We start from the raw sequence: 59,132 nt of genomic DNA, 5'->3' as shown, positions 1-59,132 counted from the left end.
CTTTGAACTGTTTTACATTTTGCCATGTCGGAGGCTTTTATAGGCTTATATACTGTAGGGATTAAGCCCATTGTTGAAAACGGCCAACTAAAGTCTACATTGCCATGTCGCATTAACAGTCATACCATATCTTCTTATTCTTATATTTAAGGAAAGCACGTGTCCAACTAGGAGTCAATTAATGGTTTCAGTCAAGTCACGATGATGTGTGTATGATTTGTATAGGTGACCATTCTGTGAACAATGTTAGTTTTTCTGTCGTAGTTTTCAGGAAAACAAAAGAAATGAAAAAAAACCAAAAACATCTCATAATATTCGTAATCGTCATATAAGGACTATTACCGAGTTCATCTGATAAGATGTGTAGAAATGAATGATGAAGATTGATCATTTCGTTCAATTACAACTAATACGGATATGCAGTATGCCAAGACCAGATTGACGTAGATGTTAACAACTATGGGTCACCGTACGGTCAACTATGAGCTAAACGCTTATCAAATAGTAAGCTATAAACGGCTATGACGTTTACTAAAGTTTATGTTATTCAAACGATAATGCCAAAGACAATGTCAGGGTTTTTAAAGATATAGTTTCTTAAATGCCCCCATATATTCTATATAAGCCAAGGTGGCTTAATTTTTTAGTTGGCGGCGAAAAAAAACCCTTTAAGTTATAGTTAAAGGCAACGGTAGTATACCGCTTTTCGAAATTCATTAATTGATTGAAAAAAAAGAAATACGGGTTACAAACTTCAACTGAGGGAAACAAATCAAATATAAGAGAAAACTACGACACAACAGAAACACAACATTAAAATGTAATACACACATATACTAACTATTACATAACAATTGCCAATTTTCTGACTTGTTACAGGACATTTTAAGACAACAATGGTGGGTTGAACCTGGTTTCGTGAGTGCCAAACCTCCCGCTTTTATGGCTATGTTTGATACAAGTGTATAACATTAAAATGACAATATTACATGACCGGACTACAATACAAATAAATGGGAGAACATAAAGGACAGAGAAACACACAAGTATAGCTAACAAAAGGTCCGCATTTATAATTTAACACGCCTGACGCGCGTTTATATTAACTACAGTGGCCACATGGATTGCTCGGGGGCGATAAAAACCTTTCTTTTCCAGATAAGATATGGTGGCAACACACTTTTGTTTATTTTTTTGTATATTAGCCACATTGGGCACAATGATTGGTTTGATTGATGGCAGAAAAAACCCGTAATGTTATACTGCTGGTGGCGATTTATTTCCCCGAGGGTATCACAAGCCTAGTAGTCAGCACTTTTTGTGCTGACATGAATTTCATTGATATGGTTATATTTATAAATTTACTGTTTACACAATTTTTGAATTTTTGAAATACTAAGGCTTTTCTATCTTAGGCATATATTACCTTATCTGTTTTTAGCAAAACTTGTTAGGAATTTTGGTTCTCAATGCTCTTCAACTTCGTACCTTATTTGGCATTTTAAACTTTTTTGGATTCGAGCGTCACTGCTGAGTCTTTTGTAGACGAAACGCGCGTCTGCCATGGCGTATTTACTAAATTTAGTCCTGGTATCTATGATGAGTTTATTTACAGGAAACAAAAACATTCATTTCTATAATTACAATGGGCACATTGATCAATTGGCGGCGTAAAAAAACTCGAAATAATGTATAAGCAATGGTAGAAATTGTGGACATAGTAATTGGTTGGCTGGGACCAAATCCTTTACTTTCTATATTAGTTTCGGTGACGGGAACACAAGCCGATCTCTTCTTTTTAAGCCACGGTGGTTATATTGATATGTTAGTGGGAACAAATAATTGATATCAGTTACAGAAAGAACAATTTGTTTGAAATGTGTTTAAACAAGTGTCAGAGAACGATTTAGATGACAGATAACGACAAGCAAATAATTCTAAAAAAACACAAGAAAACACATTGTACTAGTAACAAATACCATGGTGTGTAGTTTTATATGAATTATGATTCATGAATATCAGTTTCGAACATTACAATGCATTGCTTGCTTGTTGATTAAGGTTTTATTTGTAAATTGTGTTGTGCAAAGCCAGATAACCTATGCCTCTTGGTAAGACTCTAACAAGCTTGTACACGTCAATAAGAAGAAACGAAAAATGGTATATGATGAATACTACTGAAAACAGTAAAATCACAAACATACTGAATGCTGAAAATTTAAAACGAAGTTCCCTAATTAAGTGACAAAATCAAATGACAAAACACACCTATTGAATGAACAACAACTGTCATATTTCTGACTTCGTACACGCATTTTCAAATGTAGAAATGGTGATTTAAACCTGGTTTTATAGCGCTAAACCTCTCATTTGTATTACAGTCGCATCAAATTGATTGTTTACTTAAAGTCCAATGGCAAATATATAATGCATGTTCTGGGGAACTAATAAACAATTAATACAACAAGTACGTGATATCCGGGATGACAGTCGGGGACATTTGAAAACATTTTTATGGTATTTAAGGTAGGAATATACATCTTTTTCTTGCAATAGGTCACGTATACGGACACATCAACAAGTTTTTACAAAAGTTCTTAAAGTACAAAGAGCATGACACTCTCTTTAAACGAGGCATCGGATTTAGCGTCCCAAATCTGACAATCAAGCTTCTTGGGAACACGTCCACTACATTTTGTTTATTTCAACACATTTTCTGTGTAGTTGAGTTTCTCAGACTTCACAATCTCTTTGACTCAGATTCCGGACAGTAATATAATATCTTCTGATAAAAGGTGATTCTTTGCGTTCTGTTCCAATTATCTTTGCATTATTCTTTAAAAGCGTCCAGGTGAAACTCATACATGTCATAATCTGATATACAGCAGATTTGTTTAGAAGTCCCCCTTTAAGCTTACCTGGGATTTTTGTAACACATAATCGAATTTATTCGCACATTTGGGAAGAGGGTTGTGATGTATAATGTAAAAAAATGTGTAAGGGTTCCGCGGAACCCAGTGTCTCGCCTATTTTGGCTATAAATAGCAGGCTCAACATCAAGGAGGAAAAAAAATCAATAAAAATATTCCTCTTGTTACTATTTTATGATTGTAAGAAAATCTAAGTCCATTTAAAAGTAAATTACAGAAAAAACTGAGTAATTTGTTTACAAACTTCACTTCTGGATACAATCTTATGATCATAAATAAGCTTCTGTCCATGTTTGGTACAAACCCAGGATAGTTTACGAAAGTTATTAAAATTTTAAAAAATTTAACCACAGAGTGAATGTAATGGTTCCCCTCAGAAAAACTAAGTCCATTTAAAAGTAAAATATGGAAAAAATGGATTTATTTATTTACAAAAGTTACTTCTGGATACTATCTTATGATCATAAATAAGTTTCTGTCCAAGTTTGGTACAAACACAGGATAGTTGGAGAAAGTTATTAAAATTCTAAAAACTTTAACCACAGAGTGAATGTTTTGTTTCCCCGCAGAAAAAAACTAAGTCCATTTATAGTTAAATACGGAAAAAATGGAATTTTATACTTACAAAATTTACTTCTGGATACTATCTTATGATCATAAACAAGCTTCTGCCAAAGTTTGGTAGAAATCCAGTATAGTTTAAGAAAGTTATTAAAATTTCAAAAACTTTAACCACAGAGTGAATATTTGTTGACGCCGCCGACGACGCCGACGACGACGGAATGTAGGATCGCTTAGTCTCGCTTTCTCGACTTAAGTCCAAGGCTCGACAAAAAGATTCTGTACATATGATTTGCATAATATAAAGATATGTACTACAACTAGGAAAAATAATAGAAATCAAACTCGCCTTGGTTTGCATGAAGTTGCATAACAGGTCATATGTGTGTCATTTAGGAAGGCAAGGAAAACGCACGAACAGTTATTGAATTATAAATGATACTTTTTGTGTTAAATGCTTATGAAAATATTAAGATAACATTAAACCGAATAGACGTCTGATGCATAATTTAGGTACGCATCCAGTGATTAGTCTAATTCAACACAAAGAGAAACGAACAATATTATAACAATGACCATCTTCCTGACTTGGTACAGGACACTTTTAAAGGGGAATAAAAGTGGTGGATTGAACCTGGTTTTAAGGCATGCCAAACCTCGCACTTTAATGGCAAAGTTAAATATAACATTGAAATGACAACATAATATTACAGGACTACAATACAAATAAATAGGAGAACATATTAGACACAGAAAAACATGATTAATAGATAACAAAAAGCATCAGGTTTAAAATTCAATACGCCAAAAAACGCGCATTGCCCACACAAGACTCACCAGTGACGCCCAGATATAAAAGATCGGAAGTGAAAAAAGTACAAAGTTGTACAGCACTGAAGATCAAAAGTTGAAAAGGTTTCGCAAAATACGGCATTGTTTTTTATGCCCGGGATAAGAACATTCTTATTATATAGAACAATTCATGCTATTGCAAACAGTAAATTTTATCAAATGAATATGAAAGAGATATACACAAAGAAATTAAAGTATTAACTAATTACAGAAAACTAAACCTGAATACATAACGCCTAGATATAAAAGATCGAACGTGAAAAATAATACAATCAATAATATTTTTTTTTCTTATATGTAATGTATGTCAAATATACTGTAAGTAAAGAGTGTTCCATTTTTGATGATGATGATAGCTAATAAAAAAAAATAAGAGAGGAATGTTTCCAATCTAAAAAGAATACGCATCGTTCGGGTTTTGTTTTTATTTAAACAAGTCTTATATAATTTGAATTGAAATCGCAAGTGTCGAATGAAACGATTGTGATATTAACAATTAGAATAAAATACACAGAGCGTTTACCCTTACATTGCAATGTTATGTGTCGTATAGCTATTGGTGTGCAGTAATATCGTACAAGTCCGACATCGTTTTCTTCATGATCATGTTCGACGCTTGGAATAACCTACTGACAAAGAGCTTGGTCAAGAAGACAAATAAGCTCACACAAACACATCATTGAGGTGTTAAGGCCTACACATATTTTCTGTTGGAAAATGTATCCAAGTCAAAATGAGTTAGGTGTATTAATATAATATAAGTATATTTTAAATACTAGTATTATGAACCAAGGGTTTTACTTTTATCGTAATTGTGTATGTAAATCTATGTATCTATGCTAATCAATGTTCTTTTTCCTAATACTTGTAATCTCTATACGCCCCTTGTGGGCCCTTAATAAGAAATAATATATATCTTATTTCTTATCTTATCTAATAGCCAGAATCAGTGGCTCAGGAGAATTTTGGAAAGTTTAGGATTTTGTCTATATCTTTCAAATTTGAGCGGATAATGCGACAATGAATTAGATTGTTGAAGATAAGTAAACTCAATGGAACTTCGTTTCAACCTATTTCTGTTTAAACTGAAAAGTTTGCCTCGGTTGATGCTGTTAGAACAAGATAAACCTTAATCGGTGTATCTTTTTTGTGGTTGTAATTAGGCCGTGACGATATGGTAAAACTTCTTAGGAAGAAAATGATAGGAAGTGAGCAATATCTTTTAACTTCAATATGTTCCGCTATATAGATGATGTTCTCTCGCTAACTAATACACAATTTGGTAATTATGTTAACCGAATCTATCCAATCGAACAAAAGATAAAGGATACTACAGATACAGTTAAGTCTGCCTCATATGTTGACTTACATCTAGAAAATGACAATGAGGGTCGACAAATAGATGATTTCAGCTGCTCATTTGTTTCTATGAAGCAACATTTCAGCAGCACCTGCATGAGGGGCATATATCTCCCAATTAATACAATATTCCCGGCCTTGTAGTTCCTATCATGATTTCCTTGATCGAGGATTGCTGCTCACAGGGAAGCTATTACACCAAGAGTTCCAAGTGGTGAAGTTGAAATCATCCCTTCGTAAATTTCGGGCAATATCACGAGTTGGTTGACCGTTATGGAATAACCGTTTCACAGATGATATCGGATATATTCACTTTTTCGTCACTACAATCATTGTCCCTTTTCACGAATGTGACCTACCGAATTAGACTAATCACTGGATGCGTACCTAAATTATGCATCAGACGTCTATTCGGTTTAATGTTATCTTAATATTTTCATAAGCATTTAACACAAAAAGTATCATTTATAATTCAATAACTGTTCGTGCGTTTTCCTTGCCTTCCTAAATGACACACATATGACCTGTTATGCAACTTCATGCAAACCAAGGTGAGTTTGATTTCTATTATTTTTCCTAGTTGTAGTACATATCTTTATATTATGCAAATCATATGTACAGAATCTTTTTGTCGAGCCTTGGACTTAAGTCGAGAAAGCGAGACTAAGCGATCCTACATTCCGTCGTCGTCGGCGTCGTCGGCGGCGTCAACAAATATTCACTCTGTGGTTAAAGTTTTTGAAATTTTAATAACTTTCTTAAACTATACTGGATTTCTACCAAACTTTGGCAGAAGCTTGTTTATGATCATAAGATAGTATCCAGAAGTAAATTTTGTAAGTATAAAACTAAGTCCATTTAAAAGTAAAATATGGAAAAAATAGATTTATTTTTTTACAAAATTTACTTCTGGATACTATCTTATGATCATAAACAAGCTTCTGTCCAAGTTTGGTAAAAACCCAGGATAGTTTAAGAAAGTTATTAAAATTTTAAAACTTTAACCACAGAGTGAATGTAATGTTTCCCCGCAGAAAAACTAAGTCCATTTAAAAGTAAAATATGGAAAAAATAGATTTATGTTTTTACAAAATTTACTTCTGGATACTATCTTATGATCATAAACAAGCTTCTGTCCAAGTTTGGTAAAAACCCAGGATAGTTTAAGAAAGTTATTAAAATTTTAAAACTTTAACCACAGAGTGAATGAAATGTTTCCCCGCAGAAAAACTAAGTCCATTTAAAAGTAAAATATGGAAAAAATAGATTTATTTTTTTTACAAAATTTACTTCTGGATACTATCTTATGATCATAAACAAGCTTCTGTCCAAGTTTGGTAAAAACCCAGGATAGTTTAAGAAAGTTATTAAAATTTTAAAACTTTAACCACAGAGTGAATGTAATGTTTCCCCGCAGAAAAACTAAGTCCATTTAAAAGTAAAATATGGAAAAAATAGATTTATGTTTTTACAAAATTTACTTCTGGATACTATCTTATGATCATAAACAAGCTTCTGTCCAAGTTTGGTAAAAACCCAGGATAGTTTAAGAAAGTTATTAAAATTTTAAAACTTTAACCACAGAGTGAATGTAATGTTTCCCCGCAGAAAAACTAAGTCCATTTAAAAGTAAAATATGGAAAAAATGGATTTATTTTTTTACAAAATTTACTTCTGGATACTATCTTATGATCATAAACAAGCTTCTGTCCAAGTTTGGTAGAAATCCAGTATAGTTTAAGAAAGTTATTAAAATTTCAAAAACTTTAACCACAGAGTGAATATTTGTTGACGCCGCCGACGACGCCGACGACGACGGAATGTAGGATCGCTTAGTCTCGCTTTTTCGACTAAAGTCGAAGGCTCGACAAAAAAGAGTGAACAAGCAAAATAAAGTACGAAGTTGAATAGCATGGAGGATCCAAAATTTCAAAACGTTTTTTTTTTAAATACAGCTTAGGTAGTTTCTTTACTTTAAACATATTTTATTTCAAAAAATCATGTACATGGCATACACATATAAATACAGTGATAACATATTACAAAAGGATTCGGAAACAAGGTTCCCTTATATTAATCCGTCTCCCTGTAGAAAAAAGATAAAGGGAAATAACTGCAAATAAAAAAGTAGATTTTTTTTTCATCAGATCTTTCCTATATATATATGTACCGGCGGCGGAGTGTGTTTACAGGACTTTGTCAAGACTGTCTCACCCAATTACGATCTTTGTCATGCACGAACGACGCTATTAGCCAAAACGCTTCGAATCTACCAAAAATTGTTGCACTTGTTTAAACACGAGTACATTTTCCTCTTGATTGAGGTTATTGCAGCCAAATAGCAGTGTTTCTATATTGTATGGGAAGGGAATTTTTTCTATCGTACGTTTTCGGACAAGGGAGTAATTATTACACTCGAGGAGAAAATGCTTACTGCTCTCGATTCTACCACAGGTACAGTTTTTACTTTCTACAAGATTTCTCTTAAATAAATGTTCGTTCAGATTGCTACAATCCATCCGAAGTCTGGCATGAAGTATTTGTTCTTTCCTGTCTCCATAAAAATAATAATTTGGCATTTTTCTTACATTTTGATTAAGGTAACCTTTAAGTGTTAACTTAGATGGACTTAGTCTGATATCGTCCGGAATGGCATTCCAGGATCGAATAACTGAGGGGAGAAAAGATTTCTGGTAAAATGCAGTTCTACACTTTATATGTTGCGTGTCATTCGTTCGTCGTGTGTCATAATTATGAATATTGAACAATTGTTGAGGGATAATGTCGCTTAAATAATCAGGGGTCTTATTGTGAAACATTTCATGAAATTTTATAATTTTGTGTTTTTTACGTCTTTCTGATAGTAACTCCCATCCTGTTTCGTCGTATAATTTATTTATGGACGATAACTTAGTACCACCAGTAACTATCCTAGCCGCTTCAAGTTGCATATTTTCTAGTTTGTCACTTAAATAGTCTGGAATGTTGTCCCAAATGATATCTGTATATTCAAATAAAGGTCGGATAAAACTTAAATATATAGTTTGTAAATACTTTCTTTTCAATTTGAATTTCAAGGCACGAAATAAATTTAATCTAGGTGTTATCTTTTCAATTATTTTATTGACATGAGAATGCCATGAACCATCCTCATGAAAAATTAAACCAAGGTGTTTATGGCTTTCTACTTCTGAAATCATATCATCATTCATATAAAGAGGTGGATGATGGGGTTTAACTGATTTCTTGGAAACTGTCATAGCTTCAGTCTTTTTTGCATTAAAATTTACCAGCCATTGGACTGACCAATTGTTGATAGTCGCTATATCAGAATTAAGTTTGCTCGCTGCTGCATATTCATCTTCAACTACTATGAAAAGGGAAGTATCATCAGCATATAGTTTTATGTTACAGTCTATGTCGTTTACAATGTCATTTACATATACTAAAAAAAGTAAGGGGCCTAATATTGATCCTTGAGGGACGCCAGCATTTACACCAAAAGTATCAGAGGATTGACCTGAAATAACAACTTTTTGTTTCCGATTTGATAAATAGCTCATAAACCACTTTAATAGGTTTCCTCTAATTCCAATATTTTTAAGTTTATAAATAAGACCTTCATGCCAGACTCGATCGAAAGCACGACTTATATCAAAAAAGACAACACGAATCTCTTTTCCTGCGTCAAGAGCTTTGCCAAATAAATCTGTTATGTGTAAGAGTTGGTTAATTGTAGAATCTCCCAGCATGAAACCTGACTGGGCACTTGTTATTATTTTATGTTTTGTTAAAAAGTTAAAGAAGTGCTTAAAAACACAACGTTCCATACTCTTACCAATGATCGACAAAAGTGATATCGGTCTATAGTTTGATACCAGTTCTCTATCACCACTTTTGAAAACTGGTATAACGCTTGCTAATTTCCAGGTTTCTGGATACACAGCTTCACGTATAGATTTATTGAAAAGCTGAGCCAGGGGCCTACTTAACTCTCGGGCAGCATACTTCAGAAGCCTACCGCTAATTTCATCAGGGCCCGTCGCTTTAGTGACATCTAACAAAGACAAGTGATCAAACACTTCCTCTTCGGTTATTATAATATTGTTTAAAATTGGTATATCATCGGACATGGGGGTATTAGGAAAAGACGCTTTAGAATCATCCACGGTAGCTTGCTTACAAAAAAAGAGATTAAATGCGTTTGATTTTTCATTATCGTCTTCTATATATTCATTATTTACTAACAAAGGGGGGTAATTTGACGCTTTCGAAGGCTGTCCAGATAAATTTCTTAAAAGCTTCCACCAATTCTTAACATTGGTTTCTGGATTCTCTAATATATTTATTTGTTTGTTGAAAAAGTCAAGTTTAGCTGTTTTTATGAAATTTATGCATTGATTCCTAACATACCGAAATTGTCGCCAAGAATCAGCAGTATTTTTCTTTTTTGCCATTTTATGAAGTCTTTTTCGGCGCCGAATTAGTTTTTTTATATGACCAGTTAGCCATGGCGGGTCTTGAGATCTAAACTTGACAAATTTACAAGGTATATGTTTTGCAGCTATTTTTAATATAGTTTCTGTAATTTTTGTCGCGGCAACATTTACGTCATTATTATTAATAGTATCATCCCAATTAACTTCACTTAGATCAAATTTATATTTATTTATATTTAGTTAGGTCTGCGTGGTCATAGTCCCAAATCTTCCTATTAAAAACTTTATTTGGTGTTTTTTTAATGTTTATTATGCCACTCACAGGACAGTGATATCTTACATTAGCTTCCAAAATATTATCACCGACTTCAGTATATAAAAGTATGTCAGGATCATTTACTAAAATTAAATCCAGTAAAGATGAACTGGTCTCGCAGAAGAATGTCGGCTGATCAATTGCTTGGTTCAGGCCGTTTTGCAAAATAATATTTGTAAGTTTTGTGTTTCGATAATTCAACAAATTTTCGTTGAAATCGCCCGTTACTACTATTTTATCAATACCCGAAGGTAGTTTCTTTGAAAAACAATTTCATTGTTTCAATGTGTACCATACAGTTTGGTAAAAGCATAATACCGTATTTTTACAGATATATTTATACTGACAGAAGCATTATAACAAACGATAATGTTGCGAATGTCCTTTACGGTGCAGAGAAGTACATGCTAACGAGTTTGAAAAAGGCTTGTGAAACATTCCTCAAGGAAAACCTTTCATATGACGTTGCTGCAAAATACCTTTATACCGCTTATCAATATCATATGGATGAACTCTGGCAACTTTGTATATCATACATAACGAAAAATACAAGAAACTGTTTAAAATCAGATTACGCAGTGAAGCTTCCAAAGGAATGTATAGAAATCATCATGTTGTCGGATTATCTTACTTGTTCCGAGACAGAGCTGTGCATGTTTTTTATGAGATGGATGGAAATGCAATGTCAGATAAATAACCGTGAAACCAACGGAGAAAACATGCGAGAAATGGCCAACAAATTGCTGTATTTAGTTAGATTACCGGATGTTGATATGATGTATTTTTCTGAGAATGTTTCCAAATCAGGTGTTCTGAATCCTAATGAGATAATATCAATATGTCAATCTCACTTTGGAGAAAAGAATGATTTGTTTCCAAATCAGGTGTTCTGAATCCTAATGAGATAATATCAATTTATCAATCTCACTTTGGAGAAAAGAATGATTTATTTTCCAATCAGCCAAGAAATCCATATGGAAAGACGCGATTTAGAAGCATCACAAACCGATTTAGTGGTTTGCTTGTTAAAAGGAGTACTAAAGGATTACATGCGTTATCATTCTATACAAGTAGAGATGTATCGTTAACTGGTGTGGTTATAGGTTGTCCGTTAGTCGACTGGAAAAAACAATCAGTCTCATCTTGTACACTGAAAGCTGAACTTACACTTTTTTATAACAACAGTCCTGTTGCCAGTTCGGTGAGAAAGTTTCAGTTGGCTAAAGAGAACGGCGAGATGTATGGTAAATGTTACGATATGATTCTAAGTAACAAACTTAGAATTGATGCTAACCAATTATATACATGCACTTTAACAATGGAAAGTACCAAAACAACTTCTGTGGAATATATGTGCTATTTTGGAACTGAGGGCGTTCAACAGACTATAAATGACGGTTTAACGGTAATTTTTCAAAATTCACAAAGATCCATAGCTGGAACAAACATTCGACAGGGTCAGTTTGCTGGATTAATATTCGACGTTTGTTGTACAAAGGAAAAATAAATGCTGTCTATTTAAATTATAATTGATAAAAGATGTACTAACCTGATCGTACTTGGTAGTATGTGAACTTGATTTAAGTAAACAGATAACTCACAAAAATACTAAACTCCTAGAAAAATTCAAAAAGGAAAGTCCCTAAGAAAATTGACGAAATCAAATCTCAAACACATCAAACGAATGAATAACAACTGTCATACTCCTGAATTAGTACAGGCTTTTTTTTATATGTAGAAAATGGTGGATTAAACCTGGTTTTATTGCTAGGTAAACCTCTCACTTGTCTGACAGTCGCATAAAATTCTAATGTATTGCAGACGATGTGTGAATCAAACAAACAGACATACTAGGTAAACATGTCCATTATAGGGGTACAGCAGTCAACATTGGGCTAAAATCTTAATTACTCAAGGAACAATAAATATATTAACAAACATTAATCATTAAGTACAGAGACACGTCAAATGTAAGAAAGAAATACAAACAGGTTTCAAGGAACTCCGATTCGAATGAAAATAAGAAGAGGTCGACAAGGAGAGGCAAGCTTTTGAAAGTGCCCAATGTTTAATATCTATTTATCATTTTCTTTCATATAAATACAATTGTTCTGAAAACAGAATTAAATATTTATCATCCTGTCCAAGGTACATCACAGGGGTTCCATGGTTTGCAGGATTTGTCGGGAGAATCGTCCTGAAAAAAAAAAAGAATTCATTATACAAGTGGACTGAAGATGTCGGAAAGTAGTAATTTTTTTACTTAAACTTTTGAATATATTTTGTACAACTAATAAATTCTAACACTGGAAACTGTGTTATTATGGGTTTTTTTAAGTGGTTTTTTGATCGTTTACATATATTAAAAAGAAGATGTGGTATGATTGCCAATGAGACAACTGTCCACAAGATACCAAAATGACACAGAAATTAACAACTTTGGGTCACCGTGCGGCCTAATTTTATTATTTTAGAAATATATGTTAAGGGTTGCACTTTGTAAATATAGCTGTTTCTCAAACCACGCCTCGTTCGGGGAGATTTAGAATATTCATAGAAAATTAATTTTGTTTACACACTGGTTCCCAGTTATGCTCTCTGTGTTCCATCTCATAGAAACATGACTTGGGAATGTTACCAGTAAATATACATGTGCATATTGTTTACATTGAAATCAGTGGTAACCCTTCTTTCGAGGTAGGGGTAGGTAAGAAAATTAGTGTTAGTTTAAACTCTGAAAAGTTCAGGGCATATAGACGTTGAAAATATGCCGCACAGCGCTATATTTTGACCTTTGAAAAAAATGGTACTGCATATGAATTTGTTTGGATTCTTTCATCTGAAGATTTGTTTGTAACTTCAAACTTATCTAATTTATTGCACTCCCTTTTTGAAGAACGAAAGAAAATTATAGAAAATATTGTTGTTTAAAAAAAAAGAAATAAATAGAAGAAAAATATAGATAGATATATAACTAGATTTGCCATTGCAAGCAATAGCGGATGGCACCTTTCCCCCATTGCCAGGCCAGCGGCAGCAATTTAGAAAATTTTTGCTGTTTCCATGGCAACGGCAGCCATTTTGAAAATTCCAAAAGCAAAAGTCAAGTCTACATAAGCTAGGCAACATTTGTTATAAGTTTCATTAAATTTAAAGCATTTTGAAGTTTTTCATATTTTTGCTGTTTCCATGGTAACGGTGGCCATTTTGAATATTCCAAAGTCAAACCACCGCTGCAATGTATTCCATCCATAATCATATACAATATAATGTCTCTAGAATAAATTTAACATTTATGTTCTGGAATGTTCTGTAAAAATTCAAAGTTTTGACCTTTCTGCATTGTTTCCATGGTAACAACAGATATTTTGGAAATTCCAACGCCAAATGCCACTTCTTCCAATGTTGCTCATTGTTACTGTGAAGTTTCCTGAAGTTTGGAGCATTTTGAGAATTTTGAAATTTTTGGTGTTGTTTCCATGGCAACATAATAGTTCCAAAGAGTACCAAAATCATCCAACATGTGTATATAGTGGGCACCTACATTGTATTAAAATATTATGATTCTGAGTTAAAGCATATCCAAACAGTTCACTAAATCAAAAAACTGGATTTTTTCACATTTGTTCCGTTTCCATGGTAACGGCAGCCATCTTGAAAGTGGCAACCCCTAAAAGCAAATCTTCACATGGTGGTTCACATTATGGTATAGTTCCATCATCTTGGGTTCATTCAAATCAGAGTTCCAGACTGGACAAAAAAGTGTGGAAGAAAAATAAAAATAAAAAAAAATAAAAAGAAACGTAGAATAACAATACGTCACCCCAACTCTGTTGAGGGTGCCATAGGGTGCCATAATTATAGGAAATAAAATTGATCAGGAGTTGTCTCCCATAGACCTAGTACTATAAAGAATTATGTTATTTCTCCAGGTCACAGTGGCACCCATAACAACTATGTTTAGTCAATAACTTGGTTTATATCAGGTTAATTAGTGTAAATGTGTATTCATGTGTTGTTTTTGTTTTTTGTTGTCTAAATGTACTTTAATCATTCTAATCATTTTCTGTGCTTTATTTTGTAATTCATTCATTTGATTGTATAGCTCAAATTTTGGGCACCATGATTGGTAAGTAAAAATTATCTTATCTTATCTTATGAACTTTCAATTCTAGGATAAGATTTTTTCAAAACTAAATAGTAAAAGTGGTACAGTTTTAGCCGTAAAAGGAGTTCCTATGGGAAATGGCATTGTCAATATTTACAGAAATGCAACCTAAAACAGTGATAGACGATTGATATTTAGCTATATATGTTTTATGTTATTCAAGATCATGGTACTTTATGAGACAGAGCCGTTGAGTCAGAGGTTTCAATAAAAATATGATTTACGAAATGATACTCCACAAAATGAGAGATTACAAAAAAATAACCAGTCGAAAAGGCAGCAAATATCATTTTTTTAATGTCCCTGATTTGAATGAACAAGGATCAAACTCAAGATTGCTTAATATGAAAACAAAGGGTTGCTTCTTATTTTCAAAGAAGTTCTAGCAACATTTACGTTATTTCCCAGTTTATAAACGACCATTTGTATAATGTCGATGGATAAATTCCTATTATAAACAAGGCGCGAAAAAATGTACTTTTTTCTGTTTTCGTTTGATTTGTTGGTGTTTTTTTAAAATTCGTTTGATATGTTTTTATCAATAGAAAAAAAGGGATATGGGTTATCCATCCATGACACAAAATCAGTATCTGCACAGCAAAAACACAAATAGCAAAGGACCAGAGCTTTAAATTGAATTTTGGTCTCAAAGTTAATGAGGTCTTCAACAAAAAGCAAAACAAAAATAAAAAAAAAATAATTAAAAACTCTGACTTTTCTTCAAATTTTAAGACGGCCCTAGCTTTTTACTGTTTTTTTTTAATACCTAAATTATGTTATACTTGTTTTTTCCTTTATTTTACCCAATTAGAAAGCAACGCCAAAAAGTTGCTGAGCAAAACCTCTCCTCACTCATATCATCATTTCTTCGTCATTTAATGACCAATCAAAACCTGTACTCACTAATATTGCCATATTTTCATCATTTATTGACCAATCAAAATCTGTACTCACTAATATTGTCATATCTTCAGCATTTAATGACCAATCAAATACAAGCATATTTTCTTCTATTCTACCAGAATGAACAGATTTAGGAATTGTTATGAAACCATGTTGCAAACTCCATCTTATAAGTATTTGTGCTGGTGATTTGTTGTTTCTGAAAACAGTGAATTTGTTAAAAAGTTTGGAAATACCATTAATTGCATCCAGACGGAGAAAATGAGTTTAGTTTAAACATATTTATTTATCATTGATTTGGAAACTTGTTTTGCAACTTATATGAATCCCTTTTAACTTTGCGGATGCGAGTGCTGTCTTGTAGCGGTATTAACCTGTTTTGTTCGAAATCTACAAGGGTGTCTTTTACATGCAAGAGATATGGGTCTCTCTTAACACGGTTCAACTATTGATCGGCCCCTTCCAACGGACTATCATCGTATCCTTTAAACCATACTCGCAAATTGTATCAAGGGCAAAACGAAAACTCAGTCCCTGAAATTTTCATTCCGGACCGGGAATCGAGTCAGGAACCTTTGTGTTAGTAGTCCTATGCACTAACCACTACATCACGACGAAATGAGTGGTACATATCAATAAAAGCTCAGATATAAAAATTACATGATTTAGAATTCACTTTCATCTGATTTTTCGTTTGATGACAGTTAACAATTACAATACGATGAGTTAGGAGTTTTATCCCAAATATTATCGCTCATTGTTCCCAAATATGAAATCTTGCATACTTAAAATTGTTCTTATCTTAGTCTATGTTGTATTGCAAATTACTTCTCACTCACTTAGTCTAGATAGATGTCATATTAATATAGTTTGTCTTGTTTTTAGCTCACCTGGCCCAAAGGGCCAAGTGAACTTTTCTCATCACTTGGCGTCCGGCGTTAACTTTTACAAAAATCTTCTCATCTGAAACTACTGGGCAAAATTTAACCAAACGTGGCCACAATCATCATTGGGGTATCTCGTTTAAAAAAAGGGTCCGCCGACCCGGCCAACCTACCAAGACGGCTGCCATGGCTAAAAATAGAACATAGGGGTAAAATGCAGTTTTTGGCTTATAACTCAAAAACCAAAGCATTTAGAGCAAATCTGACAGGAAGTTAAATTGTTTATCAGGTCATGATCTATCTGCCCTGAAATTTTCAGATGAATCGGACATTCTGTTGTTAGGTTGCTGCCCCTGAATTGATAATTTTAAGGAAAATTTGCTGTTTTTGGTTATTATCTTGAATATTATTATAGATAGAGATAAACTGTTAACAGCAATAATGTTCAGCAAAGTAAAATCTACAAATAAGTCAACATGATCAAAATGGTCACTTGACCTCTTTAGGGAGTTATTACCCTTTGTAGTCAATTTTTAACCATTTTTCGTAAATCTTAGTAAAAATTTCTACTCTGAAACTACTGGGCCAAATTTAACCAAACTTGGCCATAATCATCATTGGGGTATCTAGTTTAAAAAATGTGTCCGGTAACTCGGCCAACAAACCAAGATGGCCGCTATGGCTACAAATAGAACATGGGGTTAAAATGCAGTTTTTGGCTTATAACTCAAAAACCAAAGCATTTAGAACAAATCTGACAGGAAGTTAAATTGTTGATCAGGTCAAAATCTATCTGCCCATGAATTTTCAGATGAATCGGATAACCGGCTGTTAAGTTGCTGCCCCTGAATTGGTAATTTTAAGGAAATTTTGCTGTTTTTGGTTATTATCTTGAATATTATTATAGATAGAGATACACTGTAAACAACAATAATGTACAGCAAAGTAAGACCTAAAAGTAAGTCAACATGACCAAAATGGTCAGTTGACCTCTTTAGGAGTTATTGCCCTTTATAGTCAATTTTTAACCATTTTTCTAAATCTTAGTAACCTTTTAGAAAAATCTTCATCTCTGAAACTACTGGGCCAAATTAAACCAAACTTGGCCATAATCATCATTGGGGTATCTAGTTAAAAAAATGTGTCCGGTAACTCGGCCAACAAACCAAGATGGCTGCCATGGCTACAAATAGAACATGGGGGTAGATGCAGTTTTTGGCTTATAACTCAAAAACCAAAGCATTAAGTCTTAAGAGCAATTCTGACAGGAAGTTAAATTGCTGTTCAGGTCAAGATCTATCTTCCCATGAATTTTCAGATGAATCGGATAACCGGTTGTTAGGTTGCTGCACCTGAATTGGTAATTTTAAGGAAATTTTGCTGTTTTTTGTTATTATCTTGAATATTATTATAGATAGAGATAAACTGTAAACAGCAATAATGTACAGCAAAGTAAAACCTAAAAGAAAGTCATCATGACTAAAATGGTCAATTGACCCCCTAAGGAGTTATTGCCCTTCATAGTCAATTTTTAACAATTTTCATAAAATTTGTAGATTTTCACTAACATTTTCCACAGAAACTACTGTTATAGATAGAGATAAATGTAAGCAGCAAGAATTTTTAGTAAAGTAAGATCTACAAACACATCACCATCACCAAAACACAATTTTGTCATGAATCCATCTGCGTCCTTTGTTAAATATTCACATATACCAAGGTGAGCGACACAGGCTCTTTAAAGCCTCTAGTTTTACTTTATTTCTCTATGGACATTTTTATTCGATATTCTGATGTATTTCCACTAAATAAATAGAAAGCTACTTCTTGAGTATATCCAATAAATGTGACTATAATTGTGTACACGAACCTTTTTGCAATCTTACAAAGTGTTTTGTCATCAAATCTTTGTCCTTTGACGAGAGGAGCATATCCCATGACTGCGATATTATTGTCTCTACAGTATTTAACTATATCCGGTTTCTGTTGCCATGGATGCAGTTCTATCTGATTAACTGATGGTACCGGAAGTCCATGAGACTTTATACCCTCTAAATGGTGGATACCAAAATTAGATACACCTACTGATCTATAAGGTAATACGTCAATTACCATGGTTATATATATATAATGTAATTTTAAGATAACACGGAATTTTAAGAAGCTATGCACAGTAATTTGCAAAAATGGCAAACTCAAAGTACTGTTGTCAATCTCAAAGTACTGTAATCAAACTCTTTTGGATTACAATGCAGTTTGTAATGGATCTATGAACATAAATGTATTGCATATTTTTATATGTTTATATCGCAAAGTGTATTGTTCCAGATTTGTCATCATCTTATTTACCCACCATCGTAAAGTAAACTTAGCAATAATAACTCAGTAAATATCAAGAAGTATATAACAATGTGAGTACAATATATAATTAATCTAACTAGTGTTTTGTATGTATCAAATCCGAATATGTAGAACAGCGATTATCATATTTTCAAAGTTTATTTGAAATAAATAAAAAATGTTCATTGTCTTTTGGTTGTTGGAATATACAAGTACCCGGCCACGTCCACTCTGTGTTTTTGTTAGATGTATTTCTGTTTGTATCGATCTGATGAGTTAATAAAATTTAAATGGGCGATGTGACAGTGCCAAAGAGACAACAACCCGACCAAAGAGCAGACAACAGACGAAGGCCATTGGGTTTTTCAACTGATTTTTATAGTTCGTTCTTATGTTGAACTCTTACACCACTGTCCCAGGTAAGGGGAGGGTTTGGATCCCGCTTACATGTTTAACCACGACACATTATGTAAGTATTAGACTGTCCGAAGTCAGGAGCCTTTAATTTAGTGGTTGTCGTTTGTTTGAATGGTTCATATTTATTTTTTCGTTCAATTTTTGTACATAAATTAGGCCGTTAGTTTTCTCATTTGAATTGTTTTACATTGTCATTTCGAGGTCTCATAGCTGACTATGCGGTAGTGCTTTGCTCATTGTCGAAGGTCGTACGATGGCCTATAGCTGTTAAGTTCTGTGTCATTTGGTTTCTTGTTGAGAGTTGTCTCATTGGCAATCATACCACATCTTCTTTTTTATATTTAGCAATAATAAATCACAAGAAGTAATAATGTGACTACACATAACAACATATAGTCATCTAACTATTTCTTTTATGTATGAAAAACCGAACATATATAGAACAGCAATTATCATATTTTCAATATTTATTTGGAATAAATACACATGTCCATATCTATCTTAACCAACGGAAAAGAAAAATAGAACAATGCTTTGTTTTGTTGTTTATTGTTTTACAAAGTACCAGCAAGGCTTTTAATACGAAGCACCATCCCATATTTTAGTCATTTTCAGACTTCTTTCATAATATAGAGAAGTAATTTAGAATAACAGTTAGACAAATATGCGGTACAAAATTATTTGATAAAAAACAAACTTGGGAGATGTAGTATAATTACCAAAGAGACAAATTAACTCTCCCCCCCCCCTGAGACGTAGAAATTAACAACTTTAGACTATATATATGGTAGGTAATTTAATAATAATACTGTTATAGGCTTACCCACCTTATAAGACCTTGTTCTTTTAGTTCTAACATGGCTTTGTATGTTTCGATTATTTTACCACTTTTTGGTGAGTGCACTAAGTAAAGATCTATCCACGGTACTTCTAGCCTGAAACATAAACATATAACTTTTTGGCGAAATATGTTGTGAACGACAAACTTATTGACTCAACATGGTAACTATCATCGCCAACCTTTGTCAATTTTTTTGCGGGCAATGAATGTTTTAACGCTCGTATGATTTTTAAACAAATGTCGCATTTTGATATCACACATGATTTCTTTTTGAGCCGTCTCTCTCTCTCTCCCTCTTCCATTAATTCCAAGCCTGGAAATCAGATAGTTACATCTGTTATAAGATATCAACTTGCGTGGTATTTTTAAACGTGGTGTTAGTGAAAATTACCTACTTTTCCAAACTTTCTTTGAATATTTTCTTGCATCGATCGTAACCATTTTCACTGAGCTTTGTGACAATAAACACATCTTCTCTGTTTAATCCGGATTTCTTTAGTTCTCTTCCGACATCGGCTTCATTCCTGTAACAAGAGACATAGGATACATAAACGAGGAACAGTGTTTATAAAAAACAAAGATGTGGTATGATTGCCAATGAGACAACTCTCAACAAGAGAACAAAATGAAACAGAAATTAACAACTATAGGTCACCGTACGGCCTTCAACAATTAGCACAGCCCATATAGCATAGTCAGCTATGAGACCCCGAAATGACAAAGTAAAACAATTCAACTTAGAAAACTAACGGCCTAATGTATGCACAAAAATTGAACGAAAAAATAAATATGACCCTTTAAACAAATGACAACCACTAGATTAAAGGCTCCTGACTTCGGAGAGTCTAAAATAGAGTCATAGGATAAAATAAAGTTTTTTTGTTCTATAACATAAACGAGGTACAGTATTGTATGTATATGTCAAGTGGTGTTAACAGATGAGAAATTCAAACACCATGCAAAATGATTAGGCAATTATGCCAAGCGCTAAATCCCGATTCCACAAAATTTTTGAATGGAAAAAAACATTAAATACTTAAAAATCTTCCATCAACAAATAAAAAAGAAGCATGACACATAACAACCACTAAAGAGGATCCTGACTTTGAACAGGCAGATACGTGTCTTTGATAAATTTGATCTCAAACATTCAATCTGAAATAAAACCTATTTGAATTGTTTTACATTGTCTTATCGGGGCCTTTTATAGCTGACTATATGCGGTATGGGCTTTGCTTATTGTTGAAGGCCGTACGGTGACCTATAATTGTTAATGTTTGTGTCATTTTGGTCTTTTGTGGATAGTTGTCTCATTGGCAATCATACCACATCTTCTTTTTTATATCCCAGTATATAAGGTACACATTAGAGATAACAGTAAAATTCGTTGTAATAAAATTTAGTACGGGATAATCATTCGCTTTAAAATTGTGTGCTGTATCACAAAATGCTTGCAGTTACTGAGGCAAACTTGAAATTAAAAAAAAGTACTGGAATGCAATCAAGATGTCTAACGTATTCTTCTTACCGAGTCCGTTTGACTATGCGGGATATACATTTTTGAGGAGTCATAAGTCATAAGGTTGTAAAGCAAAAATTCTGTCCCTATCCAATATACTCTCATTTTCCAGTGGCAGTTCAAATTTCGCCAACCTTCATCCTGGGCTACCTCTATTGCATAACCGGCATATTGTGTTGACTGTAAACTTGTTCTCGTCCTAAACACGCATGCCTTATTTGTCAATGAATGTTAGGCAGACATCGATCACATACATGTATTCTCTTCCAGAACATGCATGATATATTTGTCACTGGACGTTTAGCAAACACAAAATAATAAATTTTGTTCTCGTCTTGAGCATGCGTGAAATATTTGTCACTGGACGTAAATTAACAAACAATTAATAAAAATTGTTCTAGTCCTAAGCATGCATGAGCATGAACTAGTTGTCACTGGACGTTGAGCATGCAACAATTGATTGAATGTGTTCTCGTCTTTAGAATGCAGGAAATATTTGTCACTGGATGTTAAGCAACCAACAATTGATTAAATTTGTTCTCGGTCTGAGAATGCATGAAATACTTCTCACTGGACGTTAAACAAATGGACGTTTTAGTAACCAACAATCTATCAAATTGATTCTTATCTTGAGCATGCATGAAATATTTGTCACTGGATGTTAAGGAACAAACAGTAAATCCAATATGATCTCATCCTGAACATGCATGAAATATTTGTCACTGGACGGTAAGCAACCAACAATCAATCAATCCATACATTATTTTGACTGATTATTAGTTCTATTTATCCCTTTTCATAAAGTCTAAGTTATAAAACTGAACATCATAAAATTAAGAATGGAAATAGGGAATGCACCAAACATTGTCAAAGAGACAACAACCTGACCAAATAGACGAAAACAGCTGGACGACACCGATAGGTCTTTAACACAGCGCGAAAATCCCGCACAGGGAGGCGGGCTTCAGTTGATTTTGGTGTTTTTTTTTTTTTTGCTTTTGTGTGTCATTATCATAATCTGCACAGTTTCCTTAATTCGTAGTGATATAGGCTTTGAAGATATGAATAGATCCTTACATACTTACATGTATAAATGTCGAAGTGATGAATAAAAAACGAAAATGTGGTATGATTGCCAAATGAAACAACTCTCCACAGTAGACCGAATGACACAGAAATTACCAACAATAGATCATCATACGTCCTTCAACAATGATCAAAGCTCATACCGCATAGTCCGCTATAAAAGGCCCCGAAATGACAAATGTTAAAGTTTGTATTTATAAAGTTACATACTCGTACATTTCAGCCGTGTCTATCATTAGATATCCCTTCTGTAATGCGATCTGTACGGCTTGTTCTGTCTGACCACCCGGTCCTGGCGTGGCTCGCCACACACCAAGTCCAAACAGTGGCATACTCACGCCATCATTTAGTGTTATCTTAGATGTTATGTCTGTAGCTACTGATGCCATTCTTCTTCTCATAATATAGTGGTATGGTTCTGTGTATAAATAAAAAAATAAATGTCATCAATATATCTTGTTCATAAGTACGTATTGTAGATAATTGTCGCAACCAGAGATTTACTAATAATTAGTTTTAAACACAATCGTTTTCAATATTGTAGATTTTCTTGGTACTTGATTTTCCTGAATTTTTATTTAAACATTGTTGAGTGGTGCATTTTTTTATAATTTGAGTAACAAACAATTATAGCATAATTCTATTCTCTCAATGATAATGAAAAAAAAAATAGGTAATCGCATTTATATTTTTGTTATATTATTTATTATATACATCTATTTTTAATATGTACGATTGTGGTTACTAAATCACTTCAAATCAGCTTTGTTTCCGTCATAAACATACTACTATGTTGCCTTCTTTTAGTTGCTTTTTCATTGTTTTCTATTGTTTTACTCAAATCAGTTCGATGACTGGCCGACAATATATAGCAGGGGCGGATCCAGCTATTTTAAAAAGGGGGTGGGGGGTTCCTAACCAAGGATAAAGGGGGGGGGGGTCTAACTATATGTCCCCATTCAAATGCATTAATCTGCCGTAAAAAGGGGGAGGGTTCCAACCCCCGGACCCCCCCCCCCCCCCCCTCTTCCCCCTCTGGATCCGCCACTGTATAGTGTACTGTCATCGTAGCTGACTATATATTAATTGTTGTTATTGGGTTGCCGTAGCCCTCAATGTTATGCAAATTTATATTTATAGATTTCTTTTCATCAGGCTTAAAGTTCTTCCAATCATTTAAAATGGTTAAACATTAATAATGTGTTTTTATTTGTTTACATCAAGACGTTAATTATTTTTTTCCAAAAAAAAAAGGATACGCTAGTGAACCAAAAATATACATTAGAAATACATTAATATCTTCATTTATCAAGTATAAATATATCAACAACTCACATGTGTTTACCTTGTCATGTGTTGTGTGTGTAATGATTTATTTACCTGACACACACTCACAGGTATTATTTCAGATGAAACAAAGTTACCTCCCTTTCACGTGGGGTAATTTAAAATTCAACTATTTCATGATATATATTATAATTTTTTTTTTTTTTATCTATATGAGTGTATACAAATAAATTCTTTACTTTTCATCACTGCTCAGCTCTTTTGTATTGTAAATTTAAGATAGTTTTAGATAACTCCCACCTTATTCATTTATAAAACGAGCAAACATAAAAAAAAAAGTGGGGAAGGTATATGGTTTGAGGCAGATTTTTTTTTTCGAACAAAGGCTAAGCGTGTATTATTTTAAAAGTGAACACTTATAGGTATGGGGAAAATTTTAATTCAGAATTTTTTTTGTCAACTGTTTGACCACAATATTTTTCCATCTTATTCGGGATCAGATTTTTTTTAGGAAAAAAATTATAATAGTCGTTTTTTAAAACACTTATAGGCGACACCAAATTAATCTTCGGGTTCTTTGTAATCCTTTCATCGAACGGTAGGATCGAGCGAATAATTTTTTTCGAATTTGAATAATAGATTATATCTTGATTGTGCCTAATTTTCACATATTATCAAACATAAAATATATTCTCTATTTAGCTACTCGCCCTTCTCGAATGATTCCGTTCGTACTAATCTAAAAACTGCTATAGAAATAAAAAGTCTGAAAGGAGACTCAAAATGTTTAGGATGGTTGATCCAGCGTTACCTCTTGTCCTTATGAATTTAAACTTTAGCGGACGACTTTTTCGGAGTTATTGTCACTAAAATAACGAATATTACAATCTTAACACATTATCTTGAAATCTATAATAAAAAGTATATAGGCCAAAATCTTCACTTGGCTCACATCCTTCTGAATGATTGGGTTTCCAATTTTTTAGCGTGTCATAGAAAAGCGACAAAAGATCGAAATATTAATACTGATTTTTAGGAGTGATTGCTCTTAAATGATATTTTTTGCACTTTTTTAGAAAGATGCAGAGAATCCGTAAAATAATGATAAACAAGGCAAGATCAACAAGTAAGAAAATTTCCAAATTTCAGAAATTTGAAAAATGAAATAGATGACTTTTATAAAGATTTATATAAAAGTAAAATAGAAAAAAATCAGAATGTATCAAACTTTTACTGTATAAATACTTCACACCTTCACTTGAAGCCAAATTTAACCGATTATTGATTGATTTTCCTATCAGGAATATTTTTTAACCAAACTTCGTATAAGTGACCATGTAATGGTTCTGAAATGGAAAATGGTCGTAAAATTAAAAAAACCTGCAAAGTCACCGAAGATGAACTTCATTTTACATGTTTTATTCTATGTTGCAAACCCTAACAAAAATATTTGACATAATTCATATAATGATACACAGTTAGATGATGAACATTTTATTCATTTTCCTGATGACCAAAAAATCTTTTACATATCAAACCCCACTTCCTTTCAATATGTTATAATTATTGGATTCTTTATCAAAAGGTCATTAGAGCGTATATGAGCGACACACATTTCTTTTTTTTAGTTTTTCTTCCTACGTTTGCGTTATAACGTCAACCTTTACGAAATAACGCAAACCTAGATGCGTTATAACGCAAACGTATAACGCAAACCTTTGCAATATATATTTAACGCAAATATCTTGATTTCAATTATCCATTAAGTTTTTTTTATATATGTCCCGCGGACGTTCATTCCGTTTTTTTGCACCAGTATATGGAGTATATGTTTCTCAATTGATAGGTTACTCTAAATCTAGCTCAAAGTACGTTGATTTTGTTGAACGAGGACTACTGTTTTCTCAAAAGTTGCTAAGACAGGGCTATGAATCCATCAAATTAAGGTCATCACCAAAGAAATTTTACGGTCGCCATCATGAGCTAATTGGCCATTATGTCAAAAGTGTGACAGAAACCATATCTGATATTCTTCTTCTGTCATAATATGAGGAAGGCGCTACCTTAAATGCCAGCTTTATACCAAGACTGTATGTCATATATTCCTATACATTTGTTGATTGATTTAATGTCCAGTGGCAAATATTTCATGAATGTTCAGGACGAATATCCTACACTAGAAACAATCATTGCTCAGAACTTCATAAGGTTGCAGGGGGTGTGTTTAAAAAAAAAAGATATTCTGATACCCAAATCAATAAAAAAAAATCTGTTCAAGCAGAAGAAAAAAAATATTGTGACACCAGATTTCAGTACCAGATTTTCCCCAACACCTTCTAGTGTTAAATTTTTATCAACTAATTTTAATTAATAGCCGATTTTCATGAAGAGGTGGAGGATTTTGAATATCTTTTTCTGACCTCAATATTCATGATATTTAAAAGTTGTAGCTGTTGTTTTTTTGTTTTGTTTTTGTAATGCAAACAACACTTTTTGTTTGATATATTATTTTTACTTTCTCAATTGGCTAGATGTGCATATTGTATTCTCAGTTACCTGTAAGAGGATAATTCATATTGTTTTAAAAAAAACAAGAGTTTGAATTTACAAAAAAAAAATGTACAGTGATCCTGTTAAGAATACTGTTTTGAACAGGTTTTTATTTTTATCTAACTGAAGCCTAAGGAACCATAAATAGGTTTGTTAATTTGAGAGTCTTAAGATTTTGCTTTTCTCTAGAATGATAATAAAAAAAGGGGAGAAAACTACTCAGCAGTGTTATTGCATTCCTTATCTTTTTTTTGTGGGTTTCTACATCAATTTCATGTACTAGTTCAAAGTCAGTTTTATGTCATTTCTTGTATTTTTTTTACATTACTTTTCAAGTTTTTATATGACAGCAAAGTAAAATGAAGAGAGTGGAAACGGAAATGGAATATTATCATGTCAAAATTTGCTTACGTTAGTGCTATCTAAATAAATATTTTGTTGTCGTTTGAAAACACATTTGGTTTCCTGATATTAACTTTAGTATAAGTGAATTAAAAAAAATAAATTTGTAGGGGTTTATTTTGATTTTCTTGAAGAGTTTTCAAAATTTCAAATACAGATGGCAGGAGATTCACACGAAAGATGGAGTGTATATCTTTTTTTATCAGTAATTTGTGCATTTTTCCTTTGATATACATGTACCCGGTACTCCTTGATAATGTAGTATCAGAGGACTGGTGATGATAAATATATATATATTGGGTCAGTTCACAATTGACATGTGTGTGTGCTCTACAAAAGGATCTACTTTCTCTTTAATTCACAAAATTGCAAATGATTTTTTTTTTCTCACAGAAACTCAGTTATTTGGTGAATGAAACACTTGTCATAACATTTGAAACTTTCAGTAATAATTTTTTTCATATAGTTTAGGCTTATTTAATGATTCACTTTTATAGTGTGAAAATTTGAACAGAAGTTGTACTAAAACCTGATAAAATGGTGTTATCTGCAGAATTATTGGTAGCTTTCCTTACTACTCAGAAGGACATACAACTAACCTATCGTCCGTGCTATTCCGATCTGAGTTTTTATTTATAAATACAGTAGTTTGGCATGGATGGTGCTCTTCCAAATTCTTTTTCTGTTTCTAGAGAAGTATTTGTTTAACCTGTTTAGTCACTATAAAGTGTTACAATTCATATTTTGAAGCAACACCTAGATAGTGACCAAAAAGGTACTGCTTTCACAAAAGAGAAGCTGTAAAAAAAATTAAAACATATTTTCAACATTATTTTTGTCATGTTTGTGGGACTATCATATAAGATTAAGGAAATAAGGAAATATGTAGTTGGAGACTGCTGCTGATATCTGTTTTCAATTTAGGATATGGATTAGTATTACTTCATAAAAGTTTGACATTTAATTTTGTGTTTTTTTATCATGTTTATTCAAATCATGGTCGTATCAGGCTGCACTCAGCGAAGCATTTTATTGCTTATAATTTTGGTTGGTCCTTTTTTTCTTTTGATCATGAAAATAATTTGTAGGTATTAAATTGCCTACTATAGCCATACATGTTTCTTTCTTTCATAGGTTGAAACATGCACCTGATTAAAGTATTTAGTAGAGTGAAAATGTCTTGAACAGACTTATAAACTATCATTTGACTGCAAAAGGCAAATATTATTATATCGCATCCAAAATGTGTCAGCAGCTTGAATTTCTAAGGATGTACATTGTAGCCCACATACTTCCAAGTTATATGCCCTGAGTATACATATCTAAAGTCTTATCATCCATGGGTAATCATAACTCTATCTTGCCACAAAATCCAGTTTTGGACAATATGAGTGCATACAATATATACCTAATGAATTTACTAATGTATCACTCAGATTCAAGCCTCCATTTGACTTTTATGATTTAACTTACAGAGTGAAAAAAACAACAGTTTCAATCTGCTGTGACTGTATGTTAAGGTAGATATTTGTCATACATAATGACAAGATTTGTTGAGGAGTTTGCCAATTATCAGAATAGAATAGAATAGAATAGTTTTATTTGTCAATCAAGTGGCCCATAAACAGCATCATAATTAATACAAATTACAATTAAAAAGAAAATACATACATGTATATGATTAGCACGGATTTTGTTGATTACAGTTGTGAAAAAATTAAACAAACAAAAAATAAAAAAAAACATTTGTTATGATATGTTAAGAACTTAAAAGACTATCATATAATAATAAAATATTGAATAGAATATATAATGTCCAATGTATGTGACCTAATTTTGGATATGTATGCACAACCCAGGATTCTCTCTTATTATAGACTGGATGAAGATTGTAAATTTGAATATATTTTGTTTTTGTTAAAAATGTTAAGTTTTGCAAGCTTCTGACATATCTGTGAAGTTGGAGACTGCTTTACTGAATAGAAATGCTATTGGGAGTTTCACCTGCATTTGTCTGACTGACCTAAAAAGGGAAAGGGGGGGGGGGGGGGGGGGGCACTCCAGTCATGCCTCAGTGATTCCCTATATAATTAACCAAATTTTTCTCGGGCCACCCTTGGATCCGCTTATGCATTGAACAGTATATAACCAACGACATTATCACTGTTACTTGATATGGGGAATAATGTAGCAGGTGAATAAAAGTAGTCATGGTCAACGAGGGCACCGGATTTTACCTCCGGCTACTCTCGAAATGTATTGCTTGCGGAGGGGTTTTCTATGTTCCCATGGCTAGACGGAACTTTTACACTAAAATGTGATCATTTATTATGATATTTAGAATTTTTAATAAAGTACCTGTGATATTCAGGAAATATGATTTCGCTGCCACTGACTGACGATAATGCAGACGAAACATGGCGTATAAAGATGTTGTTGTCATAACTTCGGTTATTTCCGTGGTACAATGAAATTTTTAAATGCTAAATAAACTACACAAGTTACCAAAATATTTTAATTCTGGTTTTTGTAAACAAATAAAAATTCATGTCGTTTTTAACATCAAAATTGTTTCGTCCTGTCCCTTTTTTTTCAAGTTCACGTTGAAACGTTAAATTTGGCAGCCATTAAAAAAAATAATCGTACGAGATTTAACGAGAGTGACGAAACTTTTCAGATGGGTCGTGTAGAGAGAGTTATCGTTCTTTATTCCAAAACGATGCTTCTACCATAAGTGCCAGCTAAAGCTGGCATAATAACCTTCCATCATTACAGAACTGAACAAAGAAATAACAGGACGGATGCCGTTTACGGTGCAGGAAATGCGTACCCTTCCGGAACACCAGATTTCTCTCTCGGTGTTTAGTGGAGTTCTGGTTGTTTCTTATTTATTATTTATAACTGTTGAGGTAAATGTCCTTTGGTTTTATGAGTCTTTGTTTACTTCTTGGTTTTGATTGTTATTGTCTTACTGTATATACGAAAAGAACCATAAATACAAGGCCAAACCATTATAATAAATATATATAGGAATAAAGGAATACTTGAAGTGCAATTATACATAAATTAAGAATGATTTGTGCATCAGAAAAGTATATAATTTAACAAGAAAATAGTTATGATAGAGGCATATTTAAAAAGAACATAAGATAAAGTTATTATTAAAACTATCATTTAAACTTAAATCTGCATTTATAACTGTAAATTAATACTATAAGTCGATGTGTTATGAGTGCTAATGAGACAACTCTCCAATTTTACAATTCAAATGAAAACCATTAAAGATCAAAGTACGGCTTACACCCAACAGCAAGATAAAAAGGGCCCCCAAAATTACTAGTGTAAAACCATTCAAACGGGAAAACCAACGGTCTAATCGATATAATCTATATAAAAAACGAGAAGCACTTATGAACCATATCAACAAACGACAAATCTGATGTTTAAATAAGTACGTTTTCTTTGATTATTCTGATAGTATTATCTTTTTTTAATGCCAGTTGCTTGAAATTTGCTTGAAAAAAAAAGGCGAAAGATGTCAAAGGGACGTTAACACTCATGCATAAGTCGAATGAAAAAACCGACAACGCAATAGCTATAATAAACTGACAACGCAATAGCTGAAATAAAATGACAACGCAATAGCTAAAATAAACTGACAACGCAATAGCTAAAATAAACTAACAACGCAATAGCTGAAATAAACTGACAACGCAATAGCTAAAATAAACTGACAACGCAATAGCTAAAATAAACTGACAACGCAATAGCTAAAATAAACTGACAACGCAATAGCTGAAATAAACTGACAAAGCAATAGCTAAAATAAACAGACAACGCAATAGGTAAAATAAACTGACAACGCAATAGCTAAAATAAACTGACAACGCAATAGCTATAATAAACTGACAACGCAATAGCTAAAATAAACTGACAACGCAATAGCTAGAAAAAAGTGATAACGCAATCGCTATAATAAACTGACAACGCAATAGCTGAAATAAACTGACAACGCTATAGCTAAAATAAACTGACAACGCAATAGCTATAATAAACTGACAACGCAATAAAATAAACTGACAACGCAATAGCTAAAATAAACTGACAACGCAATAGCTGAAATAAACTGACAAAGCAATAGCTAAAATAAACTGACAACGCAATAGGTAAAATAAACTGACAACGCAATAGCTAAAATAAACTGACAACGCAATAGCTATAATAAACTGACAACGCAATAGCTAAAATAAACTGACAACGCAATAGCTATAATAAACTGACAACGTAATAAAATAAACTGACAACGCAATAGCTAAAATAAACTGACAACGCAATAGCTAAAATAAACTGACAACGCAATAGCTAAAAAAACCTGACAACGCAATAGCTAAAATAAACTGAAAACGCAATAGTTAAAATAAACTGACCACGCAATAGGTATAATAAACTGACAACGCAATAGCTAAAATTAACTGACAACGCAATAGCTATAATAAACTGACAACGCTATAGCTCAAATAAACTAACAATGCAATAGCTAAAATAAACTGACAACGCAATTGCTAAAATAAACTGACAACGCAATAGCTAAAATAAACTGACAACGCAATAGCTCAAAAAGACAACTGACAACGCAATAGCTGAAATAAACTGACAACGCAATAGCTAAAATTAACTGACAACGCAATAGCTATAATAAACTGTTAACGCAATAGCTGAAATAAACTGACAACGCAATAGATTAAATAAACTGACAACGCAATAGCTAAAATAAACCGACAACGCAATAGCTGAAATAAACTGACATCACAATAGCTAAAATAAACTGACAAAGCAATAGCTCAAAAAGACAACTGACAACGCAATAGCTAAAATAAACTGACAACGTAATAGCTAAAATAAACCGACAACGCAATAGCTAAAATAAACTGACAACGCAATAGCTCAAAAAGACAACTGACAACGCAATAGCTGAAATAAACTGACAACGCAATAGCTAAAATAAACCAACAACGCAATAGCTAAAATAAACTGACAACGCAATAGCTCAAAAAGACAACTGACAACGCAATAGCTAAAATAAACTGACAACGTTATAGCTCAAAAAGACAACTGACAACGCAATAGCTGAAATAAACTGACAACGTAATAGCTAAAATAAACTGACAACGCAATAGCTCAAAAAGACAACTGACAACGCAATAGCTAAAATAAACTGACAACGCAATAGCTCAAAAAGACAACTGACAACGCAATAGCTGAAATAAACTGACAACGCAATAGCTAAAATTAACTGACAACGCAATAGCTATAATAAACTGTTAACGCAATAGCTGAAATAAACTGACAACGCAATAGCTAAAATAAACTGACAACGCAATAGCTAAAATAAACTGACAACGCAATAGCTGAAATAAACTGACATCGCAATAGCTAAAATAAACTGACAAAGCAATAGCTCAAAAAGACAACTGACAACGCAATAGCTAAAATAAACTGACAACGCAATAGCTAAAATAAACCGACAACGCAATAGCTAAAATAAACTGACAACGCAATAGCTAAAATAAACTGACAACGCAATAGCTAAAATAAACTGACAACGCAATAGCTAAAATTAACTGACAACGCAGTAGCTCAAAAAGACAACTGACAACGCAATAGCTAAAATAAACCGACAACGCAATAGCTAAAATAAACTGACAACGCAATAGCTAAAATAAACTGACAACGCAATAGCTAAAATAAACTGACAACGCAATAGCTAAAATAAACTGACAACGTAATAGCTCAAAAAGACAACTGACAACGCAATAGCTAAAATAAACTGACAACGCAATAGCTAAAATAAACCGACAACGCAATAGCTAAAATAAACTGACAACGCAATAGCTAAAATAAACCGACAACGCAATAGCTAAAATAAACTGACAACGCAATAGCTAAAATAAACTGACAACGCAATAGCTTAAATTAACTGACAACGCAGTAGCTCAAAAAGACAACTGACAACGCAATAGCTAAAATAAACTAACAACGCAATAGCTAAAATAAACTGACAACGCAATAGCTAAAATTAACTGACAACGCAGTAGCTCAAAAAGACAACTGACAACGCAATAGCTAAAATAAACCGACAACGCAATAGCTAAAATAAACTGACAACGCAATAGCTAAAATAAACTGACAACGCAATAGCTAAAATAAACTGACAACGCAATAGCTAAAATAAACTGACAACGTAATAGCTCAAAAAGACAACTGACAACGCAATAGCTAAAATAAACTGACAACGCAATAGCTAAAATAAACCGACAACGCAATAGCTAAAATAAACTGACAACGCAATAGCTAAAATAAACTGACAACGCAATAGCTCAAATAAACTAACAATGCAATAGGCCAAAAAGACAGAAAAGATCAACAAACAGACAATGATACTGTTGTCTGATCTATGGTCGGATTGTTGTCGCTTTGACACATTCCCCATTTCCTTTCTCAATTTTTATAATATATATTCACAAAACACAACATAGAAAACTAATTTTGAGAAACACGAACCAAAACCCTGGATGATTTCGGATAAGAGTAAGCAGATCCTGCTCCACATGTGTGGCTTATGTTAGTACAAACCCGGTAATAAGTATAATTCAGTTGGTCATACTCAGACAGTTCTGATATTTGAAACATATATGCTGTCATCTGAGAAACGAATAATCCATAACAACCAACCTATGGGAAGTGTGGCTGATTTCAACATGCGTTGTTTAAAGTTGATAATGAACTTATTATTAAATGTTATCTTATAATGTTGTAATACGATCTTTGAATATTGTTATTATTGGCACTGCCATCTATTTTGTCATTACCAAATTAAAACATAACTAAATTTGTATTCTTTTCTAATGTTTTTTTTTTAAGAATAAATACACATCTGTGCCTTTTCTAACTATAAAATATGTACATATTTTGAATTTCCGACCAAAAAATCTGTCAAATTTTATTTTATGACCAAAAGATATGAAAATAGATGATTAAAGAAATTGAATTTGTTAGATGCTTTACATGATGTATACCAAAGGGACGTTCATACCCATAAATCAAAATAAAACTCACAACGCCAACGTTAAAAAAGGATAAAAAGACAAACAAAGTTATACAAAACACTCATTATCTTTTCCTGAATGATTTGAAACAAATATAAATTAAACATAAACTGTTGGTTGTTGTTTGACATTTCACAAATCACTTTACACACTAAATGAAAGCCCTGCAAATTGTCCTTGATTAATGTTAGTTCCAGCACTCTCTTTAGAGTTTTTAAACTTTATAGTCACCCCAGATTGCTGATCCGTGACAGACACTTGACAGTTTACACCATTATAAGTCTGGTGTCCAATATCGTCCATTTGAATTAAGTAATCCCTCATGGAATGAACACGAACTGGTTTGGAAAAGTTCATTTGCCAAACTTGAACATTATTTGGTCCATAGTATGTTTGTTCGGCTTCATGAATCTTTTCCTCGTTGGAATCGTCCATTATTCGTATGCCTATGTTTATGTAACCCTGTTGTGGTTGTTGTTGTTGGTATCCGTAGTTGACATATGGTTGAACATAAGGAAGAAAAAGTACAACTCCTTTAAGCCAGATATCTTTATCTGAGAAAAAAATGAGGGACTGTTTTCCCGAAGGTCCCGTAGGTCCAGCAATCTGTACATATCGATTGATGTTATAGGTTTTTCGTTTAGATACAGGACCTCTTAAACTACTTGGAAAGGTTTTTGATATTACACCGAAATGGGACTGATAAATAGATACCATTTCGTCACTCGTTAGCAAACAAGAACCGGCAACAGCTTCGGAAAAGAATTTCATTTCAACATTTGGGAATCGTACCAGAAACAGAATACTTCCAAGAGCTTCTCTGATATTTCCACCAGAGGGCTCTAACTTTACCAGGTTACATTGGTATTTACCCCATTTTAAAATAAATTGACAGATGTCAGTTTCAGTGCAGTCCAAATAATCTGATTTCAAAATCATCTCCAAGCAATCCTTCGAAAGGCTTACTGCATGTTCTGACAGAAGGCATGCCTTTGTATTCATCTCTATGTAGTCTAAGCTTTCTGTTTGGAGATCTGACAGGTGGTATTGGTATGCAGTTTGTAAAGCCTTAGTTGCATGCTCTGATTGTGCCGTTTGTTTAAGAACTGTCTCGCATTCTATCTTGACTGCAGCTAACATATACTTGTCAGCTGCATACAACATCTCCTTCACATTGTTGTTTGTTATTGTGATGTCATCGCTATAGAAGTATCTGCAAGTGAAAATATTTAACTTCAATTAAAGTTGAATAACGCAAATGACAATTTCACTTCACAGATTCAGTGCTTCCGAATTTCCCTTGTGAGTTCACATTAATAAAACTAGAGGCTCTCAAGAGCCTGTGTCGCTCACCTTGGTTTATGTGCATATTAAACAATGGACACAGATAAATTCATACAAATTGTGTTTTGATGATGGTGATGTGTTTGTAGATCTTACTTTACTGAACATTCTTGTTGCTACAATTATCTCTATCTATAATGAACTTGGCCCAGTAATTACAGTGGAAAATATTTTCTAAAAATCTACAAAAAAATATGAAAAATGTAAAAATATAACTATAAAGGGCAATTACTCCTAAAGGGGTCAACTGACCATATCGGTCGTGTTGACTTATTTGTTAATCTTACTTTGCTGAACATTATTGCTGTTTACTGTTTATCTCTATCTATAATATTATTCAAGATAATAACCAAAAACAGCAAAATTTCCTTAAACTTACCAATTCAGAGGCAGCAACCCAACAACATGTTGTTTGTACTATCTGAAATTTTCAGGGCAGATAGATCTTGACCTGATAAACAATTTAACCCCATGTCAAATTTTCTCTAAATGCTTTAATTTTTTAGTTATAAGCCAAAAACTGCATTTTACCCCTATTATCTATTTTTAGCCATGGCGGCCATCTTGGTTTTGTTGACCGGCTCACCGGATACAATTTTAAAACTACAATGATGATTGTGGCTTAGTTTGGTTTAATTTGGCCCAGTAGTTTTAGTGGAGATGATTTCAGATTTGCTCTAAATGCTTCGGTTTTTTTAGTTATAAGCCAAAAACTGCATTTTACCCCTATGTTATATTTTTAGCCATGGTGGCCATCTTGGTTGGTTGACCGGGTCACTGGACACAATTTTTAAACTAGAAACCCCAAAGATGATTGTGGCCAAGTTTGGTTTAATTTGGCCCAGTAGTTTTAGAGGAGAAGATTTTTGTGATAGATTACTAAGATTTACGAAAAATGGTTAAAAATTGACTATAAAGGGCAATAACTCCTACAGGGTGTCAACTGACCATTTCGGTTGTGTTGACTTATTTGTTAATCTTACTTTGCTGAACATTATTGCTGTTTACTGTTTATCTCTATCTATAATATTATTCAAGATAATAACCAAAAACAGCAAAATTTCCTTAAACTTACCAATTCAGAGGCAGCAACCCAACAACGGGTTGTTCGATTCATCTGAAATTTTCAAGGCAGATAGAACTTGACCTGATAAACAATAAACCCCATGTCAGATTTGCTCTAAATGCTTTGGTTTATGAGTTATAAGCCAACAACTGCATTTTACCCCTATGTTCTATTTTTAGCCATGGCGGCCATCTTGGTTGGTTGTCCGGGTCACCGGACACAATTTTTAAACTAGATACCCATATGATTGTGGCCAAGTTTGGTTTAATTTGGCCCAGTAGTTTCAGAGGAGAAGATTTTTGTAAAAGTTAACGACGACGGACGACGACGACGACAGACGCCGGACTCAAAGTGATGGGAAAAGCTCACTTGGCCCTTCGGGCCAGGTTAGCTAAAAACATATCCGATATTATCTGTGAAACGATTGTTCTATAACTGTAAACCAACTCGTGATGGCGTCCGTAAAATTAATGAAGGAATGATTTCAACTTCACCATTTGGAACTCTTGGTTTAATAGCCTCCTTGTGAGCTGCACACTTCTATCAAGGAAATCATGATAGAAACTACAAGCACGGGACTATCGTATCAATTGGGAGATAAATAATTCGTATGCAGGCGCTGCTAGAATGTTGCTACTTAGAAATGGAAAGATCACAATTGGGAAGCTAAATTTTTCTCTTTTGTAGTAAAGTTTTGTTTTTCAACCGACCCTCATTGTCAATTTCTAGATGTAGGTCAAGATATGAGGCCGACGTTAGGTGATACACTTGCATCTTGTTAAATTCATCACACTGACTAGTGACTTCGAGATAAAGAACCTTTTTTGTTTTTGTAATGAGCGTCTTTATGTCACCGGATATATTTATCCATTTTGGTTCATGATTATGCATTTCATATTAATTGTGTTTTCCGTGTTATATGTTTTCCATTCATATCATATTCATATTTCATATCATCATGTTTCTTGACGATTGACGACAATAGTTTTGCGCTGCATATTTTGAAATAGACTACAGCTTTATACGCTATGCTTTGCTTTACGTACTCAATATTTAAATTAGTACAATAGAAAGTTAAAGCGATTCCTATTATTATTTAAATGATATATATTTATATTTAAATAGCATGAGTTATGCATGAGCTCAAAGCGCGGCAATATACTAACCATATATATATTAATACAATTTCACTTTTAAAGTTAGTCACTGGTCATTATTACAACCGGGGAGGCGGCAGACTAATGTCTACGCTGCAGGTACTTGTAAATTTATTTATTCTTTTAGCAATGTTTAAAATGTTTCAATTAAAGTAAAGTTATTTTAGTATTTCATATATAGAATTCAGTATGGCTTGAAAGCCGCATTTTGGTATATAAGTTAAGGTCAGAATAAAGCTCCGTTGCATGCAAATATTTCAGTATATATATTGTTCATATTTATTGGAACATAATTGTAAACTTGGTTTACAATTTGTATACTTGCAGATTTATATATAATAAAGTATTTATATATTGGACGACTCATTAAATGCAGAAATGGCCCACACGCATTACAACGACAAGTTAATGGGTTTATGGTGATTTATCCCTCATCCCAAGTCGATTTTATATGGTGTCCCATTTTTCCTGCGACATTTATGTAGTAAATTTGTGTCAGAAATAGCTTTGATTTTCTATATCGTTTGACATGTATGTGGTATTACGATTACCACAACACTTTCTCGTATGCAGATACTACGAAGGAAAGCTAGCATACGTCAATAAAACGTGAGTGCTGCAAATAGCACTAACGATCAATAATACGATCATCTTTTTTTGTGTAAATCAATTTTATTCCATGTACTCACTTTAGAATATCTCGAAAGGTATCTTCATCCACATCGGGTAGAATTATATCCCCTTTTTCTGGTAGAGACCCTTCAAACATTGTATGGAAGACGGCACTTCGGCTAGACAGCATGTACTGGTGTGCTTTAATAGGAGTTCTATCATCTCCTACTCCAAACGTGACGTCACACATGATCTCATTCTGTAGCATGTACATCATACATTCAGGCAAACCTTTGTTATCGCGCCAGTCTGTTGTATTATTTGCATCCATCTAAAATGAATTTGTGAAAAAGTTAAGTGTCCCAAATATATATACCAACTATCTAGATACAATTAAATACTATAAATTAATATAAATACACTATAGACCAAATAGTTTTAGTCGGTTTGTCTCCGAGCCGACGATTGTCTGAAGTATTATATAAGAATAAATCGTTAGTAAAATATAGAATGGAAATGGGGATGTGTCATACAGTCAGGATACTACTTCGTCAAAATTATCTCCCCATTACGCCAGTTCATTTTCACAATCGTAGAAATGGAAACCATTGTAGGGATGACGCGCTACCAATTTTGTTCTTTGAAACTGATAAATTTATCCACATTGCACCATTACGGTCCTTGTATGTCAGTTGTATTTTAAAAGACAAATGTATCAACTAGCTAATGAACATCAGTTAATGATCTTGTCTGCATTGATTCAACTTAAAACTATTGGCTGATCGGTTGTCAGGTGGAATTTTCGAAAATTCATCAACATTTAAAAAAAATTCTAACTAAATATTTTGTGGAAGGGCAGACTATATTTCTTTAGTGGTTGAAGACTATAAACCCTAGTTATCACACACAAAAAAATATAATTTTTCGAAGATATGCATTTTCATCATCCAACTTGAAAGACTGTCGTCATGTACTTTCAGTAAAAAAGTAGCTATTCGAACCCACCTACTCTGTTTTTGTGATTCATTAGATAGGCATTTCACTTGACCCATATATTGCATCTTCTAGTACTGTGATTTTTTTTATGTTATGAAGTCAACCTGTAGCTTTGATATATAAAAATAATAGAATCTGAAGCGAGACGATGTATGCAATATTCTTGATTTGTACGATGTCAAGACAAAATATTCAACTCAAACACGCCCTAACATAAAAAGGTGCACTGGATTTTCTCTTTTCGATACTATTGTTACTCATTTTTTGGAATTTTTTCTTAAGTCACATAATGGAAGGGCAGACACTGATAGATTGATATGTTTTCCGTCCGTGGTAATTTTTTTTAAAAGATCAGAGGTTATGCATTTTTTTCATCCAACTTGAAAGATACCCATGTCGTCGACTTGATATCTAATTGTTCTGCTTAACTATGTACTATATAAATTGAAAACATATGCAAATGGTGTTTTTAAAACAAAACTCTTCGTAATTGAGAAGAGAATTGTAATTTTATTTGTTTCTTTTAACTTTTAAATTATTTGTCACTATAATAAACGTTACAGTCCATATTTATCGCCTTCTCTAACAAAGAGCTTCGATTCTTTTGTTCTATTTCAACTGGGTTTCCGACTGCTTAGAGACAACAACTCTACCAAAGAGTAAAAAACCAGTGTATGTTATGTACTTCATAACTTTATATATACACATGGAAAAACGTATTGCAACACCTTGATTTTTTAAAACTTGAAAAATCAGCCTCTGATTTTGGATGGAATATGATAAAATATTTGTAAAATAATATTGAAACGTAGTTAATGATAACATGGGCATTAAAACAAACACAAAATGTATGAAAAAAAAGTTTTATCTAACCAAATTTTTTATAACAAAATGAAGTGTTTTTGTACAAAAAAATGCATTTTACAACTTTTACCTTAGTCGAACTTTACAATGTCAGACATTTCAAAATTAATCTTTAGATGATTGTTCACATCATGGTTGATCGTTATACGCCAAAGAATTAATATTTTGTGCGCAGTCTCCATTCAAACAGATAACCTCATCTTAACGTCTTCTGATTCCTGCCATAAGTCGACTAATTTATTGCTAAGGTAGCAGCAACTATTCCTGACGAAGAGTATTGTTTATTTCATGACGTGTTTGAACTAGGGTGTCCTTTCGTGCACTTTACGCCCAATAGTGTCCCATAAATGATCGATATGGTTCAAAGTCGGGCTACGATCGGGCCAAGGTAGATAAACCGAATTACATTGGAACAATGGATCTTCCTCCACGATGCTAATTTCCAACTTTGGCGAGCTCTGCACCATATTGTAAACGGGTAACTGTGTGTCTGTTCGTATGCAAATGTCCTCGAAATGGTCTTATCGCACGATAACAGGAAGCGCTGAGACGATCTCGAAAAGTTCTTGTTTAAAGGCTACTGTATGGTCATCACTCTCTTTTTAGGATTGTATTGTTTGCAATGGGTTTTCTTCTGACCAAACTTCATTATGCTTATTTTCCCTAGCAGATGTTATAGAGGGTCTTCTTGATCTTGGAAGGTCTTTAACATCGTTAGTTACCTGATTGTTATTCTCAAAACGACTTATAGTGGAATGGTGATAACCAAAAATACGTGCAATTGTCACAGCGACATACCTCCTTCTCTCATGCTGATTATCTGCCATCTAGCTGCAAATATGAGTTGTGGATGACCAATTACAAGGTGTCAATCACATAACTTTATAAACTTGGTTATTTAAAGTGTTAAAAACAATGAGAATAAAAACATCTGTTTTACTGTTTACGAGTACAGTAGCTGCATGTGCAGATACAGTGTAATAACTTATCGAGTCGATATGTGTTGATTAAACCCAGGTGATATCTAAATAATGTTTAACTAGTTCTATTTTAACAAATTATATCACAAAAAAGTAAAAAGTGTTTTTTTAATTTAAATTTCAATTTGGTGTTGCAATACTTTTTTTTCCATGTCTATATATAGTGCTTGCTTTAATTAGCGTAGCTTAATATATTAAACCACAAATAAAGTTCCGTAGCTGGTTTCTTGCCGTCTACGTTTTGTAAGCAGACGGAAATGCATTACTGTCGGCACGGTAGTATTTCCTGGACCATAAGGGATAATGATAGCCTTCTGGGGATCTTCACAACTTTCTAATACTGCCCAAAGTTCTACATACACAGTTAACTGAAGTACTTTAATTATATTGTTCAGGAATGAATTTTAATATGTATTATAACCGTTTACTTTTTTTTGCTATCTTTAAAAACCTGAGGCCACAGCATTGCTTTAATGTCTTTTATCATGCAGTGAATTCATTTTTTTTTAAATCTCAAAATTTCATGATCACCTGTGTGTAAAATTATTTCATCCCCTAGCTGGGGAGAGCGTTTTCAGTTTTTGACCAAAAACACTGTTCAGATACATTGTACACAAAATAGCAACCTAAATTTCGCGGAATGCAAATACAACAGTGATACCAACAACTCGGCGCACACGGCCATTCAAACGCTCTCACTAATTTTCACGACTTTCATCATTTTATCAAACTCCCACCACTCAAAAAAAGGAGAAATATACAGTCAGCCAAAAGCTAAGCACCACTTAAATATAACCGGAAATATTTTTTTGACTTTTGCGAAAAATATACAAATGTTTGGTGTATTGAATTGCCTTTGACATGCACCAAGAGAGACTGGTGACATCAAACTACTGTTACAGAAGGTTATTCTTCGATGCCTTACATCGACGCAGGATGGCGTCAAGACAAAAGTTTAAGATAGCCTTTAAAGACGTCACAATTATTTGGACTGCGATGCATGTAACAACAAGTCATATCGTCGTGTCTGATATAAACAAAACAATGAAACCACACTAGTTACATCCAATATTCTCTAGTGAAAAACAGTTACCGCGAATAAAAACAGGGTTGAATGAAATTACGCTGACATTTTCGAGACGTCATAATTATTTGGACTACTTGTATGGAACGCCGGAACTGGCTTATAGTGTAAATATTTAATGTGTTATGTCGCTTTGCCTTTACGTCCTGTCATATCTTCTTTATGTTATGTGCAGATGCCTTTATGTCCTGACACGGCATCTCTGTGTTATGTCAAATTAGTAATTTGTTTGGTCAAACAATTGTATGATATGTCATTGCTAAACTTTGTTGTGTAAAATATGCATTACATTATACTGTAACTACTGTATATTCTGTGAATACTTCGGAACTTTATGATCAACCACCTTTACATTCTCTCATATGTTATCTATGTTGTGTCTATTCTTCTTTTACGTAGGTCAGTTAATAATTGCGTCCTGTCTCAAGTGTTATTGTTATGTCAAATGTTCTAAACGTTTTGTCGTGATACATCTTTGTTCTATGTAAATCTCATGATATTATAGTCTTTTGGCGTTATGTTGTGTTTATTCAGATATATCTCCAGTGAAAAACATAATACATCATGGTATAGTTCATATGCGTTTTGCCGTGAGCATTCATTGCGTCATGTGCAAATGCCTTTTACATTATGTGCAAACAACTAATACGTTTTGTGCAAACCTCGTTAACGTTATGTGCAAACATCGTTTACCTTATGTGCAAACACCATGTAAGTTATGTGCAAATGCCTATTACATTATGTCCAAACATCTATTACGTTATGTGCAAACACCTATTACTTTATGTCCAAACACCTATTATGTTATGTGCAAACACCTATTACGTTATGTGCAAATACCGCTTACATTATGTGCAAACACCATGTAAGTTATGTGCAAATGCCTATTACATTATGTCCAAACATCTATTACGTTATGTGCAAACACCTAGTACTTTATGTTCAAACACCTATTACGTTATGTGCAAACACCTATTACGTTCTGGTAAACGCTTTTTTGACACAGATTTAGATAAAACGCATCAATGATATGCATTTTGAAAAGGAAGAAAATTAAAATTTTGACCTTTTTAACAAACTGTGGATTTTCATAATTATATTGAATGGTGTAAAAATGCTACAAACATACTATGTATATATATAGTTTTATGGGAAAATTTTTTCCTCCACTTTAAAAGTGTGCGTTATGCAACCATGCTGTTGTTTTTTTCTATGGTCGGGTTGTTGTTTCTTTGACATTCCCCATTTCCATACTCAATTTTATTTGAAAATTTGTTCTCTTTACTTGTTGAAAAGTTTAACAAATATACGGACACAACCGAAAGGAACAAAACGATATAAAATTAAAGAAGATGTTGTACGAATCAATGACAATGTGACAACTCTTCACAAGAGACAAGTATGATTTGTTATTACCCTCCCAGTATGGTTTTCATCTGTACTAGATTAATGCTACAAATGTAATGACGATTCCCACGATCATCATGTTGCAGCTAAGGAATCCTACAAAACATTTAAGATTTTATTTTCGTTCATTTCCTTTAACAGTTGTGAATATTATTCTGAATAACCTTCCTAAGACTTATTATTTCCTCCGTCCCTGACAAGGCGTGTTGAACTTGAAATGTGGGTGTCCTGAAAAGGGGTGGTCAGGTGACCCGCCCCTCTTATCTGACAATTTTTTTAAAAACTCACAGGGATGTTGGAAAAGTTCGATCCGATTTTGGATCAGACAGGTACACGGGTGTAACAAAAAGCTGCATTTTCTCTAAAAAAAACTATTTTTTTCATATTAAAAACTGCCTTATCCTGTAATCCACAAAAATGACGCATACATATATTAATCTGAAAGAAAGGGTTATCAGCCTTGTTTAACCTTCACTGGCCATACTCGAAATTAAATTCCGCAACCTGAAACTCCAAATAATGACTTTCATTTATCCGTATTTCGTCCGGTAACTTTTCGAATCGTGTCATCAAGAACGATACATATAGAATAAAGGACTTTTTGTTTTTGATACTGACTTTATCACAGAAAATATCAGGTGAGCCCGAAAAAACAAAAAGTCCTTTATTCTGTTTATCGGTAATTGAAAAAAAAAAAAAGAATCACCATTTTTTTTTCTTTTGATTTCTCATTCAATAACCAGTGGCGAAACCAGAATTTTTGAAAATGATGGAGCTGCGTTTGTTGGTTCTATAAGCAGTTTGATTCAGAGGGGGGTCGGGACTCAGTTTTGCCAAAACTCCCTGCTAATTTAAAAAAAATACAAGATAAGAGGTGGCGAGAAAATATCTTCGTCCTCAGTCAATATAATCTGAAAAGACACATATATGATGTGTTGACCTTGTCAAAAGTCTATAATTAATAAATGTAATTTGGCGCCTCAAAAACTATATGTTATGATTATGTATGCAAGATATGGCGACCTATGAAATGCCCCGCTTGGTGCAGATGTAAAAGAACATTACATTAGTGCTCTCGTTTGAATTGTTTTGCATATTCTTTTCGAGGCCTTTTATTGTTGACTATGCGGTATGGGCTTTGCTCATTGTTGAAGGCCTTACGGTGACATAAAGTTGTTAATTTCTGCGTCATTTTGGTCTCTTGTGGAGAGTTGTCTCATTTGCAATCATACCACCTCTTCTTTTTTTTATATGAACTAATTTTCCGTTCACACTTTCCGTAAAGAAATGATGTTGCATTTTGTTTTTTTTACATGTAGCTTTTGTTTGCTTCGAATAACAGTGCGGACCTTTTAGTTTCAGTTGACATACACGCTATTTTCACATATAAATTATGTATGTTTGCTTCATGATGTGGCTGAAATTCAGCAACAACTATTGGCTTACATGAGATAAATATTTACAGACTGTTCTCTTCTGAGGATATTAAGCCATCAAATGCCGGAAAAGTAACTGTGTGTATTACATTTCAGATCAAATGTAATTAATTCATGTTCGTTTTATTATGCATATACATGTATTACACACTGAAATTAAAAATTGAAATATCAATCATTTTAATACGTCTGTACTCGCATTGCTAATCTGCAATATGTACGATTTGTTTGCCGAAAATGTTCCTGTACAATGTTCTCAAAAATGCATTTAATATATTTTATGACTTTTATAAATTTTGGCACACCTCCAGAGAGACACACCTCGAGAATCATGTCTATATATATGTAAATATTTTAATTTTCAACAAGTAAAGTGAACAAAATATAAAAAGAGTGGATGTATATTGCACACTCTTTAAAAAGAGCAAAAAACTAAATATCTATATAACATTTTTATAACAATCAATAGACAAAAATACTACATTTCCAATACTAAATCAACAACCCGATGCACACATATTACATTCACTTCACATTCATCATCCAATGGATATTACCTTGATAAAGAATACAGCGAAGTAGTTCAGAGCTTTTTAGAAAGCTAAAACTTATAATTTTCTTAATTTTCAAAGTGTATATCACTGATGCGTTTTGTTTTAATCTGTGTCAAAAAAGCGTTTACCAGAACGTAATAGGTGTTTGCACATAACGTAATTGGTGTTTGCACCTAACGTAATAGATGTTTGGACATAATGTAATAGGCATTTGCACATAACTTAAATGGTGTTTGCACAAAATGTAAGCGGGATTTGCACATAACGTTATAGTGTTTGCACATAATGATGTAGTTTTTATACATAACTTAATAGGTATTTGCACATAACGTAATAGGTGTTTACACATAAGGTAAACGATGTTTGCACATAGAGTGAACTATGTTTGTACATAAGGTAAACGAGGTTTGCACAAAACGTATTTAGTTGTTTGCACATAATGTAAGGCATCTGCACATGACGTAATGAATGCTCACAGAGAGTATCAACTGTACGGCAAAACGCATTTGAACTATACCATGATGTATTATGTTTTTCACTGGAGATACATATGTATAATTCTTATATGATTTGCATATCTATAAATACTTGAATTGGATTGGTCAATTAGAATTTTTCTCTAAGTTTACACTTCGATAAACCATGTTTCCGAAACTACTTTTGTAATCTATTCATGCGCGATACACAAGCTTGCAGTAGTCCCGGGATTTTCAGCAAATTGAGATTTAAACCCAATTGCATAACCGTATTGACTATTCTAGTGCATATATAACAAACAAAGAAATAAATTTAATGCACTAAAGCTTCGAAAATGTATAAAAATAAAATTTAATAAAATTCTGCGAAATGTCATGAAGGATTTGGCGAATTTACGTCATGGCAAAACACGACGTCATACGAATAGAAATTTTCAAGGGAAAGATTATTTCGTTACGTGTACGCTTCAAATTCGGATAACATTTAATAAAAATGAAGTTTTTGAGGTAGGTGCTATTTCATTCAAGATTCCGTTGTATTTATCGGACATTTATGGGTTTTAGAAAGTCAAGATGGCGGCGTACTCCTTAGTTACGACTTGCCATTGTGCTTTTGATGGTAAATATATTTAGTAGCCATCAACAAAAAAAATGTTTATTAAATATCACAAATGTTTGGCTAAAGAATTATAAGGATTAAACACATTTTTTCTAGAGGTTATTGATGTGTAAACCGGGGCTCTTACTCACAAACTCAACATAAAAGTCCTTCGGACTTTTATTCAGTTTGTGAGTTAATCGCCCCGGTTTACACATCAATAACCTCTAGAAAAATGTGTTTAATCCTATAATAAACACAACATAACGCCAAAAGACTATAATATCATGAGATTTACATAGAACAAAGATGTATCAAAACAAAACGTTTAGAACATTTGACATAACAATAACACTTGAGACATGACGCAATTATTAACTGACTTAAGTGAAAGAAGAATAGACACAACATAGATAACATATGAGAGAATGTAAAGGTGGTTGATCATAAAGTTCCGAAGTATTCACAGAATATACAGTAGTTACAGTATAATGTAATGCATAATTTACACAACATAGTTTAGCAATGACATATCATACAATTGTTTGACCAAACAAATTACTAATTTGACATAACACAGAGATGCCGTGTCAGGATATAAAGGCATCTGCACATAACATAAAGAAGAAATGACAGGATGTAAAGGCAAAGCAAATATTTACACTATAAGACAGTTCCGGCGTTCCATATACTTGCATCTATATTTCATTTAGATGTTGTTTTAATACTTTTATTGTCTGTATTTGGATCACGCCTCTATTGTGCTCTTAACATTTAGATAAAGATATTAAATTGAACAACTTTTACTATTAATTGATAAAAATAAGTAACAAACCTTGTTGATGTCTCACAGTAAACTGGCTGTTTATCAATACGATTTTCCGGAAAAGGAAGTAAAATGTATCGACCACAAAAAATATGTATTTTTAGAACAGGCAATTGAGAATTACTATTCTTACGTCATCCTATTTTTTGTTAAACTAAACAGGCTTTCTTCATACAAGATAACATACAAATACAAAACCTATTAAACAATAATAAGACCTGCAATCAAACAAGCTTTCTATTGTGTTACAATAAAGTTACAATACAGAGGACTTCTGTAAAAAAATGATATTGATTTTATTTATGAAAAGGAGGGGGAGAAGTAAATGGAACTTGGGCTAAATTCAACTATAGTATTTCTTCAATTTTGAATGAAGTAGCTCCTAAAGAGATACCAAGAGGAAAAACATACAGAGCTAAGAATGACTTTTGAATATGAATAAACTCATCATAGATATATACCAGGATAAAATTTTGTATTTACACCAGACGCGCGTTTCGTCTATAAAGACTCATCAGTGATGCTGAAATGAAAAAAATGAAAATGGCCAAATAAAGTACGAAGTTGAAAAGCGTTGACATATTGAACTTATTCAAAAAAGAGTTATGCTTTTTATAATGATTATTGTAAATGCAGAAATTAAACCCCTCTTCCTATATAAAGGTATATACATATGTGCCGCTGGAATGGGTCCCTTTTTTTATCCGTCAAATATATCAATGGGGTGCAATTTTGATGTATAATAAGATTGTATATGCATATAGGTACTATTTCAGCTGATAAATATATGAATGGGTTATGATTTCGATGTGAAATATATGTATAGGTAGCGATTTCACAATTATTCAATATATGAATGGGGGTGTTTTTAAAATTCCAGCTGCACACCTGTACCCAAAATCCCATGTTGAGACCCCCCCCCCCCCCGTGACCCACAGCGAGGTAAACAAAGCTAAGTCTTCATATTTTGAAAATGAAATAAAAATATAATCCTAAAAATATCTGGAAACAGTGTAAAAATATGGGTTACAGTACTAAACAGAAGTTTAGTTGTACTATTGTTTCAGAAAATGGAGAAGGTTTGGTACCAGTAAAACGTTTAATCCCGCTGCAAATGTTTGCACCTTTCCTAAGTCAGGAATCTGATGTACAGTAGTTGTCGTCAGTTAATGTAGTTCATACGTTTTTCTCATTTCTCGTTTTTATATAGATTAGACCGCCGTTTATTTTCCGTTTGAATGGTTTTACAATCTATAATACTAAAATTACGATGTCCAATTTGTCAGCCGTCATCACGTAAAAACGACGAATCAAAGAATTCAACTTTATATATAACTAATATAGTACAAAGGTGTAGATTAAAAATTACACCACTCCAGGCCCTTTTGTTTTCCACGTAATTAATATTGCCAATAATTAAGAAGTTCCGGGTCGAGTCCGATACCGATACCAATAGTATATTCACCTGTTACCTATTACCTTATCTGTACGTTCCGCATCTGACAGGCGCACCAACAAACGGTGTATTCAGGATTAATATGCTATATACACGGGTCATAATCACAGGGTTGACACTACTAAATTGTCAAATTGTTACCTATTGTAGTATTTTAATCAGTAAGACTTTCTAAGATAACAATACGAATACTAAAAATCTGGACTAAAAATAAAAGGAAAAGGTACAGTTTTCAATTTGTTAGCGGGCATGACGTAAAACAGCGAATCAAAGAATTCAACTTTATTTATAACTAATATAGGACAATGCTGTTGATTAAAAAATACTCCATTCCAAGACCTTTTGTTTTCCAAATAATTCATATTACCAATAATTGATAAGTTCCAGTTCGACGGGTTCAAACAGAAAGATTTGAAAGCAGAGAAAACTGTGTATCTTATAATCGGCATGACTTTATCAGATGACAATACTAATACTAAAATAAGGCTTGCGCATAGTTATATACTTTAATTCAATCACGGACCCGCGATATCACGGGTGTGTTCTAGTAGTTATTACACCACTTCTTCTTATATCTATTTGTTATTATATTGCAAGATTCAGGTACATCAACAGAACATTTTCTGTAGGACCATGATTAATGAAGAAAGTGTTTTTATGAAACAATCTATTTTGTTTTGGTAAATATTTAACAGTTCAATTAGAATTTAATTATAAATGTTTAATACCATGTGTATGCTAAACTTTAAATTTTATGAATGCACACCCCCCCCCCCCCCTTTCGTTTCAATTTGAACATGTCTTACTGGGTGAGCTGCATGCATGCCTTCGAAATTTTCAAAAATAAAAACTTTTGAGTAAAACATTTCAATGTATTATATTTTTTTTCTTCTTTTAGAGGCATGCCTTCGAAATTTTCAAAAATGAAAATTTTTGAGTAAAACATTTCAATATATTATATATTTTTTTTTCTTTTAGTCTTAATTTTGAAATGCGAAATTAAATAATTACACAAATAGAATCAATACTCTTAATTCTCAAATAAAGAAGCTTAACGGTATTCAGGCAGAACAGACCATTAATAACATTAACGGTACCAATTTTCTTGCACCAGATGCGCATTTCGACAATACATGTCTCTTCAGTGATGCTCGTGGCCAAAATATTTGAAATCCAAAGCTTATATAAAAGATGAAGAGCTATAATCCAAAAGGTCCAAAAAGTATAGCCAAATCCGTGAAAGGAATCAGAGCTTTGCATGAGGGAGGTACATTCCTTAATTTATAATAATTTCTAACATTTTTTAACAGCAAATTTAAGTATAATAGAGTCAGCTATAAAAGAACAAATTATAAAAATCAGATGAAAAGGGCCCTAACTAGTCAGAACGAGTACACATATTGTATTAAAGAGTTCATTATTCATAGTTTGCAAAAATAGACAAATAAGAAGTGTACTAAGTTTGATAAGTAAAAATCGAATTTAGAAACGAGAGCAATTCTCTTAAATAAATGATAACAGGTGGAATGTTTTCTAAAGAGAAAACTCTAAACCAAATGACGTTTTCGTAAATCACCCGTCTTTCGAATTCACATTCAGTCAAAATTTCATAATCTGGAATACTATTAGAACATATTATGTTTTCCAGATTATGAAATTTTGACTGAATGTGAATTCGAAAGACGGGTGATTTACGAAAACGTCATTTGGTTTAGAGTTTTCTCTTTAGAAAACATTCCACCTCTTATGGCAAAAATTAAACTGCATGGTATCGAAAGATCTGAGATCACAATCAAATTATAATGAGTAACCATACAACATACGTCCTCCTAACTCTGTTGGTGCAGTCACATCCCTGTGAGTGACATCTGTATGGTGATAAATACTTTTACTATGGACTATCGGTATAGGTATCATAGTATTGTTTTAAGCAAGTAGCTGTAATAAAATATAAAAGTTGTCACAATCTATTAACGTAAAGTTTATTATCTGCATACTTTATATTTATTTTGGCTTTTTACGTCTTTTACACAAGTGTTGATGAGTCTTTTGTAGACAAAACGCGTGTCTGGTGTACAAAATTGTTACGCCTGGTATTTGTGACGAGTTTTATCTTGTTGTTATTTTTATTTTCATTTTGTTATGTGTGTTACATACTATAAAAATGTAGTTTTATGGCAATAAATATTTGAATTGAATTGAATTGCTATGTCTTTAGCATTGAAAAATTAAAATTTATTTATTTACAATAATGATAAAAAAACATTGTTTTAATTTTTTTTCAAAATTTGTCATTTCCTATGTGAAAATTATTTCAACAAAAATATCCTTGTTATACGGACATTTTACTAGCAATGGCATAAAACATTATAACAAAATGCTAAAAATGCACGGCTGTTTATTTTTGAATCTTTGTACATACATAACATTTCTTGAATGTGTGCAAAATACTGGTGTATGCAAAAGGTAAGACATTTTCTGCAGAAAATATATGTTTCATATACTTGTATTCTATTGAATAAAGAAAAATAATGGTTAAATGATTTTTTAAAAACAACATCCAGTTGATTTCATTGAATAAGTATAGGGCTATTATATATGGAAAGCCAACGGGGTCAAAATTCTTAATTCGTAACTTGTCAATTCGTTACTTGTAACTGTGTAATTTCTAAATTGTTAATTCGTAAATTGTTAATTTGCAACTTGTTAGTGTGAAATTCATAATGCTTAATTCGTAAATTGTCAATTTGTAACTTGCACCTTTGTAGTTTCAACATTCTTAATTGGTAAATTGTCAGTTTGTTACTTGTAACTGTGCAATTTTATAATGCTTCATTCGTAAATTGTCGATTTGTAACTTGTATCTTTGTATTAAAATTCAACATTCTTCATTTGTTAATTGTCAATTTGTAACTTGTAGATTTCAAAATTCTTTATTGGTAAATTGTCTTTTTGTATATTGATGTTTTGTAACTTGTAACATGTGATTTGTCGATTCGTGAATTGTCGATGTGTGAAATGTCGAAGTGTTAAATGTCATCGTTGTATTATGCTAACGATCATTATGACGACAGATGGCGTTCGGGTTCGTCTTCGGTGTATAATCCTCCTGTAAGTCGGAGTACCTCCATATGGAATATGTACCTAAGTAAATTTAGTCCATTAATTACAGCAAATGCGTCTAAAAAAAGCAAAACAAAAATTGTTTACAGGATCCCAGTTTTATTTTGTTTACTGATGTGGACTTTCGTTCGAAAACGGAAACTATATAAAAAAAAAACATCCCGAGTATTTGAGGCTCTCCTAGTTACGGGGTTAATAAAATATTCGTTGGTCAGTGGAATATTACTACGTACTGGATTATTCAGGTATATACACATGATAAGGAGATGTGGTAATAAACCGTATGATTGCCAATGAGACAACTATCCACCAACGCGCAGTACAAATAAAGTAGATGTAAGCAACTATAGGCAACCTACGGCCTTCATCAATGACAAAGCCTTATACCATATAGTCGTTTTAAAAGGCTACATTATTACTGAAAACCTCAAGTACTAGTTGTAAACGATTTCTATTAATCATAAAATGCTATTATCGGACCATTTTATTCTGACAGGAAAGGGCTGACAAATATATTCTATTCTACTGTTGTCGGTTATATTGTCGGGTTGTTGTCTCTTTGACACATTCCTCATTTCCATTCTCAATTTTATGAATTAATATATATGCCTACTGAATTTTTCTGGTCAAGAAGCTTAAAAATTGCCGCTATCATATTTCCTACAATAAAAATGTACAACCAAAAAGACCAAAATATTCACGGGTCCCTCGATCTCAAAAGCTGCTTAATGCCCCGTACTCCCGATATGAACCCCACCTGGTGCAACACCTCCTTATAGCCCGGCAACCTTACTAAATCTCACATGTTGAGAATCGTTAATTAACTGAATCATAATTTCCTGTCGATATGTACATCTACATAGTATGTCCTTATTATCTACAAGGTTTCATGAAATTCTGTGGGGTGGTTTCAGAGGAGTTGCGACGATAAACTGTTGCAGAGGTATATCGAAGCACATAAGTTCAAAGGGGCGTAACTTCTAGAACAAAAAATTGAATTGCAATTTCTTGTCGATATGCAAATCTACTTAGTATGTCCTTGTTATCATGAAATTCTGTTGTGTGGTTTGAGAGGAGTTGCGATGACAAGAAACATGACCTATGGGCTGACGTACGGACGGACGGGTCAAATCATTACACCTTCCGCAACTTCGTTGCGTGGGGTATGATTAGTGTTAGCATATAAGAGATAATTGCCTCTTTCATGCAAACGGCGATATGGCAAGATCTTTTCTCTGCACATGACAAGTCAGAGGGAGAGGGCGTCAATTTGTTTAAAAGTGGGAGTATTAGGAAGGGGGTTTAAGATTTCGAAAAAACACTGGCCTTCAGTTTGTTAGTCTTGTATGATTTTTAATTTTTGTTTCTTTTGTATAACTCGGAGTTCAGTATGACGTCCGGTATATCACTGAACTAGTATACATATTTGTTTAGGGGCCCGCCCGGCCAGCTGAAGAACTCCTACGGGTGCGGGAGTTTCTCGTTGCATTGAACAACCATTGGTGGCCTTCGGTTGTTGTCTGCTCTATGGTCGGGTTGTTGTCTCTTTGATACATCCCCCATCTTCATTCTCAAATTTATGTAGGTGACGCGTGTAGTAAAAAATAAACAGTTTCATAGTTTAACGATCACGGTCATTAACAAATATGTAGAGGGGACACCTCCTAGTATATTTCGATTTTGTACCATGATCATTTTAGATCTGTTACTGTCGGAGAACGTTGTGGATACAAATACCGACTTTAATTCAACGGTAGAGAGAGCGCCGTCGATGTATTGACGATGCACGAGAGTAGTTTCTGAACGGCTGTCAACGCTCGGTGTACTCACTACGCTTCTTCAATGTGGTTCTATTCGAATACTATTTTTACGAAAAATGATTTAGAATATTGTTGTATTTTACTCGTTGAAATCTCAAAACACCTCGTGTAGTTTTTTATCTGCATGTTTGTTCACAACATTTCTTGACTGATCATTGTTAAATCGGGCCCTTGACAGCAATTTCGTGTTTTTTTTTGGACGAGTTTTTTTTTAAATTGATATAGGAAGATGGTCTGGTTCTATGGCACTGCGACCACCTCGTACAGAAATATTAGCTTCTGGCTTGAGCGTCTTGTAGTTTAAGTTTTGTGAGCGTGTTTGAGACGCAACCAACTTCTCTGGATTTGTACTCTCCTGTTATAAATCTCACAGGTTGTCGTTGTATTCTTTCAAGCTTATTGATGTTTGTAGATGTGTTCTGGTCCCATACTATTGACCATATGATATCCCATTATTGACCTGACCATTAAAATATATGCGGTTTTCTCGCATTCCGGTTGACAATATCTCAAATTTTAGGGCACAAAAAAGTGCATATTCAACACAGTTTTGATATATAGTATACATCAACTAAGTGACTCATTTAAAATAATTTTTCATTCAGTTTGTTTTGCAAAGTACTTATATGATATCATTAAACATTTTTATAGATATAGGAAGATGTGGTATGAGCGCCAATGAGACAACTCTCCATCCAAATAACAATTTATAAACGTAACCCATTATAGGTCAAGATACGGCCTTCAACACGGAGCCTTGGCTCACACCGAGGAACAAGCTATAAAGGGCCCCAAAATTACTAGTATAAAACCATTCAAACGGGAAAACCAACAGTCTAATCTATATAAAAAAGACAAGAAACGAGAAACACGTATAAATTACATAAACAAACGACAACTACTGTACATCATATTCCTGATTTATTTTCATAACTCAGGAGCCAAATAAATAAAGGCTGTTCGTCCATTTGTTTCTTGTATTAAAATATATCATTAGATAATTACATTCTTTTCTGAAATTTTAATATTGAGAATACAATATTAATGAATGATGGTTGTCAAAAAATTTGCGGGCCCAGGACAATATTAGTATTTTTCCAGCACCGTCTTATTTTTCATGTTTTTAGTCTCGTTTTGACCCGGTTAAATATTAAGTAAAAAATTCTTGCCAAGTGACAGTAATATATTTGCGAAGTTGATAAGGAAGCCCGTTCCAGCGACACATCTATATACCTTAATAAGGAAGTGAAATACCTCATTGCAGGTTTGGTGACCAGTACAGTAAACTAACATGTTTATACGACGTTACCTCAATATAAAACCGAGTCCCTTTTATACATGCCATATAAAAAACCAAAATGAATGTATTCCATTTATCTATTTGTTATGTTTTATATGTATGCGCTGTACCAAGGATTTGTATATAGTTTACTATACAAATCCTTGGCTGTACATAATTGATTTAAACTCCTTTGGTATATATTCCATATGGCGGTGCTCCTACTTACATGCGGCTTATACACAGAAGAAGAAACCGAGCGCCATCTGTCGTCATAATGATCGTTAGCATAATACAACGATGACATTTAACACTTCGACATTTCATACATCGACAATTCACGAATCGACAAGTCACATGTTACAAGTTACTAAACATCAATATACAAAAAGACAATTTACCAATAAAGAATTTTGAAATCTAAAAGTTACAAGTTGACAATTAACAAATGAAGAATGTTGAATTTTAATACAAAGATACAAGTTACAAATCGACAATTTACGAATGAAGCATTATGAAATTGCACAGTTACAAGTAACAAACTGACAATTTACCGATTAAGAATGTTGAAACTACAAAGGTGCAAGTTACAAATTGACAATTTACGAATTAAGCATTATGAATTTCACACTAACAAGTTGCAAATTAACAATTTACGAATTAACAATTTAGAAATTACACAGTTACAAGTAACGAATTGACAAGTTACGAATTAAGAATTTTGACCCCGTTGGCTTTCCATAATTATAAAGCAAACGAAAGGTGATATTTCATGTTCATGTTTAGTGTCTTATTCCAAAATTGATGTATTATCGAAAGTGTTTCTAATGAGTATTTATACTACAAAATACTACTTCTTTTATTTTTAATGTGACTGAAACTATTTTTTGTTCATCGATATTTATGTAAAAGAGAGACTAAAGATACCAAAGGGATATTCAAACTCAAAAGTCGAAACTAAAATGCCGTGGATAAAAAAAGAAAAAGAAAAAGAACAACAGACAGGCAATAGCACACAAAATTCAGCATAGAAAACTAAAGACTGAGCAACACGAACCCCACCAAATCTGATGGTGCTATAATTTGTTCCGGAAGGGTAAGCAGATTCTGCTTCACGTGTGGCAAGCGTTGTGTTGCTTACTGTAGAACCAGTAGTATAAATTGATAGGTCACATTCGAGAAAAGTGGACGGATTGTAGTAACGACATTAGAAAGATTAATTTTTATGCTTCACCTACGATAGTAGAGGGGCATACATGTTTCTGGTCCGTCCGTCCGTTCATATGTCCGTCTGTCCGTATGTCTGTCACACTTCAGGTTAAAATTTTAAGTCAAGGTTTTTTTTGTCCAATCAACTTGAAACTTAGTACACATGTTTCATATGTTATGTTTTAAGGCCAAATTAGAGTTTTTACCCCAATTGTACAGTCCACTGAACATAGAAAATGATAGTGAGAGTGGGGCACCCGTGTACTATAGGGACATTCTTGTTTATATCTATCCTTATATATGATTTATCTATGAAGAGTATATTGTATAATTGCCAATGAGACAAACTGTCCTCTAGAAACCACTTGACATAGACATTGACAATTATAAGACCTATAGTACGGCCTTCAACAATTGCGAAACCACCGCATAGTCAGCTATAAAGGCCGTAAAATGACAAAATGTTTAACAACTATAATGATTCCTATTCGTTTTTTTTTCTTTTTTCATTTCAACAGTTAAACCACGAACTCTCTTATCATGCTTATCATGCTTATCAACAGGAATATAATATATTATTAATCCTTCTATCAAATGTGTTTATTGTTTACATATAGGAATAGTCATAATCAGGTTGAGAATATTTGCTGTGACAATTTTGAACCAAGGAGTGATGATAAAGACAAATGCCAAGGTAAATGTATTCGTAATTTAAAAAAATAAAACTAGAGACTGTTTCTCCTTCATTAATATCAGAGGAGCAGCCGACACAAACAGCAAGCACACTTTTGATACAAGTAAGGATTTTTTTCAAATTATCAGGCTAACCTTTATGGAGCAACTTATATCATATCTGATTTTTGGTATGATCCGCGTGGTTGAGTCTTTAGTTATTTGTGGACCTTTGTTTTGTTTGTATTTTCGTCGTATTTCATTATCTATATTTTTTGCGATTGCGTTAATAGTTTGTCTTCGGCTTTTGAGTTTGAGTATCTTTTAGTATGTACTGCCTATCTTCATGTTCTCTTATTTTGGATAACAAGTAAAAGGACTTTCTGTTAAATTATAGTAACTTAATTAAATGACTTTTTGTGTGTAAAAGTACAAGGAAGTCCTATTAAATTTCATTTTAGTCATTATGAACTCTGAAAGTAAATTGCAAGTAAATCTATCTATCATTATAATTTGACGTAAAATTGTCTAACGGATCATTCAAAACTACCAAATACTGTTACTAGTATTTTTATAATGTTGTGCTCCAACGTTTTAAAAGATATGGACAAAGTTGACCTGTAGTTGTTTATTGCTTTGTTTTTAAAGTTAAGATTTAATCCTTGGCAATTATACCACACTTTCTTATTTTTATTAAGAACAATAATCAATTGAATCCCTGTCTACGTTCATTGTTTTGAATAACATAATACCTTCTACTTTTTTTGGTTCCTTAATTTTGTTCATATATGCTATTACAATATAACATTTTCTGTTAACGAACACGTATTCAAAGTGTTTATTATTATTTTTATTTAGGTTAGATGATCTTGCCCTTCAGGACTGGGTTGCTAAAAAAATATGGCTAAATTTAGTCACTTAAAAATGAACCGAAACGTTTTGTTTTATAAAAATAAGGAGATGTGATATGATTGCCAATCAGAAAACTATTCACCAAAATTCAAATGAAATGAACGTAAACAATAAAGGTCAATGTCCGGCCTTAAACAATAAGGAAAAAAAACCCATTCAGTATAGTCAGCTATAAAAGGCTCTGACATTAAAGATTGATGAATGAACAAGGAAAGTTAACTAGTAGAAAGTTGCAACATTCTTTGTGACTAATAGGACATAAGACACCAGATTAAAGTGGATTATTCATATTTACACAATCATAGCTAAAGTTCTATATGAATTTTATACATGGGTTGGTTTACGTGAATATTTGTGCCTTTATCAGAATTGGTGAAAGTAAGCAATTTTTGGAATTTCTTTTTTCACGATTTGTCATTCAAACGAAATTAAAATTAATGCATGTATACATTTCATTCACACGAAATTGGAATTAATGCATGTATACATTTTAAACCTTCCCCGCAATTTTGCGCCTGTCCCGAGTCAGGAGCCTCTGGCCTTTGTTAGTCTTGTATGATTTATAATTTTAGTTTCTTATGTATAATTCGGAGTTTAGTATGACGTCCATTATCACTGTATTAGTATACATATTTTTTAAGGGGCTAGCTGAAGGACACCTACGGGTGCAGGAGTTTCTCGCTACATTGAAGACCCATTGGTGGTCTAACGGTTGTTGTCTGCTCTATGGTCGGGATGTTGTCGCTTTGACACATTCCCCATTTCCTTTCTCAATTTTATTTATCTTCTTTATGATTCTAGAATGCCCACCTGGATCTACATCACAGAGAGGCCTTCCGTGTACTGTTTGCCAAGACAACACTTATGGTTCTAAGTGTTCCTTTTACTGCAACTGTATGAAAAGTGAAATGTAAGTGGTGAATTATTGTATTAATGCGCATTTTGTCATGAAGATTATGAAATTATACTTTCTTTGGTTATATCTTCTGACATCAGACTCGGACTTCTCTTGAACTGAATTTTAATGTGCGTATTGTTATGGGTTTACTTTTCTACATTGGCTAGAGGTATACGGGAGGGTTGAGATCTCATTAACATGTTAAACTCCGCCGTATTTTTGCGCCCGGTACCAAGTCAGGAGCCTCTGGCCTTTGTTAGCCTTGTATTGTTTTTAATTTTAGTTTCTTATGTACAACTTGGGAGTTTAGTATGGCGTTCATTATCACTGAACTTAGTCTAGTATATATATTTGTTTAGGGGCCAGCTGAAGGACGCCTCATGGTGCCTGAATTTTTCGCTGC

General features: G+C 33.1%; 3 protein-coding genes across 6 annotated transcripts; 1 reads left to right on the top strand and 2 right to left on the bottom strand.

The window, feature by feature from the left end:
• The first annotated feature begins 10,794 nt into the window (after window positions 1-10,794).
• On the top strand, window positions 10,795-12,010 carry LOC139495013 (BTB/POZ domain-containing protein 3-like). The gene is made up of 2 exons (XM_071283126.1): window positions 10,795-11,264; window positions 11,342-12,010. Exons 1-2 carry the CDS (start codon window positions 10,862-10,864, stop codon window positions 11,962-11,964), a joined length of 1,026 nt encoding a protein of 341 aa, XP_071139227.1. The 5' UTR covers window positions 10,795-10,861; the 3' UTR covers window positions 11,965-12,010.
• Window positions 12,011-12,491: 481 nt separating this feature from the next.
• Window positions 12,492-24,026, bottom strand: LOC139495014 (glyoxal reductase-like). Of its 4 annotated transcripts, none has more exons than XM_071283130.1 (7): window positions 23,961-24,026; window positions 22,826-23,033; window positions 20,406-20,534; window positions 19,997-20,104; window positions 18,283-18,501; window positions 15,580-15,727; window positions 12,492-12,654 (listed from the first exon to the last, which is right to left on the bottom strand). In XM_071283130.1, the coding sequence occupies exons 2-7, from the start codon at window positions 23,014-23,016 to the stop codon at window positions 12,592-12,594; spliced, it is 858 nt and encodes a 285-aa protein (XP_071139231.1). In that variant the 5' UTR covers window positions 23,017-23,033; window positions 23,961-24,026; the 3' UTR covers window positions 12,492-12,591. The 4 variants fall into 4 exon arrangements, with proteins under 4 accessions (XP_071139231.1, XP_071139228.1, XP_071139230.1 ...); XM_071283127.1 differs by having other exon boundaries at window positions 15,529-15,727; window positions 23,951-24,015; XM_071283129.1 differs by having other exon boundaries at window positions 23,951-24,015.
• A 10,051-nt stretch (window positions 24,027-34,077) lies between these two features.
• LOC139495012 (BTB/POZ domain-containing protein 2-like) lies at window positions 34,078-47,431 on the bottom strand. Its single transcript, XM_071283125.1, has 3 exons — window positions 47,370-47,431; window positions 38,217-38,470; window positions 34,078-35,173 (listed from the first exon to the last, which is right to left on the bottom strand). Exons 2-3 carry the CDS (start codon window positions 38,468-38,470, stop codon window positions 34,105-34,107), a joined length of 1,323 nt encoding a protein of 440 aa, XP_071139226.1. The 5' UTR covers window positions 47,370-47,431; the 3' UTR covers window positions 34,078-34,104.
• Between the last annotated feature and the right edge of the window lie 11,701 nt (window positions 47,432-59,132).

Source organism: Mytilus edulis, chromosome 11 (genome assembly GCF_963676685.1).
Source record: "Mytilus edulis chromosome 11, xbMytEdul2.2, whole genome shotgun sequence".
NCBI classification, from domain to species: Eukaryota; Metazoa; Mollusca; class Bivalvia; order Mytilida; family Mytilidae; genus Mytilus; species Mytilus edulis.
Note: the sequence above shows the minus strand (reverse complement) of the source record. Positions and strands in the feature narration are given on the sequence as shown.

Coding starts and splice junctions, on each gene's coding strand:
- LOC139495012 (XM_071283125.1), bottom strand. CDS start 38,470: ATGGATGCAAATAATACAACAGACTGGCGCGATAACAAAGGTTTGCCT. Junction 35,174..38,216: donor ACCTTTCGAGATATTCTAAA/GTGAGTACATGG, acceptor TTTCACTTGCAG/ATACTTCTATAGCGATGACA.
- LOC139495014 (XM_071283127.1), bottom strand. CDS start 23,016: ATGAGAAGAAGAATGGCATCAGTAGCTACAGACATAACATCTAAGATA. Junction 20,535..22,825: donor GACACGGCTGAAATGTACGA/GTATGTAACTTT, acceptor CTCTTGTTACAG/GAATGAAGCCGATGTCGGAA. Junction 18,502..19,996: donor AAAGAACAAGGTCTTATAAG/GTGGGTAAGCCT, acceptor ATTACCTTATAG/ATCAGTAGGTGTATCTAATT.
- LOC139495013 (XM_071283126.1), top strand. CDS start 10,862: ATGCTAACGAGTTTGAAAAAGGCTTGTGAAACATTCCTCAAGGAAAAC. Junction 11,265..11,341: donor TGAGAATGTTTCCAAATCAG/GTGTTCTGAATC, acceptor TTTCCAAATCAG/GTGTTCTGAATCCTAATGAG.